The 72,089-nt window shown below is 41.1% G+C and overlaps 1 protein-coding gene across 1 annotated transcript; it reads left to right on the top strand.

Moving 5' to 3' along the window:
- Positions 1-26,720: 26,720 nt before the first annotated feature.
- LOC114476348 (isoaspartyl peptidase/L-asparaginase-like) lies at positions 26,721-53,789 on the top strand. The gene is made up of 6 exons (XM_028467780.1): positions 26,721-26,841; positions 28,052-28,194; positions 34,695-34,849; positions 46,327-46,448; positions 49,680-49,790; positions 53,457-53,789. The coding sequence occupies exons 1-6, from the start codon at positions 26,721-26,723 to the stop codon at positions 53,666-53,668; spliced, it is 864 nt and encodes a 287-aa protein (XP_028323581.1). The 3' UTR covers positions 53,669-53,789.
- Positions 53,790-72,089: the final 18,300 nt, after the last annotated feature.

Raw genomic sequence — 72,089 nt, 5'->3', positions numbered from 1 at the left:
ATGTTTATTAGCTTCAATCCACATAATCCGCTGCTGAACCCTGGGGAATTTCCGAATAAATTTTATTACCCCCGGACCTTTTGCCTCTCCTCCGTGAGCTTCTGCCGGTAACACAAACAACAGCCATCTCCAATACACCCCTTTAAGCGTGATTTTAGTAGAATAACAGTCTCCACCATTCCTATTACAATTTCCTAGTCTCTTAGCAGGATCAATACGGGGATACAATGTTGCCACCACATGAGCGTCTGGTTCCACCTGGGATGCCCACATTGGAGTGGTGTTATAGGCATTTAAATAGAAACACTTTTTAACTCTATCCTCTCTGTATGAATCTATTTCAATGGATTTCTCATCATTAGACAATCTTTTCACCGGGATTTGGTTATAATAGAAAACACAGTGCCTCAAAGGATTTTTATCATCGCTTCCTTGTGCAGCCCAATACTTCCATCTTTCTGTCTTTGGCAGGCTACCATTCCCTGCATAATACAAACTCCCATTCAAGCCTGGATCCCAAAACTCCTGCATCTCAGTCTCATCTAAAAATGTATCAAATAGTCTAATTGATTTACATTGTGTTCCATTACCATACGTAAAGTTTCTAGTCCAATTTTTAGTTACGTCTTTCCACTTCTGGAAAATGTTGACGTACCATTTCACAGCGTCTACACTGCATCTTTCCCCTCTATAGCCTGAAGCATCACGCTTCCGTCTAATTTTATTTGACTCCTTCTTTTCTCCACTTATCAAAAATTCCGGTGCCATTAACGGCGCTGTTTTAATATCATGAATCATCGTTTTTCTTTCTAACGTTTCCAATTTAAAATTGCCAAATATATCTTCATCAATCGTCAGAGGATATTCCACAAGATTGTAATCCTCTTCTGTGATATCATCATGAGACGGGACATTCCACACTGAATATTCATCCAATTTCTGGCATGTTTTATACATCCCAAACTTCGCCGGGGTTATTTCCCATCTCTTTCTTAAATACTGGCCATAGGCTCGGTATCGACACTCTATTGAGGCATTCCTTCTTTCTATACCTGACATCATCAAATATCCTTTATTCTCACTAATACGGCTCTCTTTTACCACAAATCCTTCTCTAGTTGTATTACCGTAAATTTCTTCATAATCATCCCATGTGTAAACCTCCGTGTCATCTTTTACTGCTTCACACAGACTCTCGTACGCTACCCTTGAGAGTTTTTCCATCATTTCCATCAATTTTTCATCACAGCAAGACCCTTGATAGGCTTTAAATGTCACCGCACACCCATTGAGTTTCATCACATCCAATTTTGTCACACACTTCTTATTCCTTTTTTCCACTACATCACTGACCGTAGTTTTTATCGTTATTTCAGGAGAGACTGTTGCATTCACATACCTTTTAGGTGATTTGGGTGAATCTTTATCTTGTCGTCTTGTCACATTCACATATATTGATCCCCACGGAGACTGCGTTTGCGTCTCTGCCATCATTCCTTTCTTTTTGTACGGGAACAGAGAAAGACACTCTGCTATAGCGTATCCTATCTCTTTCCTGAACTCATTCATTCCCCTATTCACCATTTCTAACTTCACTAGTCTTATTCTTTTACACACCTTTTCTCCCTTATCCACAAAACTCTCCATTAAAGCTGTATTATTTCTTAGCAACAACTTTTCCCACATTAACTCTCTCAAGCATCTATCAGGTCGTCTTAATCTCGGGTGTCGAATATATTCACTGCAATCAAGCTGTCTAGTCTCTTTCCCCTCATTTAGGCTTTCTTTCAACCTGTCATTTGGATTTTCATGGAGAAAGAATTCCCTATCACATTCTCCAACCAAACCTCGTGTGAGAGCTAGGAATTGAACTCCCTTCCTTATATACTTTCCTTGGTCAAAAACCTTCTTACCCCCAGTACTAAAAGGAATGGGAACTTCTATTTCTGCCATTGGTGTATATACATTGCATGATTTACACTTAACAATTTCTTCTTTAACCACCCGCTTGATGGAACCCGTCTTCTCCAGCTCCATCCAGGTTCTAATTCCAATTGTTATCAGTAAGCTGAGAAGTGCCAGATTAAGGAAGATTATAATAGCCTTACTTGCCATTCCCATTTTAAATTTTTCTTCCCATCTTTTCTTCCATTCCTTCCTTTTCCTATTTTTCTCAGCTATTTTGTAAGGAGAGAGCCTTCCTCCTTGGATATCCTTGACATAATCCCTTTCCCATAACATATTTCTAGCCTCTCTATCATAATGCCTTCTATTCCACATTTGGTGCAGTCTCTCCATTCCTCCGATGAGTGACCTTTTTTCTCTGTAACGAGAATAGCACCACAATTATTATTTATATTTTCTGATTAAAATTTCCCAAAAATTATATATGCAATTATTATTGTTTTTTTATATCCATATTTATTATTATTATATATTATTATTATTATTATTATTATTTTTAATAGTGTCGCTACTCTCTATCAGAGTCATCCTCCTTTGGCCCTTTCATTGCTTTTTCCTTTTTGAAGAAAAGTCTCCTCCGAGACACTCTCTTTTCCCTATCTTCCTCAGCCTCCTCAGGAGCATCTACCCAAGTTTTACTTGCTTCATCATCTATTCCTTCAAGGCCATCATCTTCCGCCTGATTTTTCTTTTTCGTCCACTCCGTTAGCCACCTAAGTCTCTTTGTCTTATCTTTTGGTGCCACTCGCATCTCTCTGGATATTCTAATGACTCCTCCGCTGATCCATGCTTTAGCAGCGACAGCGATAATCTGACTCATATTAAAAGTCCTCTCTATGCACCTTTGCATGAGAATTTCCACAATCAAATGAAGTGTCCCGTATCTTTCTTCTACTTTTCTCTTATCCTTTCTTTTCCCTGTTACATCGGATCCTATCAGAACATCCAACTTCCACTTAATTCCCCGGATCCTTATTGGATCCCCGGCTGGGTATACACTCCCTGTTGTTATCCAATCCTTCTGTGACGCACTCAGCGTTTGAGGCGTCCATTCCTCAATTTCACCTTCCTCTTTATCCTCTTGGGAGGCTATCATCATCTCCCCTAATTTTTCTCCTATATTGGTGATTTCCACCTTATCTTTGGTGAACCTTCGCTTAGTCCTAAAAGCTATTGGAACTCTCCATCCATCACACATCTCATTTATCATCTCTGTCTTTCCTACAAAGTCAGCAGAAATACCACGTTCTTTCAGTTTTGCCAACATTTTAGGAGGCAATTCTTTTAACTCCTCTATTTCTTTCCTTTCTGTCACGTGCTTCTGTGTCCCCGTTTTCCACGGAGTCATTTTCCCTGTTGACCTCCTATGTCGATATTGCTGGCTCGTTCTATGTGCCAGGAGGGACGCCATTTCTAGGCGCACATCCCTGCACAGAAGAATGTTGCCTCCCTCGCCTGCCATACAGGTGCACGGCCATTCGTGCCTATCTATGCGGCAACACATCATCCTAGCACCGTACACATCCCAGCACCCTACGCAGAATGAAACTCGGCATGATCCAGCCAACTCTACCCCTACCAGCTTTCCTTCTGGCTGATAGTCATTCTTAATCCTCCTGTCCTGCCTTTTTCCCATCCATCTGAGACAGAAAACTTCTTCCATACACAGACAACACCTCCCCGGTTGATACTCTCTCTCCCGAGGCAGAGACCCAGGAGAATGTCCTGGAAACAGTACACGTACGGTTATTATCTCATCCCAGGGAGCAGAGAGTATCACCAACCCCATGGTCATGTGGGCCTGGTCCGGTAAGACCTGGTAAAACCCATCAGCCTCCGAAGGGTGAAACGGTACCTCCCAAGTAGGGAGAACCGCTTCTTCCACCACTTTGTTAGATGTCATGAACTTTGGAGGCCCTGTCGGAATTGTTTCCTGCCTGTCAATCCCTTTTACATCTTTATTCATTAAACCGCCTTTTAACTCGGACTTGCTTAGGGTGATATTTCCCTCCATCCGTAGTATATATTACGTTACCTTCCTGTCGGTCGATTACCCGGAAATCCTCTCCGTTATTTATCCACACCTCGTCTTTTGCCTGTAACACAGGATAATCCTGGGTCAATCTGGTAACTGTTTTGCGATGTTTAGGCTGGCTTAATACTTGGTTGATGTAAAATAGATTGTCATGTCTCCACCAGTCTCTGCCTATCACAGCTATTGCCTCTTTTGCTGATCTAACAGCTCTCTCAGCAACGCCGTTAGTATTGGATTGATACGGAATCGCTAGAACATGTTCTATTTGAAGATCATACAACAGTTTTTGGAACCTTGACCCAGTGAACATTGTGGCATTGTCACTTCTTATTTCTTTTATTGTCATATTCCCCTGCAAATATGACAGCAAGCATTTTTCTGCTTCTTCTTGTGTCTCATGTATCAAGGGAAATATTCTTGTATTTCCTCCTGCATTGTCTGCAATTACCAAGAATTTCTTATATTTTTTTAGTTTAGGTATATGTCCCACATCCATGGATGCCGACACTCCCATGACTTCCGTTGATATTGGCTTTTCATTATATTTGATGGGTGGCAGATTTCTTTTCCTTGCGCACTTCTCGCAATTGCTACGAAGCTCGCCAAACATATTCTCCAAATTTTTTAATTCCACTTGCTGATCTTTTAACCAGTTTTTTATTCTTTCTGTTCCTGGGTGTAAGAGCATATCATGTATGGTCTTTAGGTATTTTTCTCTATCTATCTCGGGTATTTCTATCTTCCCCTTGTCATTTCTCCATGATTCAGGAAACAAGAGAGAAACCCCTCTTATTCCTTTTAATTTTGCTTTACTTTTTCTAGCCTGCACAAGGTCATCCACTTTCTGATTCCCTTCATGATCAAAACCACTCTGGCCTGTGTGGCTTTTCACATGCTCAATCCATATTTGCGTTTTTTGTAATAACTGGGCAATAATTATCCAGTGCATTTTATGTCCTAATTCTTTACCTCGGTAATTTTGATAGTCTCTGGCTTTCCAAAACCGTAGGTTGTTTTTTACACCATCCACCACATACCAACTGTCTGATATGATTTTCAGCTTCCTTATTTTTTTCTTCTTAGCATACTGCAGTGCATTCACAAGTGCTAAAACCTCAGCTTCCTGTGCCGTACTACCTTCTCTTCCTGTTTTCTGGCAGATCTGTTTCTCTCTTTTATACACTATAAAACCCCATTTGCCTACCTCATCTTTGTCTGTCATACTCCCATCTGTAAATATGGAATATACTCCATCCCAATCTACCGGTGGTTTTTCTTCCTTAATTTCTCCGATTTTTCTTTTATTTTCTCCCAGAGCAAACCGCCACTGTTTATCTTGTAACATCAAAGTCCATTTTCCCCACCTACTTTGATAGGCTTTTGCAAATTCTACTGATCCTTTATGAATTTCTTTTGTCAGAGGATTTTCTGTTTCTACTACCACCCTTCTGTCTCCAAACATTGCCCTCATTTCTTTATATGCTTTCCATAACAGCAAAAGTTCTTGCTCCACTGTGGCATATTTTAGCTCTGTGTTTGAGAATCGGTGTGAATAGTACATGAAGGGTTTTTCACTTCCTGTCTCTGTTGCCTCTATCCATCCCCCGTCCTCCTGCATCACTGTTTTCAGTGTTACTGGATCTATTCCTGTGACGGCCGATAGTGGTCTTACGGCTTCCTTTACTTGCTTCACCGTGGTCTGGAAGAGTTGTTTTTCTTCTGGGGTTAATTTTCTATTTTTTTCTATTAGCTTTTTCTTTTCTACATCCCATTTTCTTAGGCCCAATTTTATTTCTTCTACTCCTCTGACTAGGCCAGGATACCCAGGAATAGTGGATCTCACCCAACTCATTTTTCCAATAGCTCTTTCCAGATCCTTTACCGTGTGTGGTTTAAGATTGTCAAGATAGCCAGGAACCATTTGAATCGATTCACTCCCTATTGTCATACCTAGGTATTTTACAAAGCTTGTTCCTATCTCGCATTTAGGAAGGCCTATTTTCATTCCATTTATTTTTAGACGGTCTAATACCTCTTCTAGTAGTACATAGTGTTCTTCTTCCTCCTCGGTGGAGAAGAAAATATCATCTATATACACCTGAACTGGCAGTCCTGCCAACAGCTTTTCCATTCTTTCTTGGAAGGCATTCGGGGAATTACAAAATCCTTGGGGCAGGCACGTCCAGCAATATCCCTGATTTTTTATCATAAAACATGTTTTTAGTTGTGACACCTCTGCCAGTGGTACACTCCAAAATCCATTTGCTAAATCTATGGTGGTGTTATACCTTTTTGATCTGAGGCTCATCATTGTGACTTTTGGGTTCACTATTTGCCTCACATCTTTTGCCGTTAGGTCATTCAACTGTTTTAAATTATGTACCGCTCTGACTGTTCCATCCTTTTTTGGTACGGCCTGAACAGGCATTAAGCAAGGTGGTTCGTTTACCTTTTTGACAACCCCCAGCTCTTCTAATTCCTGAATTGTTTTTACAAATTCCCGCTCCGCATCACCTAATGGGTATTGGGTTTGTTTTCCTGGCATAGTCCCTCTAATAACGTATGGCTGAGTTTTCATCATTCCCACGTCATTCTTAAATTTTGCCACCTCTGCTTTCCTCAATATACTCATTAATCGTTCTTTGTTACCTAATTCAGATTTATCCACCACATCTTGTAGCACTTCTGTAATTATTATTTCTTTCATCCACCTTACTGGATTTTTTTTCTAGCCAGTCTATATCCTTAAATGCCAATAGTGCGTGACGCCTTATTAAAACATCTCTGCCCCTGAATTGCCCTAGAGGCATGGTGCATTCTTTCCCATTTGCCAGCTCCACTAAGGCATATTTATTCGTAGGTTCTATCCATGATTCTAATAGAATGGACATATTTGTTCCTGTGTCCAATGTAACCCCCTGAAGTTCTCCATTTATTTTTAACCACCCTATTATTTCATTTTCAACTATTTCACATCCTGGGAGCATTACTCTACTTTGCTCCTTCTCGCTCGATGAGTAGCCTGATAGTCCTTCACCCATTTCATCTTCCAATCCTCCCTCTCTTTCATTAGATTGTCTTTTTCTTCCTTCGTCATTTTCTGAAATTCCTCGTCTGATAGCAGGTGCTCCCTCTTTTATTCCCGAGCTCCTTGGTTTCTGACGCCTCGGAGTCTCCCGGGTACTCTGACCCTCTTGTTGACTCCTCCGCGGAAAATACCCCGGTATATCGGGCCTGGTCTGATTCGGGTTTTCTCTTTTTGGGCCTCCCTCTCTTGGGCTTTGCCTCAGAGGATTTTCTATCTCTCTCTCTCTCTGGTATGTCTGCCGCGGTGCAAAGGAGCTCTGTCTCCTTGGTGTCTGTATTATTTTGGGGCCTCCCATCCTACTCCTCTCTTGTCTGGCTGAAGAGAACTGGCCGTCTATGTTGCGGCCAGAGTTTCGCCCTTCTGGCCGCCGCAACTCGTTTTTTGACTGTTTTTCTTCTCTTTGTTGCTTTCTAATTCCTCTTATTGTATCTATTACTCTTAATTTTTCTTGTCTCTCTGGGTGAGTCATTCTTCTCCATTCCACAGCCACTTCTATTACTCTTGAGTCACCACACTGCATGAGGAACTCTACCTGTTGTGACTCATTTGCCTCGCTGCTTATCATTTGAGCCATAGCATGCAGGATATCTATTTTTCCCTCTTTGAATTGCTTCACTAGTTTATCTGCTAGTTTTCTGACAGGGTCCTGATATGTGTGAGTGGAGTTTCCCTTAGAGAGCATATATAGAGTTATTCCTTTACCTAAGTCAAATTTCTCTCTATTTGCTATTGCTCTTGAGACTGTTGCATCTTTTAGCTGTCTCACTGGGAGCATATCCAACAATCTCACTGCATATTCTCCTGGTGTCTCATTTATCTCTTTATTTGCGGCCATTTTGAGGATTTCAGATAGACTAAGGACCAGCCCTAAGGGCTCATCCTCTTCTGAGTCTGAGGCTTTGTTAGTTAACATGGATGTTGCCAATTGCAGACTAATGTTGAGCTTTTTCTTATTTTTAGGCTTTTTCTTCTTTTTAGATTCATAGGATTTCTTTACTTCCTCTTCATCTGACGAGGACTCTTCCTCTTTTCTTTTACTCTTTCTGCCTCTCTCTTGATAAGCAGCAACCTTCCTATTCCTTTCATTGTCTGCGTCCTCCTCTGACTCCTCATCACTATCCTCTAGGCCTTCATTCCCGCTTGTGTCCGATCTATATGAATGGCTCCTGATGCTGTTTACAACATCACGGTGAGCATTTCTCAGATGATCATATCCACGTGCGAGATAAGCCTTTTTAAAGGACTGTGACACTCCGGGCCATCTGGCTATCTCCGAAGCACTAGGAGTAAAAGATAATTCTAGCGCATGTTGTTTATCTATGTTTTCCGCGTAATACTCTGGAAATTCAGCATCATCATCCCATTCTTGAGATTTAGTATCCCAGTCTGGAATGTGATTAGAGGGGATGAGGCAATGTCCCTTTTTTCCAGCGGGTCTCGGGGAGGATCCATCCCTACATGGCCATTTTGTATTGTCGTATTTTCCCCAGTCAATACTTTTCCCCCGCGCATGTTTGCTTCTCACTGGTTGCTCTAAATTTCCTGTTTCATAAACTGATTTGTAGGGCTCATATATCCTCTTTGGTTTAATTCTATGTGACCCTTGTGGTATAATTGGGGTAGACCGGCTTATTGGTTTTGGTTCAAAAACTTCTTCTTCTTCATCTGATTCCTCTAATGCATAGGTTACTCTGGAGGTAGAGGGAGTAGCCTCCTTTGGTCGTGTCTCGGGCGTTAGATATGCTTTCACTCGGGGTTTTTCCAAGACAGGGGACATGTCCTGTAATTGCCTACCAGCCTCTCTCCTTTCTCTATTAGCCGAGTTCATTGTTGCTTTTATCCTTTCTATTATTTCCTCAATTCTTTTTCCTGTTTTATCCTCTAATACTACTACGACATTAGAGAGGGTATTTTCCACTCCAGTTATTGTTACCCCTAGCCATATAGCTATTGTTTCAAAAGCTACTTTATTTCCTCCTAATTCTTTTGGGAATGTGTGTTGACAGTTAAGATCTATCACCATGCGAGTCTCTTGCCTTCCAACCTTTTTTAATTGATCCAACAATATATTCGGTCTCCTTGGTTGAAGGCAGACGTAGCCTGATATCATATTACTGTTTCGCGGGAGATATCCCCTTATTCCTAATTTCTCCCATTCTCCAGCTATTGCTTTTCCAGCTCTAATTTCAGCCTCTTGATGCTCATAATGAGCTGTCATAGTCCTGTAATGTTCCTTATCTTCCTGTTTTATTTTTGTCACCGAGCCTGTTTCATAGTCCCTCACCCAGGTGACATATGAGTATCCCCGTGGCATTTCAAATTTTGCAGTGGTGCTGTGTATTACTTTTATCTGGCCATTATCTGTTGTTAGCCTGAGTTCCTCTTTTTCTGGCAGACTACTTCTTTTCTCTACTGTCATCATTAATTATTTTTGTATTGGTGGAGAGTGTGGTGTTTGAAGAATTTCATAGTCCTCATCCTCTTCTTCTGTTGTTATTTCTATTGGACTGTTATTTAATCTTCTAGGAAGGGGGAGACTTCCCGAAGTTCTGTAAGCATTAATTGTCCTTTCTCTTTCTTCCGCCTCCCTTTCTTGCTTTTTTATAATCTGATCATAATGTCTCAATTTGTCTTTTGTGTAGATCAACTCCTGCTTATATTGGTCAACATATTCCTGAAAAGATTGTTTCTGTAACTCTAAATCGAGCTTTCTTTTCTCCTCAGCTGCTCTGTTTGCTATTTCTCCTTTTTTTATTTGTATTTCCTTTTCAGTCTCTAATATTTGTAACTCTCGGTGGTGTTGTTCCTGATTCCTTTCGTCCTTTTCTCGCCTTTCTTTTTCTGCCTTCCTACACGCCTCCTCTGCCTTATCGCATCTCAATTTTAATTCTTCCAATTTAGATGCAAGGAATGTCTCTCTTTCTCTGCTCTCATCATTGCTTGGGCCTGCCTTATCTCTATACTGATGATAGGCTGCTGCGGCTCTTTCTTCTAACCACATCCTGTGTGCTTCGTCTGTTTCCTGCCAACCCTCAGCATTCTCTCCGAAAGCCTCTAGGCCCTCATACTCTTCCTCTTCCTTTTCTGAACTGCTTTCTTCACCATCAGTGATCATTATGTACTTGTCACTTAGACCTCCCTCTCCATCCCCTACCATGGCATCCATTATGCACTCATCTGTGGAGCAAGGGGCTGAAGGGGAGAGAGGCATTATTTGTGTCATTATGCCTTGATACAGTGACGTTCCCGCCTGTGGTCCCTCATACGGGGGTGGTTTAGATAGTTTAATCTTGTCTTTGTTACCATCTCTTTTTACCGCTTTAGGCCTTACACTCCTTTCGGCCGATTTTGATCTTGGTCGCGTCTTTGTCAGTACCTTTAACCCTTCTATTTTATAGCTGAGGTCATCCGCGGGTATTTTTGCTATTTTTTTATGGTGTGCAGCCAAGACGGTGTTTGTATCTTGGAATTTCTCTCTGGTTTGCAGGACCCATATAACTCGGCGTCCTGTCCCTTGTTTTATCCATTTCTTCATTGCTTGATATATCATTATTCTAGCCATATTGTCAGGATATCCGAACAACCCGTCTCCCCACGTGGTGGTTACCACTGTTCTTGTTTCTACCGCGTCAAAGACAGCTGCCAGAGTTTCCTCTAACTCATCCCAGCTCAATTTTGGTTCTCTGTCATAAAAACGGGAATAATACCCATTAACTATTGACACTACCCCATCATTCTTTATTTCATCTTTTTCTATCCTCACTTCGTATGCCGACCTCCTAGGATATTGCCCTGTCCTGGCATCCCTTTGGTTTCTATCCTTGTTGACTGATTTAGGCCATCTCCCTGCTACCCATCGTGCTACTCCACCACCATCTTCCCCACGGGGGTTCCTGGGATTTAATATAGTACATTTAGGTCCTGATATTTCTGCCACCAATGAGTCTCCCAGGTTTGCTTTCACTGTTGTAATCACTTCATCGAATTCCACGGCTTCAATCTCTCTATTAGGTACTCTAGTGCCGGTGGAGCCCACTGACATTCCTCCTGTCGACATTCTTCGAGCAGGAGTAAAATAGGAAGGTAACTCTAATCCCTCCGCCATTGTTTTATCTTACGTTCGTGTCACTGTATTCCCGTAAGCGGAGACTGAGGTATCTCCTTGAGAGAGGTGCTCCAATAGCTTTTTCCCCTCTTATTTTTCACGCGCGTTGAATAGGCTTACCTTAACCTGATTCTTTTAATAAAAGACACCTTTCCAATTTCGTGCGCGAGGTGTTAGACCTTACACCTCTAATCTCTCTCACTTTTTCTTTGCACACTTCCAGTCAGGGTGATCAGGCCTGACAGAGTGACAAATACTAAAGAGTTTGAGGCTTCTCCACTACTTTTGTACTGAGTTATCTTTTATTCCTCATAGAGCGATAGCCAATCTATTCACTCTCTTCCCACCGACTAGTGCGGTAGGGCAATGAGACTCTCTTCCTGTATCTCTTTATTAGGGACACTCCGTAGGTTCTTTAATTAGACTCGGTACTCGTTTTCTTTTCCCGGACTAAAAAGTTTACTTAGTCGAGCCCCACGTTGGGCGCCATGTCTTTAGCCCGCGGGACGTTATAACGGCAGGGGTTCTAAAACTGTTTTACTCTAACAAGAATTCCCCCTCTACCTGGTCACCGGTGCTGGCTGCCTATTCTCTATTAATGTTGTCTAATAAAGAAAAGGACTATATGTACTTCCTCCTATTGGAAGTCGAGAAGTCTCACTCTAGTTTTGTGTGGGATTGACATTAGGACCCATCCAATATGGGTCGAAGCTAGAAACAACTCTTTTTTACAACAGCATGAGCTAGCCCACCCTGGGCACCCCTGTGTGGCGGATGCCAAGGGCGTACGCACTTACCAAAGGCCTAGAGGTGTGTCTCCCAACCAAGTGCTGTCTCAGATGTGGATGTGTGCAGGCGGTTGATTTAATCAAGTAGGCTTCTTAATAGTTGATGGTTGTTTATTATAGGTTTACAAAAATCAAAAGTCAATCAAAAGTTTCAAAATATCAAAGTCTTAAACTATCAGCGGATAGAGAAAGAAGGGGATCTTCATGAGCAACTAGAATGCTCTTGTAAGAGAAGACCTCGAACACAGAAAATACAGCTGTTTATATAGCCCTAAGCATGGCGTGATAATAATGTCATATTCATGTTCCAACCACTTCAAGCAAAAGTACAAAAGGTCATACATAGGTCAAGGCCCAGATGGCATAACAGATTTTTGTATGGTCGCTTCAACATTTTCCACCGAGGGTGGTTTCCACACTGGTTCTTCATCGTTATCTATGGTTAACACATGATACATCACTAGGCGTTGGTTTCCTGTTATGCATCCTGTTATGCTCTAAGTGAGTCGCAGGCTTCCTGTTATTCTCTAAGTGTGACTTATCACACCTCGAGGTGTTAACTCTATTTTTCTGTGGAAAACATGTGGTTATCTTTCGGTCATGACCTCTCAAAAATGCAGCAAACAAGTGTGACATGTCAGAACAGGCAAATAGCTATAATGGTTAAATAAGCATTTCTTTTCAAGTTGATGAATGAATGATTAATACACACCATACAACACTCCGCACAGTTAATAAATTGGTTACATATTGATCGTTAATCAGTGAGATGCTGTAAGCCAGTGTTTCTCAAATGGGGGCGCTGGCACTACAGGGGGTACAGAGAGAGAGAGAAAGGGAGTGGAAAATTAACAAATAAAATGTCAGTCTTGGTCCCACCCCAATCATGAGATGACCGGAATTGATAAAAAATATTGAAAGAAATCTATTCAAGAGCCACTACATCAGTGTTTTTCAACATTGGGGTCGGGACCCCATGTGGGGTCGCCTGAAATTTCTGAAAAATTTAAATAGATTTTTGACATTTTTTAATTGTTGTTCTTTTTTTTTATTAAAACAACACACATTTTAAACAACTGTATTTCTATACGTTCACTTTGCGAAATATAAATCCAGTTAAACTAAAATGCAGTAAAAAAAACGAACATAAATTCTTGAAATCTTGGTCAATGAGTCCCATTGTGCTATGATGTGCTGGTCAGTCACAGAAGCACCTTCAGCACCAGCTGATCCAACCACGGTGCTCCACAGAACGCCACAGGAAACCATTCCTGCCTGTGGCGTTCAAACTGTATAATTCATCACCATAACCACATAGACAAGACAAGGCAGATTTATTTGTATAGCGCATTTTATACACAGGACAACTCAATGTGCTTTACATGATCAAAAAGTGCAACAGAAAACACCTTAAAATCAATAAGAACATTAAAGTAGGCAACAAAACAATTAAAAATAATCAGTAAAATCATTTAAAATCATCATTACATCAACAACATGACCAAAAATCTTTCTCTCAATCATACGCAGTAGAGAAAAAAAGTGCCTTTAACTTTGATTTAAAAATGTTTACATGTGATGCTGACTTCAACTCTTGCTGGTAGTTTGTTCCACTTCTTTGCAGCATAACAACTAAAAGCAGCATCACCATGTTTAGTGTGAGCTCTGGGCTCCACAATCTGACCTGTGTTCATAGATGTGAGAGACCTGCTGGGTTCATACCTGACTAACATGTCACTGATGTATTCTGGACCAAACCCATTCACACATTTATACACCAGCAGCAGAACTTTAAAGTTATGCTGCTCATAGCTTGATTGTTGTATATATCTGTATCATATTTGTACATTTTGTATTATTTTTGTAAATATCTATCATATTTATATATAATTGTAGATTATTATTATTATTATTATTATTATTATTATTATTATTATTATTATTATTATTATTATTATTAATAATAATAATATTAATAATAATAATCTTACTTTATTTTTTACTACTGTAATGTGTGTGTATCTAATCCTTATTTTTAACAGTCTTTCACTTAATTATACACTTATTTAATGTTTATTCTTTCTTTCGTATTTGTTAAACGTTTTATTTTATTTATTTGCAATTCGTGGCTGTAACGTAAGCAATTTCCCCTTGCGATTAATAAAGGAATTCAGATTCTGAAATTAAAGTGGGGTCATGATTCAGAAAAACCACTGTACTGAATTTTTTTTTTCATAAAAACTTATTTACAAATTGAAATTCTGTAAATAGTGTGTTATAACTCATTAATTTCATCATTATGCACTATAGTTGTTTTTAAATAGTTTTCTTCGCAAAATGTTGTAGATAAAGGGGGTATTTAATTCAGAAATAAGAGAAAACGTCGGTACTAGAGCCAAACTGCTGTAAGAGACCCAAATAATCAGCCGGCCCATTAATCTGTCATGCTCTACATTGGAGTCAAATACTGTATCTTGACAGGAAAAAAACAGAAATGTAGAAAAAAAAGTTGATTAGGAGTTGATTAGGAAAGGCACACACCTGTCTATATAAGACCTTACAGCTCACAAATGAGAATCATGAGGTTGAAGGAACTGTCCAAGGAGCTCAGAGACAGAATTGTGGCAAGGCACAGATCTGACCAAGGTTACAAAAGAATTTCTGCAGCACTCAAAGTTCCTAAGAGCACAATGGCCTCCATAATCCTTAAATGCAAGAAGTTTGGGACGACCAGAACTCTTCCTAGACCTGGCCGTCCAGCCAAACTGAGCAATCATGGGAGAAGAGCCTTGGTGAGAGAGGTAATGAAGAAACCAAAGATCACTGTGGCTGAGTTCCAGAGATGCAGTAGGGAGATGGGAGAAAGTTCCACAAAGACATCTATCACTGCAGCCCTCCACCAGTCGGAGCTTTATGGCAGAGTGGGCCGATGGAAGCCTCTCCTCAGTGCAAGACATACGAAAGCCTGCATTGAGTTTGCCAAAAAACACATGAAGGACTCCCAGACTATGAGAAATAAGATTCTCTGGTCTGATGAGACCAAGATTGAACTTTTTGGTGTTAATTCTAAGCGGTATGTGTGGAGAAAACCAGGCACTGCTCATCACCTGCCCAATACAATTACCTAAACCCAATTGAGCGTCTCTGGAGAGACCTAAAAATGGCTGTCCACCAGTGATGTGCTCACACTTGCCAACCTTGAGACCTCAAAATTAGGGAGATTTTCAAAAGAGCGGGCGGGGGGGGGGGGGGGGGGGGGGTAGTTTGCTTTTGAAAGAGAAAATGAAATAATTCAATTTCACAGTGTTTTTTTTATTTGAAAAACACATTTAAAATAAAGAACAAATTCCACAGTACCTGTGCAAATGGTAAATGGTGGTAGTAGTAGAATAAATAAAATAAATAACATAAAATTAAACAAAAAAGGCATACATTGCATAAATAAAAATAAAAATAATCAACAAAAGGAAAATTAAACATAGCCTATACAACAACGGCTATAACCATAACAAAAACTTCCCTACACATGGTTGTATTGGAAGGTGCAATGCTTTGCAGCAGAAGTGTAAATACAAAATACATACTTTATCCATGTGTTAAGGTGGAAAAAAGGAAGGTTACCTCGTTTTGGCTGTATGACACCCTCTGCGTTGGCAAGTGATGACCAGACTGAAGAGTTGGTGAATTAATAAAAAATGATTTTATTCTAAACTAAATAAAAGAATACAAAGTGGAAACAAAAATGGTGACCCCCTGGCCAGGCGATCCAAAGACAGAGTGACGAGACACAATATTAAAGCCACGTATATCTCCCCTTAGTTCCCCCCTCCCTCCTCCCCCCCGAGAGATAGGGATAGAGACAGGGAGAAGGAGGGAGGGCAGGAGATGGAAAGAGAGACAGTTTACTCCTCGAGTCAAAACAGTTCGCTCCCCGTTATCTGATTGCTATGGAAACGGAGGTGTGCGAACTATGTGTTTGTGTGTATGAATGAATGTGTATGGGGTGTGCTATGTGAGTGTGTGTGTCTGTCCTTGTGGTTTTTTTGGAACTTTGGACAGGCTGTTCTGACCTGGAGTGAAGACAAGTTAAGGTTGAAGACATGAGGAATCACACAATGAAAAGTTACACCCAAGGCTTAAGGATTAAAATAATATAAGTAATTATATTATTAAGCATAACTAATTATTCTGCCCCAACAATCCACTCTTTTTGGACAAAGTCCAACACAAAAAAAGCGAAATTAATTAGTAAGTTGTTTATCTTTAGCAAAGCACAGCCCAAAACACATAAAACATTAATCAAAATTAGTGTAATTCTAGCGCAACCTCCTGGTCCGTAGGACAAATGATATTGACACCGTTATAACACTATGGATATAAGCATTATTTTTTTTCAGGGGACACAGGCATCCCCAAAGTTGGAGCAAGAAAAAGGAGGAAAAGTCAAAGAACCCCATAAACACATAATGAATATTACGTGAGACGAGGCCATCACAATAAAATCAAATACCCTTAGCAACTAAAATCATTGGCGATCACGGCAATGAATATGGACTATATATATCACTAATAGCGAAAATACACATGGCAAAAACAATGTCAGTCAGCATAGCATAGCATAGCACATAAAACGACATGTGTAGGTGGCATCACTGAGCAGAGTCATCATCAGAATCAAAAACATGCATCATAAACACCTCAGGCTGGATCTCCATCTCTGGAACGGTTATGCGGACGTGCCGGCTTGGGAAAGCGCTCTGCACTAAACCCTCTACCATACGACGCAAGATCGGTATACTGCAACAGAGAAGAAGAAGAACTGACACCAGTGTAATAGCGATCTTAACCAAGAGAGGGCGCCAGCCTGCAAGTAGAGTGGAAAACCAATCCGGTCCGGCCAAGCTATCCTTATTCATGGCATCGCGTAGCCTGGAAATGTTTTTGACTGCCTCTGCTATGATCTGACCGTCTGCCGTGTTATCTGGGATAAAGATGCACCTACCATTGCGCAAACACCTCCTTTGGCCGCGGTCTGTAGGTCTAGAACCATTCTATTTTGCAGGACCATTAAACGTATATTCGTGACCTCCCCCGAGAGGCCAGTAAGGGCCAAAAATGATGCGTTAACGAAGGACTTAAACCTGTAGTCTAAGGTTTCGACGCGCAGCAGTGTTTTGCCCACACCCGCCCAGGGAAACAGCGAAAGAGTAACCTTCTGGCCTGTCGTCCACAGTTTATGTTCGGGGGGAACGTCCGTGCCCCAGATTGCGTCGTGTGGATCAAAACCCAAAGGAGTGTGTGATTCGCGTTTACGTCGTGACGAAAGGGGAATAGTTGAGACTACGTATGTGTGATCAGTCACATGCACGGGTGCACACACCCCATCCCAGTTGGGGGAAAGGTGTGTATACAGTCTGTAACCGCATAGCCAAAACCCTTTTGCTAAATTGAACGTGCCATTAGTCCCGGGTGTATGAACGTGGGCACAGGTGTGCGAATTATGTGCGGTGTCGCATTCAGGGCCCATAGTGTAATTGCAATTGTGACCGGGAATCTGGCCTAGTTTGCGAGTTCCGTTTCTGGCGAAACAGAAGGGAAAAAGTGTGGTTCGCGTGTAATCTACATACATAGCGGAAGATGTATCATCGCGCAGTATAGTCAGTTTTTTTACTGGCTGTTTAGAACAACGGTTGGGGTCCCCCATGCCGAAGTTAGAGTAAGACAAATAACAAAAGGAGTCGGAAGCATCCATTGGTATCGCGGTTAAGCGGGGATGTGTTGATGACACAGGCATGTAAGAACAAACATAACAGTTGGATAGGCCCCTACTTTTAGCTTGATAGTGCGCGTATCGGTACCAGGTGTTTGTGAAAAACGGATGAGTAACATTGGTCGCGGCTAAAGTGTCGTGCAGGACGATATCGTTTATCCAGCGTCTATTTCTGCTTGCATTAGTCACCCTGTAAAAAGAATCATTCACATTAGGAACAACACTTGCATTCATTGGTTCAAGTCCAGTGTCCTCGATTGTCCCCCTGGAGGCCAGTAGCCAGAGGAGTACTGGAACCGCGGACAGGACCATCGCGCCAATCGATGACCAGAACACGAGTGACATGAAACGACAGAATAGTGGCATAATTCCAGCCTGCTCCTGGGGCATAAACAGAGGGGCTCGTGACCTCTTCATCACAGCGGGAAAATGCTTGTGATCTCCCACGATGTCCTCAAGGTTGGATTTCAAAGGTTTCAACAGACCATATGCCCCGTTAGAAAGATTAGCTTGTAACCCCGGGGACTTTTCTTCTGCCCTTCGTTGCAACTTTCAGGGCAAACAAAGGCTCCTCAAAACACTGCTCCTAATCCAGAAAAGAGGAAACGCTCCTTACTGCGGTTCCACGATCAGTGGTGATGTTGGTACTTCCTCCGTTGGACCAGTCGCCTCAAGATCAGGGTCGACTGGTGTTGGCACCTTCCTGCAGTGTGATGCGTGAATCCACGTGGCTCGCTCTGCGACCTTCACAGCCGTGTGTGTCGTCAGTTGAACCTGAAAAGGGCCGATTCACCTTCGGTCGGTCCACCTTTTTCGTCTCGCGTTGTGCACGATCACAAAGTCACCTGGAAGGATATCATGGAGGTTCTCGGTGGTAGTCAGTGGGAGGGCCGCTCGTACTCTGGACCTGTTGAGAGTAAGAATCGTAGAGAGTTGTGCACAGTATTTTATCAAACTGTCGTCCTGGAGCGCTGTCTCAGCCCAGGACGAAACTGAGGGGGATAAACCCACATTGGGTGGGCGTCCAAAAAGGATTTCAAAGGGTGAAAGTTTAGACTTTGGATGAACCTGTTGTCTCATTTGAAGGAGGACAAGCGGTAAAGCTTTGATCCAGTTCAGCCCTGTCTGGTCCATGCACTTGTTCAACTTGTTTTTCAGAGTACCGTTAGCTCTTTCTACGGCCCCAGCGGACTCAGGGTGATAGCTGCAGTGTTTTCTAAGATCCATGTCTAATCTTAGTCCCAACTCTGTTATCACTTGGCTGGCAAAATGTGTGCCGTTATCAGAAGAGATTTTGTATGGAATGCCCCACCTAGGAATGATGTCAGTTAGTAGTGCTTTGGCTACTGCTGTGGCTGTCTGGTGTTTGGTTGGAAAGGCCTCTACCCATTTAGAGAACATGTCTATGATGACCAGACAGTGCTTCTTTCCTTCACATGGTGTTAGCTCAACAAAATCCATCTGCAAGTGGTGGAAGGGCATGGATGGCTGAGGATGGGCTGTCTGGCTAGTCAAAGGTTTCTTTCTGCCTGGGTTGTTTTTTAGCACAGATCATACATTTCTGACAAAACTCAGCTGCAAAGGAAGAAAATCCCTTTGTGTACCACACTGTCTGAACAGCTGATATCATACCACCCTTTGACACATGGGCTTGACCGTGTGTCAATTTAGCATAAGCAGGGAAAAGAGCAGTCGGTAGGCAAGGTTTTGAATCGGGGCCGTACCAAACCCCACTCACCTGGTGACAGTCTGAGGCCTGCCATTTGTGGCGGTCGGCTGGTGTGACAAAGGCGGAGAGTTCAGACAGAGAGGCGACCGGTTGAGGAGTGGAGAGAAAGGAAGAAGAGGGAGGAACACATGTGCGGGCTGCAGACTTGGCCGCCGCGTCAGCGCGTGCATTACCACGAGAGACGTTGTCAGTAGCAGAGGAGTGAGCTGCACATTTGCAAACAGCAACAGAGGAAGGTAGCTGAATAGCATCGAGAAGAGCAGACACAAGGGTAGAGTGAAGGATAGGAGAGCCATCAGATTTGAGAAACCCACGCTGTTTCCAGAGCGCCCCAAAGTCATGCACTACCCCAAAGGCATAGCGAGAGTCAGTGTAGATTGTAGCGGACTTACCTGAGGCCTGGCGGCACGCCTCGGTGAGAGCACAGAGTTCGGCGGCTTGAGCGGAGTAGTGAGAAGGGAGCGAGGAAGAGGAAACAGTGGCTAAGTCAGAAACAACAGCAAAGCCCACTTTGTTAGTCCCGGTGTCAGGGTCCCGGGATGCAGAGCCATCCACGTAGAAAATGTAGTCAGAGTTAGTGAGAGGGACAGAGGAGAGGTCAGGGCGAGGAACCAGGACCTGAGAGAGAGCAGCAATGCAAGAGTGAGGCTCTCCATCCTCCGGGAGAGGTAGGAGAGTAGCAGGGTTCAAAGTAGAACAACGGCGGACATGCACATCAGGAAGACCCAACAGGGTAGTGTGGTACTTGAGCCAGCGGGCCGCTGAGACGTGTGAGGTCTGCATGTCTCTCAGAATGGAGGTGACACAGTGAGGCACATGGAGATGCAGGGGAGCATAGCCAGTGATTTCACGAACTGAGGACACCGCAGCCTCACAAGCCGCGACTGAGCGCAGACAGGGCGGAAAGGCTCTTGCAACTGGGTCAAGTTTCTTTGAGAAGTAGCCACAAGGTTTCAGCTTGTCCCCGTGCAGCTGGCACAGGACGGAGGTCATGCAACCACCCTTTTCATCCACAAACAGTGTGAAAGGGCGTTGGAGATCAGGGATGCCCAGCGTAGGGGATGTCTGGAGAACCGTTTTTAAGCCCTCAAAAGCTCGGAGGGCTTCAGGGGTCCAGACAAGGGCCTTAGGGGGTGAGTTTTTCACCACTGCCCTCAAATGACGTTCGTAGCTTGAAAAGTCAGGAATGAAGTTTCTGCAGAATGAGCACATGCCCAGAAAGGACAACATTTGCTTCTTGGTCGCAGGTTTTGGGAGAGCGACAATGGAAGCCACTCTTTTGCTGGACAAGGTTTTCCCGTCACGTGAAATGGAGTGACCAATGAATTGGACGGCCTCCTGGACAAACTGAAGTTTGGAAAGTGTAGCCTTGTGGCCATGTTCATGAAGGTGAAGCAGCAGAGATATAGTGTCATGTTCACACTGTTCCTTGGAGGGAGCTGCAAGGAGTATGTCATCAACATACTGAAGCAGGGAAGATCCCTGCGAGAGGACAAGGGAACAGAGGCTCTGCTCAAGGGCAGAACAGTAAATGTGAGGGCTGCACGTGAGACCTTGTGGCAGTCTGGTCCACGTGTACTGGTGTCCCTTAAACATGAAGGCAAACCAGAACTGTGAGTCCGGGTGTACTGGGATACTGAAGAATGCGTTGGCCAGGTCCACAACCGAAAAGTACTTCGCTGATGATGGAATCAGCGAAAGAATGGTGTGGGGGTTTGGAACAAGGGGAGCAGGAGGGATGATGGCTGAGTTAACAGCCTGTAGGTCCTGCACAAACCTCCACTCGGTCGGTTGGCCTTCTGGGCGAATCTTCATCACTGGAAAAATGGGGGTCAGAACTGGGGAGTCGGCACATGGCACAATCACCTTTTCTTTTAAGAGAGAGTCGAAGACCGGTTGGATACCATCTAAGGCATCACGTCGAAGGGGGTACTGTTTCCTGTGGGGCCTGTAGGAGGACTTAGGTGTGATCACCACAGGAGCACAGTCTCTGATGAGGCCAACGTCATACTTGTGTTTGGCCCATAGGCCAGATGGCACTGAAGACAGCAGGGGTGAGATGTCCCCTGTTTGCGGTGCTGTCAGCGAGGTCAGTCGATAGCCTGTGGACAGGCTGATGGCAAAAACCGAACGGAGGCAGTCAATGATCAGTGGGGGAACCTTAACCCGGTAGGCACTCGCGGCCGGTGAATACCACGTCAAAAGGTCTTCAGTTTGTTGCCAGTCATTGGTTAGATGACAGCGCAGAACAAAAGGGCCCAAGTCCTTCCACTGAAGGTTAGGAATTTTTGCCACCGTGATGTGAGGAAAAGAGTTGGGTACGTCAAACAAAGGTAGTTGGTCTTCCGTTAGCTGTACAGCAACAGCAGCGTGTCGAGAGTCAAAGTAGAGAAAGTCGGCGGTTAAGGTGTCATTTATACAGGTGTCCCCGTAAAAGGTCTCAGCAAAGGGATGGTCTGGGTGTTGTGAGACGTGTACTGTGCAGTGGCTGTACTCAGGTTTCTTAAATGTGAGGTGCTTGGGCACATGTTGTGCGGCCCAAAATTTAAGCGTGCATGCATCATCAAAACTAACCCACCAGTTGTAAACAAAAAGTGTGCCAGCGGACTCTTCTACAGAGTCTGACAGTCTGAGGAACATTTGTGCTGGGGTTAAAGGTCGTGAGATCTCGATTCCGGCATCGGTGCAGGTGAGAACTGCTTTAAGTTTAAGAAGCAGGTCTCTGCCCAGTAGGTTCACTGGGCAGTCGTTTGAAACCACAAATTGATGGGAGAAGTGTGTGTTCCCTGCTGGCCAAATACAATAAGCAGGTGTGGACACGGGTTCGCGAGAAGTAGCACCATTAGCACAAATCGAATAAACGAAAGATGGGATGAGCTGTAGACGGCAGCGTTCGGAAAGTTTAATCACCGAGTTTGTCGCGCCAGTGTCGATCAAAAACTGAAGCGGAGTACCGTTAACAATGATTTTGGTTACCGGTAACCTTTCGTAGGCGTCGGCCTTCATGAACAGACACGATGTCGGCCCATCAAGGGAGGCCCCTGAGTCAAAAAACAACCTTTCATGCAACAAATCTCTTTGGAGGGCTTTTTGAGCTTGCACCTCTTCAGCTAGGTCTGGAAAAAGCCTAAATAACTCATCATCAGTGTGAAAATCCGGGTGTTGCAACGCGTGTCTCTTTGTGTTAATCAGTTCTATAGAATGTGTGTCTGGGGCTAAAATGGATGATGTGTCCGGTGCATTGTTAGTCGGAGGAGTAAGCGTTGTATCCTTCGGTTGGACGGTCACGGCTTCTCCCAAACCCGCGTCCGCCAGTCAATCTGCCTGTTGGTCGTTCTCCCTTGGAGGGCGACCTTCAGGTCTCCGCTTGGCAGGGTGTCTTTTTCTATAGTTGCGTTTGGGCACTCTCCTTTGAGGACATGTGTCTGACCAGTGGTCCGGTGCGCCGCAGATGAAGCACTCATCTGTCCTTCTTTGGATCCCGCCACGGTCAGCATATCGTTGAGTGTGGTCTTGGTGCTGTCAGAACAACGTGAGGGCAGGGAAGGCATTTGCCAGCATAAGTCCATCATTGCCTTGTTTTGCTTTGTTTTCAAGGTCCTCAGCATGTAAGGCGTATTTGAAAATGTCAGTCCAACGATTCTTTTGCCATCCACCAATCAATGTTGTTTCGACTGTGGAGCGGAGAGAGGGGCGGAGCCCCGATACGAGGAAGCTTTTAGCTAGGGCCTCGTAGGATGATTCATCAGGTGTGTTGTAGCCTTGTGGCGGCTTGACGTGGCCGCTGAAGGTGTCGACACAGGCTGTCAGCCTACGGCTGTAGTCGTCAACCCGCTCAGTAGGTAACTGCGTGCAGGCCTGAATTTGGCTCATGTCCACGCGGACGCTGAAAGTCTGAGCGAGGAGTGCGGCGGTGGCTTGGACGTGCTTTTCCCACTCTCCATTGGGGTTCCAGCCCAAAACCGTCTGACGTAGCCCAGCATTTTGGGGTGCTTCGATGAAGATTTGAATGCGGGCATATTCAGTTGAAGTCAGCAGAGTCTTGAGAAGTCTGTTTATTTCTGACCCAGTTGGTCGCCAAACTTTACAGAATGCGATGAGAACATCCCCAAATGGCCCTCCTCCATTTGAGATGGGTGGAAACTCATCCTTTGCTGCTGTAAGCATTTCAGGCAGCATGTGTCTGTAAACCAAAACATTGTCTGTAGCGCCTGGGTATTCGATCATTGGAAGGCGGAAGTTCTGGATTGGAGAGTCCAAATCAGAGGTGGAGTCCACCTCCGCCCGTGATCGTGTCAGCGGTCCACAGTGGCAACCGCGGTTGATGGTGGGTGTACTTTGCGTTGAAGAACTGGTTGTAGATTGCGGCTCTTGCACAGGTTGAACAGCATGTGGGCATGCCTGTGGGACCCAACGGGCCAAATGTGCTGCCCCAGCGTCATCGTCATGTAACGTGGGTTTGTATGATGGTGGTTGAACTTGAATTGCTGGCAAAGTGTATGAAATTGGAGGAAAAGCATTAGATGAAGTCTCTATGGCTCCATTGTGTGTCATAGTTTGGCTGGGGATTTCAGCTGTGGCCTGTGGGTAAATGTATGGTGGAGCTTTGGCTCCCTCTGCCGGATGACCAATAGCATTACACTGTGAATTTGGAATTTTCAAATTTTTACTTGTATTACCCAATTCTGCCACCAGAGGGCGGCATAGAGCCATGGTAGAAACGTTAGAGGCAGGTGGTGACGTGGTGGAGGGTGGAGCCGTGACGTCCGGATACAATGGAGCAGGGGGTGTGGTTTGGGTGTGTGTGATGAAAGGGTTTTTGTTTGTGTGTGTAAATGTGTCAGTGTTAATTTTCTCCTGTTTTGACATTATAACAGCTTATTTTTTATCCCTAGCAGCCCTGTTTGCACTTTCTTTCTGCCAAATGTGTAAACAGCGTTCATGTGCCATCATTTCTTTCACATAGTTGCTTTTAACCTTTGTTTTGCTCAAAAGTTGCTGTTTATGCTCAGATAGCGCGTCTCTCAGCTGTGTGAGCTGGCGTTCGCTCAAGCTGCCTCTGTTTGGAAAACCACAGCATTCCACCCAAACCTGTAGCTTGTCACAACAACCTTCACCATACTTTTTCTTCATCTGGTCTACCAGTGGTGCGGTCCAGTCCACCTCCGGCTTAGCGGGGTTCACACTTAGATTATTGCCCATTATGTCCCGACAGTCTACTAGCTGCTGATCAGGCAGAAATGGCACGGCCGTGCACTTAGTCACAAACTCAACTCCGGTACCGAAACCGAAGGAAAACTCAACCGCTGTCCGTCTCCGGAAATGTAAAAAATTTCTGAATCAGCAGGAAACTCAACCTCCACCCTTGAAGAATAAGAGCTTGGGACTAACTCAACCACCATACACTCCAGAAATCTAAGAAAAAAACCTCTGAATCGGCAGGAAATTCAACCTCTACTCTTGAAAATAAGAGCTTGGGAATAACTCAACCTCGGTCTGCAACCTGAGGGAAACTCAACTGTCAGGACTTTCTGGGCTCTTCTAATATTCTTCAACTTTAACTGGACCGGAGCCACCTTATCACGTATCACAGCAGAGGTGTCAAAATAAAACAGAAACAAAAAGAAGCATGAAGGCTTTGTGAACAAAAAAACCAGCTTCTCACCTTTTTTTAGCCGAATTGTTTGAGGTCCACCGTGGTCCGTTTTTGTCCCGTGCCAACCGTGCGACGACCCGATGCGAGCCTTCACGGAGGTATCCTGCACATTAAATGCTGGCTTAGGATCATTGACGCGTCCGTCACCCCCGTAACGGGTCGCGGGCCGCGCACACGGTCCGGACAGGGATCCCGTTCGCTGACGCCAATTGTTAAGGTGGAAAAAAGGAAGGTTACCTCGTTTTGGCTGTATGACACCCTCTGCGTTGGCAAGTGATGACCAGACTGAAGAGTTGGTGAATTAATAAAAATTGATTTTATTCTAAACTAAATAAAAGAATACAAAGTGGAAACAAAAATGGTGACCCCCTGGCCAGGCGATCCAAAGACAGAGTGACGAGACACAATATTAAAGCCACGTATATCTCCCCTTAGTTCCCCCCTCCCTCCTCCCCCCCCCGAGAGATAGGGATAGAGACAGGGAGAAGGAGGGAGGGCAGGAGATGGAAAGAGAGACAGTTTACTCCTCGAGTCAAAACAGTTCGCTCCCCGTTATCTGATTGCTATGGAAACGGAGGTGTGCGAACTATGTGTTTGTGTGTATGAATGAATGTGTATGGGGTGTGCTATGTGAGTGTGTGTGTCTGTCCTTGTGGTTGTTTTGGAACTTTGGACAGGCTGTTCTGACCTGGAGTGAAGACAAGTTAAGGTTGAAGACATGAGGAATCACACAATGAAAAGTTACACCCAAGGCTTAAGGATTAAAATAATATAAGTAATTATATTATTAAGCATAAGTAATTATTCTGCCCCAACACATGTTTCGGCTTGTGCTTTCATCACACATCAAACCAAAGGGTTGGTTTTGGCACATTTCGATCACTCCCTTGTATAATTCTGGGGCAATGGCACCTATCAAAGTACATAATAATGTAAAAACTGTTTTTCTACTAACTGTACATTCTGCTTACACACACACACACACACACACACACACACACACACACACTATATATATATATATATATTTACTTAACAATTTAATCTTAAAATACTAACTCTTAGAAAACAGTATTATTTTATATACACTTACCTTTCACTATTTGAGTAGCTTTTGTTCTGCCATTTGCGTACTGGTGAGCGATCTCTGAATCCGGGAAAATATCCTTCACGGATTTGTTGAAAACATCCACAAACGTAAATGGGATGTTACTTGTAGCTAGCAGCATAGCCATCTTTGTCTCAGCAAAAGTAACTCCCTCAGCTCTCCATTTGGCCAGATGACTCAAAATACTGGGCTGTGAATGGTGCTGTGTTGCAGAAGCCTTGTGCTTCTCTGACCGTTGATGATTCGTGATGTCCGTTCGGCCACCGTGTTCAATCGAGAAGTCTGACCTACACACATTGCAGGCCGCATAACCCTTCCCTTTTGAGCTGTCCTGAATGAAGTTAAATTGTTTTTTCCAGTCATTTTGGAATTTTCAGGCATATTTCTTCCTCTTACATGCCGCCACGTCTCTTCTTCCTCTTTTTATGCGGTGTAATCGTTATTATTGTCCGGCCGTAAATGACGCTCAGTGAAGGATGGTCCGCCCGGACAATGTCAGGGCAGAAATAGGGAGAAAATCGGGAGAATGGTGGTCCCGGGAGATTTTCGGGAGGTACATTGAAATTCGGGGTTCTCCCGGGAAAATCGGGAGAGTTGGCAAGTATGGATGTGCTGTCAGGGTAGGCAAGGTAGGCAGTGCCTACCCACGGGTGAATTGATACTTTAATTATTTGTTTTAATTATAATTATTTTATTTTTTTTTAAATTATAATATAATTATAAATTATTTATTTTTCCATTTCCAATAGCCTACAGTACCTATAAGTTTGAAAGTGTCCGCATTTTCTGTGTTTCATAGCCCAAATTACTAAACAGCGCTATTTCCTGGAACAGCTGCACAGTCTTTTTTTTTTTTTTCACTCCGCTGTAAGGCAGAGGGAGGCCACGCCCCCTCCCAAAGGCACGTTGCTCTTCTGCCTCCGTTCCCATTGCGTGATTTTCTGTGTTTGCGCAGTCAGGTCCCCAAGATGACAACCATTTACGTGCAAAGGCAGCGTAGAGAGCTGCCTTTGCACGTAACCGCGCTATGCTAAATGCTATACTAAGTTCAAAGTACATTAGTGAATAGATACCACGTGACCGCTGCTGCTACGTTCTCTAGGAAGGATTGACTTTGTGGATGCTCCTCACTGAGGCTGTTCTGAGTTGTTGTCATTTTCTCTGTGTTTCTGTGTTTCCAACACAAACAACAGATGCGCTGCCGTGTCATGAGATATATCTTTGTTGGGAGAGTATGGAGGCTATATTAAATAATTGTTTATGTTTCTTTAATGGTGTTTTATGATGTTGAGTTTGTTAGATGGCTAAATGCTTGTTCATGTGGATCATGTTGGGTTTTTTTTTTCTTATTTTGAATTATATATTTTGATAAGCGCATTGAGATGAATTTGTTGGAAATTGCTTTATACAAATAAAATTGATTTGAATTGAATTAACACTTGACAGCAGAAACATATGAAATTGTCATTGGTGTTCTCGATTTGCAACGTGCCTACCCAACCCTAGTGGTCACGGCACCTCACTGCTGTCCACCAACGTTCACCATCCAACCTGACAGAACTGGAGAGGATCCACAAGGATCATTCAGTTTTTTTCTGTCACGATGGGGTGCTGAGTGTACATTAATGAGAAATAAAATGAACTTTTTTGATTTTAGCAAATGGCTGCAATGAAACAAAGAGAAAAATGTAAAGGGGTCTGAATACGTTCCGTACCCACTGTATATCCTTTGACTGTGGAATGGCTGCTGCGTTCCTCAAAGAGCTCCTGAGATAATTGATCAACAGCTTCTCAAATGTTGTTTCAGGGCGAGGGTCGGTGCTGAACGTCAAAGGAGACGTGGAGATGGATGCTCTCGTCATGGATGGAAAAACCTTGGCTAGCGGTGCAGTGTCTGCTGTACGCAATATAGCAAACCCTGTACAGCTAGCCAGACTGGTTATGGACAAGGTACGCACTCTGCCTCACTCCTGAGTGAACACTAGCAAACAGTGTGTTTAGTGCAGGTGAGTTTGCAAATGCAGTGTACGTAAAAAAGTATGTGAAAGACATCTAAGTCAAAAACACAGCAGATTGTGTATCTGAGAGTAGTTTGTCCTAACTCGTGGCTCATGAAACATTGTGAAATAAGGAAAGAAAAAAATAATAATAAAATAACCAATTAATTTCTTTCTTTTTTTTAACATTTTTTATTGAATAATATTATAATCAAAGTTTTTAAATTACTTACATTTGTGTAATGAAAATGCTATATGTTTTATCCTCAAGGTGCAATTATCAAATATCGGAAGACAAAAAACACTTAATTTCCAATGAAATGTTTTTAACACTTTAAATTTTTTTCACTTTAATGTATAAAATCAAGGTCAATGAAGAGACCACATTTGGTTCCTCACTCTAACATCCTAAAATAATAAAATAACAGGCAAAGCACATATAGGGTAAAATAAAGTTTTTATTTTTTGTTTTTAGGAAGAGGTGGTCGATCCCAAAACAAGACACGTTTACAACCACTGGTTTGAGGATTCCCAGTTGTTTACATTAGAGTTGAAACAGATATTTGCTGTATCATCTAACAGGTGTCCAAACTCAGGCACAATCCTGCTGTTTCAACAGCTTCTAAATCCAACAAACAAATCCCCATGCAATCTGCACAATGACTGATAACAAGCCGCTCGCTGCCTAAAGGTGGCCCGGAGCAGGGGGACGTTTATTCATGTATTATATTTCTTAGTAAGGCTATTTTATTTCTAAATTAAACTGGTAGTTAATGATTATGCTTGGGATATTTTTTTTTTATCTGTAGATTTTAGGTTTAAAGCCTAAAACTGGAACTCTTATTGTGAAAGGCTTGAAGCAGACTCAATGGATTCATGTAGTGATAATCAGAGTTGGGCAATCGCTTCAACTTTATAAACTTCTCATATTTCTCTGTATTATTTAGTGGTAAATAGCAACCAGAGTTGTATAAATGTGACCTTAACAATGAAAATCCATGTTGTCAAATAGCGGTGTTGGAAAAAAATGATTTGGCGATATATCCCAATATTGCATCGCGCTATTCTTGCATCGATTCAAAATGCATCCATATACATTTTTTTTTTTTTAACCTTTATTTAACCGGGAAAGTCTTTTCCACTGCAGGAGTCATTGTAACTGCACACAGAAGTGCACTGAAACCTGGGCATGTTGACCAGATTGTTATTTTCAATCAAATCTAAAAAGAAATTACTAACTTTCTGCATTTATTTGTTGTTCTAGGCATATACCTCAGTTAAGTTGCACTAAATTCGTGTTGCTCTAAAGTCAAAGTTGGTTTAAAAGCCACAGGCATATTGCATGTTATTTTTCATTTTAAGTTGTTGGTACATGGCATGTTAAAACCAATGTTTTGAGTGTAAAATATGCCAATAAAATATATTTCATACATAATGTTCTCATGAAGGTGTAAACATTTACAGATTAGTTGTTTCTTAAGTCATATATATAGTGTTGTGTTCAAGACCACACTATCCGAGACCAAGACTTTCGGGAGCCGAGACAGAGTCAAAACCAAGGCCATAAACATTTTTTTTTCAATTTAAAAAAATATATAAATAAATAAAATTATGACAAGGTTTGACAGTTAAATAACATTCTCTTAAATTTAGTTTCTTTTAAATACATTTGACGGACAGAAAAGGTGCCTGCAAAAAATTAACTTAAATATTAAAACTGCTACTGATAAATTCACAATTATTCTACATATTTGAAAACAAGATTTTTATGTCAGCTGAATGTACAGCAAGTGTTTAAAAGCATTTCTGCCAAGAAATAATGATTCTGTTTCTTTGAGTTGTGCAGGTCAACAGGTCACAGATTTCACAAGATAATTTTTTAGTTTGAAAAAGCCTTTAAACAGGTCATTTTTATTAATTCACGTAGTTGATATAGTTTAATCTGGTTGCTGTAATGTAACTAGAATAATCAATTAAAGGTTTCCAGCTGTAACTGTAAATCATTAGTCTAAAAAACAAAGAGCTCTGGGTAGATGTGGAAATAAATAAAACAAACTCAAACCCTGGAACAGTCATGTGACAAATTAATCAATAGTTCTTGTTGAGAATTATTATTATTATTCTGGATACAGTGGAAACAGAGACTATAAAAAATAGTTATATTGTGAACCTGTTTATATTTCAGGGAAAATATTATATACAAATATGTAATTGGAGTCTAAAGACACAAAAAAACACCACTTTAAAAAGAAAATAGACTAATATAAGACCTCTTTACAGTTATTTGACTCATTCTGCGTTAGTGCAACTTGCGTTGTTGACGCGCTGGTGACGACATAATCCAAGATGGCGGCGGCCCGGACTACAGCCGACACTATGTAATAAAAGCCTTAAAAGACATGGATATAATGAAAAGAGTGGATGGACAGAGGCATAAACATGCAGACTTTCACACGGACACACACGGATTTATTAAACACACACGGACTTATTAAACACACACGAACTTATTAAACACACACGGATTTATTAAACACACACGGACCTCAGTAAATGGAACAGGCTTCACCGGGCGGCAGGCACGAGGACCCAGAGGCGGAGTAAATGTGTCCCCATACTGCTGCACAGGCTGTAATATCAGTTTATCATTTTACCTGTTGTTAGAGCTACTGTCTTTACCAGGGAGCAAATATTTATTCCTTGTGTTGTTTTACTGGGATTTTTACCAGTGATTAGTTCATATCTCCCTCGCGCTCCGCGGTCCGAACTGACACCGTAGCCACACACACAAGAGTGTCATACACGTTACTCAGTCACATTAAGGAAGGTTGTGGTCATTATACGGGGTGGATTAAATAATGAATAAAGGATTGTTTATCCCGTTCTTCTCCGTGTTATTATCACATTATAAAAAAGTTTAAAAATAGCAGGAATTAGTGCTGGTTTCGAACGGTCTTGAGGGAAAATCCCGAGTCCGAGACAAGACCGAATCAAAATGCTCCCGAGTCCAAGACGAGACTGAGACCCTTAAAATTTGGTCTCAAGACCAAGACCAGTCTCGACTACTGCAACACTACATATATATACAGTATATAAAAAAATTGCAATAATCACCTTATACTTTAAAGGGGACATATCATGGTTTTAAATCCTTCCTTTTTAGATATAAATCATACAGTTGTGGTCTATAAAAGCGGAACTGCACTGCTTGGGTCTGAATTCATCATTATTATAGCTCCCCAGACCCCTTTTCTACCCCTTTTCTGATGTGCTTCTAAGAGCAACTCGTTTTGGTCTCTTTAAATGCAAATGAGACACTTCATACCCCGCCCCCTCTCCAGGTTCAACTCCACCCTGCTCGGCCATTTTTGTAGTTTGATAGAAGAGATACGATTATGTAGCAGCGCAGAAAAAGTTTATTCACACGTTATTTACACAATGTCAACAACAGAAGACTTGTCCATCCAGCTTTACATGTTTGAGCCAGAGTCTGACCCGGCGGAGCGAGATGAAAATGAAGATGATGAACCTGCAGAACCCTAACAAGTGAGCTAACACAAGCACCGAGCTAACGCTAGCGCCAAGCTAACGTCACGAAATGCATTTTAATACAGTCTTTTCGGAGACAAAAACGGCAAAATGAAATGACTAATGAAAACTTTAGACTTAAATTAAATCACGTAGGCCATATCATCAAGGATCTAAAACGAGCACACAGCGCTAACATATGAAGACGGTGCAACTGCTAATGCTAACAAAACAATGACAGGGACGTCTTATCATAACACTTTTTAGCGTTATGTACAGCTTACCGAAGTGCTCTGTTCGTCGTCTCCAAAGATAGAAGGAATTGAACCCTCAATCAGACAAAGTCTTTCTGTAAATCCTTCTTTATACTGGTGGAGGTTGCTGAAGCAGTCATCCTTGAAGTGCTGCGCGAACACAAAAATGACCTTACCCACAGATGTGGGTACATTTCCATGAAAAATAAAACTCAACCAGGCACTTTGAAAAGGTTCTGATGCTGGGAGACGGTGTAATGAAGCGTGTGGGTTACTACATCCAACAACCCAACATTTTGATTTCTCCTCTCGTAACTTCTGCATCCTGGAGCTTGGACTACAAAATAAAAGCGAGAAATAAAAATGGCGGATTGCTCAAAGTGTTGGGCCTGGAGTCGATGTCCTAATTTGGCAGTTCCGCTGACGTTATTGTTCAAAAAACGTAATAGAGAATCGAAAAATCGAAACAGATTGAAAAATATGACCAAAACAGAATATAAAGATATCAACGGAGCACCTGAAGATATTAATTTGAACTTTTCTGTGCTTCTAAACAATCTAAATGTACATCAAAATGCATTTAAGGGCTAAAAAAGTGGATTTAGCATGATATGTCCCCTTTAATATCGGGATATACCGTATCGGGATACGAATCGTATCGCCAGATGGCAACACACACCCCTAGTGTCAAATAATAATCACCAGATCACTTTATTTCAGGTCAGGTTTGTTTGTGTGTGATGTCTGTCATGGTGGTGTGAGATCAAGTGATGCCAAGGCTGGACATAATTATCAACACATATAGAGAGCTTAATCATAATGATACAGAATAATACAATATATATGATAATAGTTTTGTTTTAGCATAAAATCTGCTTTAAAACAATAGTTTTAGGAGTCATTAGTTTCCCTATTTCTCCCCTAACAGTCTGAGGATCACATGAACTCCTATCTGCACGAGTCTGTTTGTGTTTGTTTTTATCAATAGAAAAAAAACATATATAGTGATTATTTTTGGTTGCCCAGCCCTATTCCCTGTGCACTACATACGCATCAGATCACACCCATTAATCAGGACATTTTCCTTAAGATGTTTGACCTGCCAAACAACAAGCAACCATTGTAAATTCAAATCTTTGAAATTAAACAAGTTTCTTCAAAAAGGAGTGGACTTTTCAACCAGTTGTTGTCCCTGTTTTTATAGAATTATCAGATCACTCTGAAACCTGTTTTTGGGCGTGCCCTTGCTCATCATATTAGGTCTAGTCATTCCCGTCTCCTGAAGACCTTGTGTAAAACAGGTTGTGGTTGAAGTCAGGGTTTGGGTCAATTACAATTGTAATTGCATAATTGATAATTAATTACAGTTATGTCGTAATTATAATTGTAATTTTAAAAATATGTTGCTTTCGTAATTAAATTACGAAAAAAAATGAAATCAAGAGGTATATTGATAGAACAAAAGGCTCAGACGCCCACACCAAAAATCTTAAAACCTATATTTTGATTGATTAGAAAGGCTGATAAGGTAACCAATAGATAAGAAAGAAATTAGATGATAGATATTTGCTTTTAGTGTATTTTACAGCTGATTTAGGACCCGTTATCATAAGAGATGCTAACAGAAAGCTAAGATGAAGGTTAACTTTTATTAGGTTATTTAGTTTCAAGCTCAGTAATTGTGATTAATTGTAATTGAACTTTAGTAATTTAGAACATAACTGAAATTGAATTTCTGAGGAAAAAAAAAAATTGTAATTTAATTGTGTGCTGGCCTTTTATCTACAAATTAGGTCCAGTTGCTCCTCTGCTAGTGTGTATCTCAGCCTGTATGCTGCAGACTGTCAGTAGTTCTCCTGCTCCACCCACTCCCTGAAACACTGTGCACACTCACTTTAAAATAACCTGACTTCCTCTTCCCTGTTCCTCTCTCTTTGTATTCTCTCTCTAATAATGTGTTTCTTACCCTTACTTAGGGAGGGCAGGTGATGGTCACAGTTATGCAATTTAAAATAAATTAATTTGATTTTAATTGCAATAATAAAACATGCATTGCTGTCCCGAAAAGATTGCACTGTTGACGGCATGTGCAGACAAAGTGAAAAATAAATGAAAAAAAGAAAATAGGTGTGATTAATCACATGCACTACACCTGCAGATTATCACCCACAGAGTCATTGCCTGAATCCCCTCCTCACTGATCCTCTCTGATTGATAACATATGCACCAATCACACATTTCCTTAAGCCAGTGGTTCCCAAATTGGGGAGTGGGTGGGCGTGAGGTCATAACATGGGGGGGGCGAGAACGTCTTTAAGCATGAAAAATAGAAAAATCCTCTTTTTTTGCACTCAAATAACTTTATTACTTTTCTAAAATATGTGATTGGACATTTTATGATTTTTTTGAATTGTGAAGAAGAATAATCACAAGTTCTACTTTTTTTACATCTTTTACCCATTTTATTGCAATGGGGGTGGGCTGAAAATGTTTAGAAACCGCTGACGTAAGCAATCCGAGGCTTGGAAATATGACATACACCGTTCAACTTTGTACAAATTTTGTAAATGTATTTTGTCACCTAATGTACATCATACATTAAGGGCTCCAGGTTTTCCTGTCTTTGATCTCTGAGGGACTTTACAGACACAAGCTTTGATCTGTGTTGCAGACCAGTCATGCCTGTCTGACTGCAGAGGGTGCTAGTAAGTTTGCTCGTGCTGTGGGTATCCCAGAGGTGTCTCAGGAGTCACTCATCACCGAGTACGCCCGCATGCGCTGGACAAAGAACCTGGCCCCGGACGCCAACCCAGTGGAGTCCCAAATGTGAGGCAAATCCTGGTTGGTTTTCCAATTTCCAGTATCAAATCTCATCCCAAAGTTTCTTAAACCCCAAACAGAAATAGGATGACTTTCTGGGACTCTAAAATAAGATATAGGATCAACTGATAAAGAAGAAAATGAGGAAAATCAGAGAGCGCAGACCTCTGTCATGCTATAAAGCAGTCCCCCATAGTGAATTGTCACCTAAATGTTAAAATATATTGAATTTTCTCCCAGTTTGGGATGAAACTGGGTGGAGTGAAAGATGTCAAATTTCATGAACATTGGTCGATTATGAACCAAGATTAAAAAAATAAATAAATAAAAAATGACATTTTGCCAATGATAAGAAAAAAACTGATCCAAATTGAGGATATTGATCCGGATTATCCCCAAATCTAATTACTTCTTCCTTGTCTCAGTTGGGCTCTTTCCTGACAATTTCATTAAAATCCATTCATTATTTTTTGTTCATGAACAAATAAGATAAATAAATATACGCTGGCAGAGGTAATTAATTAAATCTTTTTATTTTAATTTAGGAGACATAGGCTGAACTAGTTTCTTTATAAGATTCTAATGTGCAAAAAATAAAAGACAACATTAAAAATGTGACACCATGATGACATATAAAACCTCTTTATTCGATTAGTTTTCCAGTGCAATCCCAACATATTTAGCTTTTTCTTACTTCCAAACACAATCATTTCATAAAATTTCAAATACTAAATAAAAATGAGCTCCTTTACATTTTTGGAGCATTTAAAAGGAATTATGTTTTTTTATTTATACAGAACAATATCCATTAAAACCTTTCTGGAGAATTCCTCACTGTCATGCTTCACTACTCATTTAAACATACTTCTCAACACAAAGCTACCTGTAGACATCTGAGCTTTGAGCTCACAGCTCAGACAGTTTATTCAATAAAAGTTAAAAGTTTAACAAGGTTTCTTAAGTCATTCTGGACCAACTCAAGGTTCATCTTAGGCTTTCACAGTTCATGAATCTGAGTATGGCCTGGGAAAAGTCCTCAAAAACCAGTTACAGACTAACTAGTGACCGTTGAACTAGGTCAGTGGCTCTCAAACCTTTTCAGTAGCCCCTTTATTTTTATTTCTGAATCCAAGTGCCCCCTCTGTCTGACTACAACATTTTGCTTAGAAAACTATTCAAAAACTTCTATAGAGCAGTGACGTGCAGTCAGGGTAGGCAAGGGAGGCAGTGTCTACCCAAGGGTGAATTGATATTTTGATTATTTGTTTTAATTTTAATGTATTTATAAATTATTTATTTTTCAATTTCCGATAGCTTACAGTACCTATAAGTTTGAAAGCGTCAGCATTTTGTGCGTTTCATAGCCCAAATCGCTAAACATCGCTATTTCCTAACCGCTGTAAGACAGGAGGAGGCCACACCCCTTCTCAAAGGCACGTTGCTTCTCTGCCTCCATTCCCATAGCGTGTTTTTATGTGTTTACGCATGCGCAGTCAGTTCCCCAAGATGAAAACCATTTACGTAAAAAGGCAGCTCTCTACCCTACCTTTAGACATAACCATGCTGCTAAATGCTAAACCTAAGTTCACAGTGCATATCACGTGACCGCTGCTGCTACGTTCTCTAGCTAGTGAGTGGGATAACACTACAGGCAGGATGACAGCGCTAGAGATGATAGAGAAACTTTGTTTTGAGGAAAAAACGACAGCTTTTAAAAGATGGGAGACCAACACCTGAGTTACCAGAGCTTCAGCAAAGGTAAGATCAGAACATTGTTTGTATTTTCACAGTGAATGGTACAAAAGGAAGGATTGACTTTGTGGATGCTCCTCACTGAGGCTGTTCCGAGTTGTCATTTTCTCCGTGTTTCTGTGTTTCCAACACAAACAACGGATGTGCTGCCGTGCCATGAGATATATCTTGTTGGGAGAGTATGGAGGCTATATTAAATAATTGTTTATGTTTCTTTAAGGATGTTTTACAACGTCGATTTTGTTGGATTTGGAACGCCCTGCCTACCCTACCCTAGTGCTCATGGCACGTCACTGCTATAGAGTATAGAGCATAATGATGGAATGAACGAGTGATAACACATTTTTTAAAGAATCTTATTTTATTAATAAGTGGAAGGAAACAGTATTTAGTGCAGTGGTTCCCAACCTTTTTTTGGATCATGACCCCATTTTGATAAAGAATTTCCGATACAACTTTTTCATTTCCGATATGATACCGATATTGCAGCCTTGCATATATCAGCATGAATCATACATTTAGATATATTTTTTTTATTTAATAAAAAATAATAATGACTTATTTTGTAGTGTGGAATGTTAGAAAAGGCTTGATCAAACAGAACAATAGTCAGAAACCGCAGGAATTAAAAAAACTGACCCATTTATTATGAACTAATTGGTTACATACATTTTAACCTTCAACATAATATCTACAGTATTCTACAATTGAATAAAAAAATAAATATTGGTAAATATGGAAATTTGAATTCAGTATCCGATATTTGTTTTCAGGCTAATATCGGACCGATATCCTATATCAATATTTGATTGGGATGCCCGTAGTTTTTATCATTTTGGGTCATATCACACTTGGTGTGGGACAACGACTGACAATTAATTTGTTAATTTTCCGCTGTCTCTCTCTCTCTCTCTCTCTCTCTCTCTCTCTCTAGTACCCCTAGCGGTACACATACCCCCATTTGAGAAACACTGTACTAGATGATGGAAAGCCATTTGAGCATTCATTTGTTAAGTTAGATTCACTAGTGCATGAGAACACTGTAAGTAAAGTGAAGCAAAAAGTTTCTCTATTAGTAGTAAGCTTTATATGCTAATAAGAGGGCGGGGAAAAGCAAATTCAAATCAGCCATTGGCTTACAAAAATAGTACATCCAATCAGGGACCTGGATTTGGTTTTAATCCCTCCGACTTAATTTGCACTGTGAGTTTAGGGACTCGCCAGTGCATAAATAAACATTGATTGACCAATTTCTGATTGGTGGGCCATGATGTGATGCATTTGATTGTCGTCTGGTCATTTCATGTTTTGTAGTTTCACAATGTCCATTGATCATTTTAAAACAAAAATAATTATAATAAATTACTTTACTTCTTTTAAAACGTACTTAAGTATAAGTAAAATTAGTGATTTGGAAATATACTCAAAAAATTACAAGTACTTATAAAGGCAACTCAGTTACAGTAACGTAATGACTTGTAATCCATTACTTTCACCTCTGACTAGTACTACTAATAACACACAATTAGTAAGGTGTACTCACACACTATTGCACCAAAAAACCTTGAATAAAACTAAATGTTATTTACTACTCATACACTAAAAATCTCACTAGTAGTACTAGTTGACTGTTTTTAGTCTACTACTAGTATTACTATAAGGCTTACTAATAGCACTAGTCAAATGTTCTTTAACTAGTAAAGTGTATTTACATTCTAGTAAACCTAAAGTGAGTACATGTGCTGTAAATGTTAGCACTAATAGATCAATACTAAGGCTGATAAATCACTGATATCAGTTGACAAACAGGCCTAATCAATAAAAGGTCCAAAGTTAAGCATGTGTTCAATTCTGAACTTTGTGCGTGTTAATGTATCGATGGTGTTATTGTCATATTACACGAGGTAAACATTTTGAAATGTTTGTTTTTTTCCCCCTAAACATAGAGCTTTACCTAACCTGACAACTGTGTTGGTCAACTATTAGTGCAGGGTTTTTCAACCTTGGGGTCGTGACTCCATGTGGTGCCGCCTGGAATTTAAATAGGGTCGCTTGAAATATAATTGATTAAAAAATAATTACTGATTAAAAATATATTTTAAGAAAATATTCAATGATTAAATTCTTATTAAATCTTTATATTATCTATCAATCTATACATATTTATCTATTAATCTAAATATATGATTATCTCTTAATCTATATATTAAATGTTTATGTAACTTATTTGAGAGCTAAAAGATGGCTATTGTTGTAATTATTGCTATATATATAAAGTTGTATTGAATTGAGTCATTATTACATTATTTTTATTATAAAACACAACACGCAATTTTGAACAACTGTATTCTATTTTTTCACGTTCTCAAATTTATAAATCTATTCAAATAAAATGCATACTCTGTATCTTTAACACAGAATAATAAACATGATCAAAAACTAAATGTAGAAAAAAGTGTCCTTGGGGCCGGCAGAAATTTGTGAAATCGAAATAGGATCACGATCCAAAAAAGATTGGGAACCATTGCGTTATTGCCTCCCACTCACCTGCAGAATCGTCACAATACAGATTTATTGTTTCAACAACTGCCAACATTTATCTGCAAATACACTCAGAGCAAAATCATTGTCATGATATTTTCCATAGTAAGTCATCAGACCAAATAACTGAAATCAGTGACACATTTTGTAGAGTTCTAGATCCAAATGTTCTCAACCCAGGGCTAGGAACCAACAAGTAGGTCATTGCCCTGTTATAAGTTGGACTATACCAATTCAGTTCAATTCAACTTTATTTGTATAGCACAATTTACGACAGTCATCTCAATGCGCTTATCAAAATATAAAATTCATTATAAGAAAGAAAAAACCCAACAAGATCCACATGAACAAGCATTTAGCGACAGTGGGAAGAAAAACCTCCCTTTTAACAGGAAGAAATCTCCGTTAGCCAGGTTCAGAGGTGGCAGTCATCTGCCTCGACAGGTTGGGGTTAGTGGACAGAAGGACCAACAGAACAGGATAGAGAGATAGAACATCAGAGTGTTCCAGACTAACACCTGAAATAGAGAAGACAGAGAAGGGCGAGGAGAAGGCACTGACTGCAGAAAAACATGATACATTATCATCAAGTCAGCCTGCCTTGGCCTTGGGCCTCACTCCTCCAGTGGCCTAGTCAGTACTTATTATAAAGGTGACAAATATCCTCCCATTTATTGGTAAGATAACAGCGACTCCAAGGTCTGTAAATGCGACCGTTCACAGATGAGTCCATGTCCGTTCTAGTGGTTAGGTTATGTTATGATTCAGTCCTGTTTATGCGGACTGTAAATCATAACCAGCTACATCAGAATTTGAATCTCTTCCCATTTATATGAAATCTAACAGCGACTTCAAGGACCATAAAATGCGACGAGCCGATGCCCGCTCTCGTGGTTAAGGTAATGCTATTGTACTGTATACGCTTCAGCATATAAGTAGGTTTTGAGTTTAGCCTTAAAGGTGGAGAGGGTGGTTCCCAACCTTTTTTGGGTTGTGACCCCATTTTGATATCACAAATTTCTGGCAACCCCAGAGACTTTTTTTTTTAAAACATGTTTATAATGTTATGAGTAGCACTATAGTGACGAGATGCACCAGCTCAGATATTTTTATACTGTACATTTATATTTGAGGAAGTGATATAATACAATTGCTTGAGATTGTGTGATGTTTTTAATTTAAAAAGTAATAATATTGAAAACAATACTAAGACTGTATTTTTATTATTATTTAATTAACTATTTAAGTATTTTATTTTATACTGTATTTTCTTGAACTAGATTTATATTTGAGGAAGTGAAAGTATAGAATACAGTTGTTTGAGATGCTTGTGGTGTTTTTATTTGGAAATAATAGTAATCTAAAAAATGTACAAAAATATGATTTTAGTCAGATTTTTTTTAAATCACTTACTAGATTAGTGTTTCTCACACACACACAGAGAGAGAGAGAGATTCTCCATTTCATTATAGAACCTAAAATCCACCCACACTCTGACTTTCACCATGGACACAAACAGGTCCTTCACCTCTTTACTGTTCTTGAACTTATTTTTCCTACTTAAGTAAATCGCAAGCTTAGCCTGTCCAGTTACGAAGTTTAAGAGTTTCCATTTTACTGCATTTTCTTTACTGTAACCTGCCCCAAGTATAAAAACAGTCTGTGACCATGCTTCTTTGAAAACAATAAATATATTTTTTAAAAGTTCAAACAGTTCTGTCAGTCTGTCACACTCCAAAAAACAGTGTATTTTCAATGAATTTACAGTAAAAGCATTCATTGGAAAACTGTGGATTAATGCGAGACACCAAAGAATTTACAGCTACGGCTCTGTGTAGAAGTCTCCACTGCAGGTCTCCTAATCTTTGTTAGAGGGTCTTTATATAAAACCCTCCATACTGGTTTTATGTGGGTATCCAACTTCAGCCATTGTCTCCATTTCGTGTCTGCCCTGTTCATTACTGTTCCGTCCATTCACACACAAAAAATAAAAATGCTTTCCTGTAACAGTGTAAGTTACAGGGGGGCGTGCAGAGCGAATACCAAGAGCAGCTGTTACAGACGCACACCTGTTCAGATCAGGCCCTGCCACATCAACAAGCTTTCTCAGAGTGGTAAGACCTATAGATGTCAGAGCATGGGACAACCCTGGAGAGGCTATCCCTTGGACATCCAGGCGGGCCTCATGAATCAGCGGCTCCTCCAGCAGCCAGTGTAAAGACAGTGTGCGCTCCAGTCTCCTTGATGAAAACAGTGTCCAGGTTTTAAAAATGCTCTGATAAAAAGCAGACAGGGTGGATAAGAAACAGGGAAGAGTCTAGACCAAGTCCATTCACCGTTTTAAAAATCATTCTGGCCACTGATCTCCAGACAACATCAGTTGGGCCGTTGAGAAATTTCTGCAGGAATTGGAGTCTGAAGGCAGCAACCCTACTGGCAAGATGCACAAGACCTTGCCCACCTTCATCTCTTTGTAGGAACAGCACACACAGTGGTACCCAATGAAGATTGTCCCAAAAGAAATCCAACATAATAGACTGCCACCTTGTGCCAGAGACAACAGGAGACTCGATTATTGATAATTAAAACCCTTCCTCTGTATGACATTTGTGGAAACAACCATCTCCATTTCTCTAACGTCCCCTTCACCTTTTCTACCACCCCCTCCCAGTTTTTTGTATGGTGGCGTCATATTCTAGAAGCACTCCCAGATATTTAAAACCGTTCCTCCTCCAAGTTAAACCTGCTGGTAGTTTAGGCATGTGAGCGGATCTAAACCCAAGTGCCAGGCCCTCACTCTTTGCCCAGTTAACCTTTGCAGATGACACTTGGCTGAATTCCTGCACTATTTTTTTGAGTTTATTTTTTTCAGTTTGAGTTTTTATCATTAAAATAATGTCATCAGCATAGAATGAAACAACAAAAGCTCTCTGACAGTGCGGTAGCACCAGCCCCTGAATTGAGGAGCACAACTTACAAAGCAAGGGTTCAATAGAGATGGTGTATAACATGCCTGAAAGAGTGCACCCCTACCTTATTCCCCTTTGAAGTCCTAATGGTGCACTTAATCCTCCATTAATTTTCAGTACACTCTCAATGTCCTGGTACAACACTTTCACCATAGCTATGAAACCAGGGTCGAGGCCAAAAGCCTCTAGAGTGTTCCAGAGGTAGAGGTGCTCAACTCGATCAAAAGATTTTTCTTGATCCAAAGAAATGAGACCAAGTTATATGCCCAATGAACTAGAGACGTCCAAAACATCCCAAATTAATGACACATTGTCATGAATAGACCTATCAGGCACACAGTAGGTCTGGTCCTGATGCACGATCTCTTCCATGACTTCTTTTAATTTGTTGGCCAGCGCTTTGGAGAAGATCTTGTAATCAGTGCAGAGCAGTGAGACAGGACGCCAGTTTTTTTTATCTCATGGAGATCACCCTTCTTTGGCAACAAAGCAATCACTGCTCTTCTGCAACTAAGGGGGAGTCTACCTTCTAACAGGCTTTCATTTACCACAGTCAAAAGATCTTTACCCAGCTCCTTCCAGAAAGTCTTATAGAAATCCACAGGAAGGCCATCAATACCAGGGCTTTTTCCTCCCTCCAATGCCTGCAGAGCTGCAGTCAGCTCCTGGAGGTGTAGAGGTGCTCCCAAACTACAGTTGGACTCCTCAGAGACACAAGTCAAACTGTCACAGAAGGAGTAAACAGACTCATTACCTTCTGAGTGTTCTGTTGTGTACAGTTCGGAAAAGAATTGCACAGCTCGTCTCCTGATGGCTCTATCTTCCGTTAGCTCCAGTCCCGCTGCTGATCTCAGAACATGGATATACCTGCTCTGCCCATTCTTTTTTTCCAGCCCAAAGAAAAACTTGGATGGAGCATCCATATGAGTTGCACTCTGAAACTTGGATCTGACCAGAGCTCCCTGGGCTCTGGTTCCTAGTAGGTCTGTAAGAGCTGACTTTTTTGTTTTTAGGACTTCAATATGTCCTTGTTTTACTGTGGACTCTAGCAGAGATTGGAGTTCCACAATTTCAGCCTCTAGAGCTTTCATGGATCTTGTGATGCCCCGTGTGGCATTGAGAGTGTACTGCTGACAGAACGTTCGAATTTCGGCCTTACCACAATCCCACCACTTATAAGTTTATAAGACTTAAAATCTGTACATGTTGTCCTAAAATCTTTCCATGAATATCTAAAACTCTCTACAAATTTTTTATCAAGCAACAAAGACATGTTGAAGTACCATGCAGCGCTTTTGGTTGTTAATAAAAATACTACAAAAAACAATGGAGTGGTCAGTAAAGGGGGCAGGTACAATAAAACTATCCCTTAACACATTCATCTGGCTAAAGAAATAAAACAATCTCTGCTATGACTCCATGTGTATTGCTTCTCATTGTGAAAAGATCTCCACTCGTCTACAAGCTCATGATTTTCAATGACCTGGTTCAAAAGTCTTTTAGAAGCAGGATGTGGTTCAATATGATTCCTATCTATAGAGTCCTCAGCAGTGCAATTAAAATCACCTCCTAAAATCAAAAAAGTGTCTTGAGTAACACTGTTTAATAATGAATTAATCTCACTCAAAAACATCAGTCTGTTTGGACCATTGGTGGGAGCATAGACATTTACCAAAAAAAGCTCACACTGCTCAAAAATAGAGTGAACTACCAACAGCCTACCAGTGATCACCTCAGTCACAGTGAAGGATATGGGCGCACATCTGTCAGAGAACAGCACAGCGACCCCTCCATTGCTGCTGCTACCATGGCTCAGTGCAATGTCTCCACCCCATTCCCTCCTCTAGTCTACTTCATTACAGGTGTCACTGTGTTTCTCCTGTAAAAACATGATATGTTTTTTTCAATTTCATGGTCTCATGCAACATGGCTCTCTTTTTAGCATCCCTTGCCCCATTAAGATGTAAAGTGCCAATCCTAAATTGACTCATAAAGAGAGATATGAAGAGAAAGGAAAATCCTAGCACATTCATCTAGAAGGGAGACCTACAAAGCTCTCCCTTCATGATCATCATCGTCATCACCACCATCAGCAGTACCTTTAGTTAGCTCCATCCTAAGTTTGGAAACATGTTTTCTCAATCGAAACAACTCCTGGTTGGTAAAACAGCCTTCCCCTCGACTCCTTATCAGATCTTTGACTGTTTCAAGAAAAAAAAATTTTTTATCAAGGAAGTCGTTTTCAATTTTTACTCCCCACATGTTTTTTTGTTTTCTGCAGAAAAAGCTTTATTTTTTCAATACTGTAGTTTCCTGCAAACCACAGCAATTATTTTTTGTTTTTCTTTTGAAATGAGAGGTGCTAAGAGTAAAGCCCTCTTCCTGCATCCCCTCCTCTGCAATATCAGCGCTCCCCTCTAGGGACGCTGTGGCCTCTGTTTCTACCAACTCCTCAGCCTGTTCTTCAGCTCCTCTACTCTGTGTCTGCTCACTCATATGTCCTTCATCTGCACCATTATGTACCTGTTCACCTGTTTGATTGCCATCTACACCATTATCTTGTCCAATCTGTAACTGTTTCTCTCCCTGCCTTTCATCAACACACTTCCGTGTTTCTTTAACTGTTTTTAACTCTTCTTCATCAACTTCTCTACGCTCATTTGCCTGCCTGTTTTTTCTTTGCATGCTTTTACCTGCCTCGGTCCCACTCTGTATCTGTTCATTTATCTGTTCTCCAATCTCTAATTGGACCTACCAATTCCTACCTTTCCTTTATTCCCGTCATTCTGCTCTTGCCCACCTGCCCTCCTCCCCTCCTCAGTTCACTTTGTTCATTACCTGTCCGCCCTGTCCCTGCGCCTCCTCACCCGTAAGCCCTTGGGTGTTCTCCTGACCCCCCTTTTCTCGCCCACCGGTCTGTTTATCAGCTGACCTGCCGCCCCCACCAAAATCTGGACACGCCCTGACGACATTTCATATTTTCAGACGTAACATAAATAACATAATCAAAATCATCCACTCTCAAACTTAACTCATTTCTTTTATTCAAAATCATGTACACTTGGCGTCTGTGTGACACTACATGACTCAACTGTGGTGCTTTGCATCCTGACGACAGCTTTTTTATAGGAGAGACTATTTTCCCATGTTGTGACAATTCTCTCACAAAAAAATCATCACTTATGAAAGGCGGAACGTTCGACAAATTCACTCGTTTTGCCGGCAGGGACAGAGAAGATACGGCAACAAACATGTCATTAATAACCACTCTGTTCTCCACCACAGCATTTGCCTTTTCTACGCTGTCAGCAAATAACACAAATGCTCCATTCATCCTGGCTGCGGACTTTACACTCTGAGGTCCGACCACCTCAGCAACAGCCTGGGCACATTCATCTACCGAGTATCGGGAAGCACCGGCGACCTTTACACCGTGCTTCCTCGTTAGATTGGTAAACTCCATATTCGACCCCATGATCCGTCCCAACACAGAACCCACACACCACGCCGAGCGGAGAGTGCTGGTCGGCACCAACACAAACAAAAAAAAAAACAACTAAAAAACACGGACCCTTAACTTCACAAACAATCTGTTAATACCTAAAACATAAATTTACACAGTATAGAAAGATAGGTCGCTTCCACTCAAAGCTACACACGCTCCCACACACCCACAGAGAGAGAGAGAGAAAATTTTTCATTTATTTATTTTGAATTAAAACTACACACAATCTGTAATTCTATACTTTCACTTTGTGAACTAAAATGCAGTAAAAATAAATATCTGAACTCAAACATGATCAAAAACTAATTCTAGAACAATGTCTTTGGGGTCGCTAGATTCTTGATATCAAAATGGGGTCACGATCCAAAAAAGAATGGGAACCACTGCAGTGAATACTGTTTCACTCCACTTATTTACAAAGTGAAATTGTTTAAAATGTGTTATCACTCGTTCATTCCATCAGTATGCTTTATAGTTGTTTTTAGATTATTTTGTTGCAGTCGGACAAAGGGGTACTTGGATTCAGAAATAAGAGTAAAGGGATACTTGAGCCAAAAAAGTTTGAGAACTACTGTACTAGACATTTCAGGAGACCCCATTTTAATTCCACGACCCCAAGGTTGAAAAACAGTGGACCACACAGTAAGCTTGTGAAGGGAGGCCACACCTTGTAGATGAGAGCATTTCATCCTGTTTGTGCTCCTCTGACACTGTAGGGGGAAGATGGGAACAGTGGGAGCAGTGGCAGTGGACAGAGAGGGGAATATCGCCTGTGCGACCTCCACAGGTGGAATGCTGAACAAGATGGAAGGTCGAGTGGGCGACACCCCCTGCATCGGTCAGTCCTTACTCATGTAATGTTCATAATAAACTATCAAGTCAATCACTCTGAGTCACTCTACACCAGAGGTCTCATTCTCACAGCCCGTGGAACGATCATTTGTGACAGTGTGAAAATGTAATGTTAGTGCGGCCTGTGTGTTTTATACTGTATTGTAATGACGTGACTCAAGCCATTATCAAAGGTTTATCACTCTTTAATAGAAGTCTTTAAAACATTATGTACCCCTCATGCCCGCCCTTCCCTAGCCTCCCAGCCAATCAACACGCAGAACACATGTAAACAAAGACAAACATTGGCAGAGAAAGCTGCACGTAACAACGATGCTTCAAATTCCATGGGAAACCACAACACCTGTTAAACATTGAATAAACTAGACGTGGAACATAACTCAGTAAAATAGGACCCAGTCTGTTACAATATGAATGGCACTTTACAGAATTGTGCGTTGACGATGTCACCAAGGGAAGCACACCTCCGATGGAGTCACCCACTCAGCCAGCTCACACCTACCGTCCCACTTCCGAGGCTGGGGGCTCATAGGGGACCTTCCCGCCTCGGTTATAGTCAACAAAACATCGTTGTTGGCTGGAACGTACAGCTGATTCCATGAGGTTATTATAGAAAATAAAAGCCAGTAAATAACGCCTCTGTGGCTGCGTCCCATGGTTTATATCGACTATAATCGGCTAATGTCCCACTATCCCGACGGATTGTAAACGCCCCACTGGCGATTGCCTTTTTTTCGCTCTCTATCTCGGTACTTTCTACCATCTACAAATGTCATGATGTTCATGTCTTCACAAAATACATGAACATTGAGCACAAAAAGAAAGACAATTGCTGCCCTGTGGTTCATTATCCGCCTTGTTGTCGCCGGAAGAAAAAGCGGAAATTACGTTCTCCGTGCGTCTGGATGGCTAAACACGTTTCTTTAACTTTATTGCTTTAAAAAGAAAAAACTTTTTTAGGAGAGTAACAGCAATTAGCTGACATCATGTCATGTTCAAAGCCTGCAGTGAAGAGAAAGGTTGGTGATGAGCACATACTATTTGTTCCCTCAAGCCAAATGTAGCTCAGCTATGTGAGAGGAAGCGCTGCCGGGTCTCTGGCAGCAGGAAGTAGGCAAGAGAAGCCATGTTCAGAAGAAATGTTCATGTTTGTCAATGTTGCATTCATATTCATGTTCAGAAGAACCCACTGAAATGAAAGAATTGTTTGTAATAACATTCATGAAGATTTAATTTTTTTTACCAAAGTTTTGTGTGGAATACCTGAAATTAAAGCTAGGGTAAAATTAAGATCTTAGGTTCTCTGAAAAAGGAACGAAGAAAATCCATCAACTGCAGCAGCTGTAAACCTGTAATAACTTATAATATAATATAATAATAATCCAATGGAAAAAAAACAAAACTTCCGAAACCAATCACGTCTCCACGTCTCCCTGCTCGTTCTCAATCCCTCGCATGCATGAGCTCACACTGAAAGCGCGTCACCGCTGGCAGAGTTAAAACAGAGTTTTTGGTCAGGTTTTTTTAACATATATAATGGTAAAGTTTAGTGTTTACTTACTGCTGAATGAGACATGAGACAACAAAGTTTCTACACAATACAAGTGATGAGCTGAGCTCCTCTTCTGCAGCAGCTGTGCGCGTGCATGTGAGTGAGATGGAGCACAGAGGGGAGGGGGGTAAAGGCAGAACCGTCAGGGAGGCTACATTTAAAATCATGCTAGCTTTCGAAAATCACCTACCCGACCTTTAAAGAACTGTTAGTGATGATGTTCATGAAGATTTAAATTTTTTTACCAAAGTGTTTTTTGTGGAATACCTGATGCGGCCCCGCTTCACCCAGACTCTGCCTACTGTGGCCCCCAGGTAATTTGAGTTTGAGACCCCTGCTTTACACAGACTGACCTTGCTTTGTGTTTGATTAATGTAGTGCATTAGGACTAGGAATGGGATTAGGATGATGCTAAAGTTTGTGGTTGTGCCAATAAAACTCAATCTAATCTTTATTTAAAAACACATGGGTTATTTTTTTTAGCATCATTGTCTGGGTAAAACTGCTATTTGCACGTACACATTTTTGCTTAAAGGGGTTTTTTGGCACAAATAACATCCAATCACAAATAATCCTGACAAATAACACATTTTCAGATGTGCGATGGTGCTTTTGTTGTTGGCTCACACATACTGTGTAGAGTGGATGTTATTGTAACAAAAATATCAAAAATGAAATACCAAAGGCTTTGAAGTTGGTCAGATATGCCAATACATTTATTGCAGACATGAGTAGATGAGATGACCAAAAACCAGGATGTAGATAGTATGAAAAATAGTAGAACTCCACACGATGGTACGTTTGCCACGTTCCGCACGGCCACACCTGACGCCGGTTACAGCCTCTTTTTAAACTAATCAAGGCAGAGCCATTTGTCTAGCTCCCTCTGCTGCTGAAATGGCTCCACCAAGATGTATTGAAATTACGGAACAAATGATGGCATCTATGAAACAGCAGAGTTGGAACTGTCGCCCCCTGCGGTCACAGATTTTTTTCGGGTCATGGATTTTGTTTATCAAATTTTGGTAAACAAAGAGGTTTACATCGACTTTTACTGATTTTAGAGCAACCCAAAGCAGCACAAGTTGTCATTTTGACTGAAAAAGCTGTTAAATGATCCTGAATGCTTCACCTCTCATAGAACTCAATGGACTAAAAAGGGCGATTTGCGACATCAATGACGTCATTTTAACATGGCGGCACAGACTCGAAAACGATAAATTCGTCCCATTTTACAAAGTTAATAAAACGAATATGGTGCAAAATAATGTGTTTCGTTATTTATAGATTTTCTAATACGGACATTTCAAAGGCTTTAGGCCACATTTGTAAAAACAGTGGAGGGTCCCTTTAAGAAAACTAAAAGGAAATTCAGTGCACGTCGGAAATAAACTAACAAAAACAAGTAACATCATGTTTAATAATGCAAGTAAAATGTTTCATAAATAAATTAAAAGTTAAAAACTAAATTAAACTAATCACCTGCATGAAAACCAAATTTAAAAGTGTCAGTTAATGACTAATAGTTAATTAGTCATAAATACAGTAAAAAAGGAACATTGTTTGCAATCTGGGTTAAGAAACACATTTTGTTCCACATTACAGTTTTCCCAGTCCATATCTAATGCTCCTAAATGTGAACACGTTCTTGTGTATGTGCATCAGGGTCTGGAGGTTACGCAGATAACCAAACAGGAGCCGTGTCAACCACAGGTCACGGAGAAGCTATCATGAAGGTGACTTTGGCCAGACTCATCCTGTTCCACATGGAGCAAGGTACCGCACACACATGAACACAACCACACAGAATTTATTTACAGATTCAGCATCCACCTAATCAGTCCCTCCAGGATTTCATGGGCAATTTCTGTGATTGTTGAGGCCTAAAATGCCTGATTTTGAAAAGTCGCGGCATTTTGAGGCTTTACTATTTTCTCTAACTTTACCTAAACTGGTCAATTTGCCAAAAAACCTAATTGCCTTCTAATGCTTTCACAACAATACAGAAAAGAGCTCAGACTCACAATAATTTACCAAGATATGGTTTATCTCATCACATGTTAAAGGTTTCCAGTGCAGAGTATATTACAAATTGAAATGAAAACAAAAAAATCCTAAAATAAATAAATGATACTTTTCCTGTGAGAATCTCGTCAATGATCTCATGACTTTTGCTACATACACTTGCTGTAGAAGAGTCCCGTGTTCAACAATTTGTAAATTTGTGCGTGGAGATTCCACCAGGGGGCGCAAGCACCAATGATATTGGCCACTGCTACTGTTTTAGATGGTACCTGTAATTAACCTCTATCAAAGATCATATATAATAGTAGAGGTTATTTTCTTTAAAGGTCTCATATCATGCTATTTTTCACCCATCTCCATTTGTTCTAAGAACCCCAAAAACATAGTATTTGAGGTTTATTTTTCCAAACTCACAACTCTACACAAACAGGCTGATTTACGTCCTACTTATGCATATCCATGAGTGGGCGTGCCTATAAACGGGACACTGACTTCCTCCTTCCTGAACAGTGACGTAGGGCCAGAGGACAGCCCGCCCTCCTCCCACCCACTTCGTAGCTGAGCTCATGCTGCTTTATAAACACCAGAGCGTGGGGGCGGGGCGTTCACCGATACAAACATAGACTGTAGAACATACAGACATTGTACTGCATGAATGATGCTGAAATGCTCACCTTGGTGGGTGTCTGTTCACATGTCATTCGCAGTAGAGAGCTTCCTGGAGGCGCGGCTTCTCCAGCTCAAAGTGGGAAAGCGTCATTAAATTGTAGCAAGGTGTTTGGGCTCGCCCTGCAGTAAGAAAGGAGCAAATTAAAAATCACCCTCTAACTAACGATTGAGGGAATCAATGAAAAAAACACTTTGGACATGTGTATGAAGCCCTAATAGCACTTTATCATGTTTAAAGCACAGAAAAGTTGATTTAGCTTAACATGGGCCTTTAAAACTCTTTCGAGAGCAGCAGGAGATCATTAAGCACTTGCGTTCATGAGACACGAGAGGCAGCCAGCGCCCCCACATACACACTTGAGAAAGCCCCAAGGAGCCGAGGACCCAGCGCACCCCGCCACCGACCACCAACTCCCAACCGCAAGGCCAACTGCCAACATCCACCCCCCAACCCCCACCCACACCCCTGCACAGCAACCCCATAAAGTTAGGGCCCAGAGAGCCCCCCGCCCGAGACCCCAGCAGAGGAACCAAGGTCCACGCCCAGCAGACGGCCAGAGCCGTGCCGAACGGGAAGCCAGCGGGCGCCCGCCGGTGGGCCCAGAGCCAGCAGGGACTTGACCCCAGGCCAGAAGGACCCAGAATAGAAGCAACACCAGCAGCAGCCCGCCCAATGATGACCACCACATCCCCAGCCACCTAGGGCACCAAGGGGACGCTATGAGTTGCTCCGCCGGCCCCCGAGCGCACCAACCAAGCGCCCCAGATCACCTTTTATCGATGCTGCCTACACGATGAGCTATTCGGCTTTATTTCATTCCGCTTTAGGTCTGGGGGTTGGGAAGGGTTCTGATTAGACAATGGGTGAACGTGACGTATTTGCATCTATCGGGGGGAAAAACACAACAAATTTTTTATTTTCATCTACAACTTAAAAGACCACATGAGAACTGTTTTCACTTTTATTTTGATTGTAGTTTTAAAGCAGGTGCTCAACAATAACATGCGGTTTCACTTTGGTCCACGGAGCAGGAGAAGTAGATTAATTAACACAGAAGGAAGATAGAAGACTGTACTTAAGTCAGTCATATTTCATATTTCCATATTTATCATCTAAGAAACGGAGCGCCACCCTGCTGCTGGCTGCTCCACAGTGACATGTGATTTCTTGGTCGGGATTTAACTGAAACTGAATTTCCGTTTGGGGATTAATAAAGTATAATCAATCAATCAAAGCCAACAGTTAATGTAACAGCTGCTCTACCTCCACTATACTAATGGTCATTAGTGAAGCCCTGGTGCTTCATGCCCCAATGAAGCCTGCTCCGTTTGCCGAGGTCTGTGTGAATGTCCTCATGTTTATTCTTTCGTCCATCCACTCTTTACATTATATCCATGTCTTTTAGAGCGGTGCGTCAACAGGGCGGCCATCTTGGACCGGTGGCACTCGCTCCTTCAGTGCATTACATCTATAGAGGAATTATGTGTTTACACAATTAAAGTTGTCATAAATCGCTCAATTCTCAAGCAATTTTCATGGGGTTTGTAACAAACGTCAGGCATGACAGACAGACAGACAGACAGACAGACAGATAGACAGATAGACAGATAGACAGATAGATAGATAGATAGATAGATAGATAGATAGATAGATAGATAGACAGACAGACAGACAGACAGACAGACAGACAGACAGACAGACAGACAGATAGATAGATAGATAGATAGATAGATAGATAGATAGATAGATAGATAGATAGATAGAAACAGAATTAGAAATGCAACAAAAGGAAATGTTTTTATTGACAACATTGGTTAAGGCTCTACATTACATTTGACAAATGTTATTATCATTTTATAATTTTACTGCTACTGTATTATTGTTATTGCTATTCTTATAAATATCATATTTTCATATTATTGTAGTGTTATTATTGTTATTATTAATATTGTTTCTATTATTTTACTGGATTCTTATTATATTGTTATTGCTATTATTATTATTATTATTATTATAACCATTACTATTATTACTACTACTATTATTACTATCACCATTACTATTATATCGTCATCAATAATTATTGTAGCCAAAGAACTGAAATATTCAAGGATGTGGGTGTGGAGATTATGTGTTAAGTGGTAAAACCAGCATTTTCAATATATTCAAGCATCTTGTATCATAGCTACATCTGTGACGTTTAAAAAAAAAAATTAAACAGTTTGGTAATTGGTTCAAAATTCAACGAATAATTTTACTTAGAGATTGAGAAATACCTTTTTCTGTCGTAATGTCCATGCACCGTTGCCTCGACCACCACCGGTCCATGGTAGCAGCGCTGTTGACGTGTCCCTCCACAGTTGATGCGGGATCTACGTATATATAATGTCTATGTGCTGAATGACCGGAATAAACTTAAAGCGGAATTAAGTGTTCAAGAGAAAGAGGAATTATTTAATTAACCAGCCTCCTATTTTGGATTTAAGTTTAAATCTAAATTACATTTGCATTAGAAATTAAATGTTTACAAAATCAGTTTAAAGAGGATTTCACTTTTATTCTGAATTAAAGAGGAATTAATGCTCCCATGTAAACGTGGTCATTCCTTCACCACAAAGTTTGTAACAGCACTATATAATGTTCCGTGTTTGACACCAATAACCAACATTAAGGACTTTTGATGTTGTTTTAGCTCTAAAATGTGGACATGTAACTAAATGGATGTATGATTGTGTTCATTTTCTCAGGTCAGACGGTGGAGGCTGCCAGTGATGTGGGCCTGGCCTACATGAAGTCCAGAGTGGGGGGGCTGGGTGGAGTGGTCACAGTGGACCCCCAGGGTGGATGGGGGGCTCGCTTTAACAGCCTGCAGATGGCGTGGGCTGCTGCCCAGGACGACAGGCTGCACTACGGCCTGTACGCTGGAGAACGCTTCAGTGAAAGCCTGCAAACGCCATGACGCTCTGCTGCTGCTTCCTCTGATCTGTGTGTTCCACTGTGTGCTTTAACAGCACAACCACAACCAGCGTTAGCTTTGGGACCCTCTGAGCTATCACATACTCACAGGCCTCCCAAACGTTTGTGAGATTTCTAGAAAGTTGATTCTTAACACATTTATTTTTTTCTTTTTTTTTCATGAAGTCTAATTAACACAAAATCTCAGGTTTATATAGCTGCTAAAAATGAAGATATGACAGTAATGTTGTGCCATTATCTTTGAAACTACATGTGTCTTTTTAACCTTGAATTTACAATAGTTTTACTACATTTCTGATTTATTTTCATTTAATTCAATCACTTCTATTCTATTGATTTATTCCAGCTACCTCTATTGTGTTTGTCTTTAAATAAGAATCAGTTTGACTATTTATGTTATAAACAAGGTGATGTAACACCTCCAAGCTGGAGAGTGGAGTGGATTACAAAATCATTTTTAATTTAAAAAGTATACGTGATTGTTGCTGTGATCGTTTGCCAAGAACTACTAACTCTTAAAAATGATCATTTCATTCATTAAAGAACACAAAGGCCTCCAGAGGTTGTTTGTTTCAAACCCATTTACACACACTTCTTTGGGGTTGAGGGGGGTGATGCAAGATTCTGATATTGTCCCCCTGATGCCCCAGTTAACCCACATGTGTCAAACCCCAGGGGCCACATTTCTACATTACTCCCATTTCTGCCACTTCTCCATCAAGTTTCAATGCCTTTTCATCACATTTTTTCACTCTCCACCACAGCGTTCCAGTGAGAGCAACAGGGGTTTAGAGTTTCCAAATGTGGCCAGCAGGAGAACATAAAAAAAATAGTTATTACTATTTCAGTTTTATTCATCAGTCACTCCAAATACTCAAATTCAATTAAACTTTACACAATATTTGCAAGGCTCACAGTTGGTTTTCCCATGCTTATATCCCATTATCTCAAATTGTTGAAAGAAGTGTAAAAAAAAAAAAAATAAAAAATTTTGCATCTGCCTCAAATTATATCACATATTTCCCCCAAATTAAATACAGAATTCATCAAAAAAAAAAAAAAAAAAAAAAAAAAAAATTCAAAGTGAAGATCCTGATGGACTGACATCTGCACCTTATTGCTTGGATATTGCTGGTGCCTTACATAATTTATATTTCATTTATACATGAAATTAAAAACTGGGGCATAATGTTGACATTGCTTGTTTGTGGCTTACTTGAAATCAAACTAATCCATATTCTGCCCCTGAACTAAAAGTTTGACACCCCTGAAGAGGGTTGGGGTCAATTTCATTTTTCAATTACAATTACATCTTCAATTATTCATGTTCTATTACAACTTAATTAAGATTATGGTGACTGGCAATTTTTCCAATTACAGTACAACTAAAACTACAATGATTTTTCCCTGAAAGACAATTATAATTGTGTTCTCAATTACTAAAGTTTAATTACAATTAATCACAATTACAGATCATTTAATAACATATTGATATTAATTTTTTTGTTGTGGGAGTCTGAGCTTTTTTTGTGTAGCCCTAGATTAATATATTTGTTTTTTTAATGTAAAAAAATCCTCAAGAGAAGTGACAGGTAGTGGTAAAAGTTGATATGAAACATATTCTAATAATTGCTACGTATGTGTAAGTCATAGAAGTGGAACATGGTTCCCCAGAAAGGTGATCTGGTATCTGCTATCTCTGACCAGCTGAGGGCGCTGTTTTACCACAAACACTACAGTAAAGGAGAAAAAAAATATTATGAATTTGCGTTAACATCAGCATTTCTTTCTAAAACCTCTGGTAAACAAACAATTTCAGAATAAAAAATGATGCAAGCCATCCATTAGTAAAGATTCTGAAACCGTATAAACAATCATATTAAAGAAAGAAATATAAATAATTTAAAAACTAGCTGGTATCTAGTTATTTATTATTATTTTTATCACTATTCTATAGTTATAACTAAAAAGCGGACAAAGCGGGTCTGAAAATGGATGGATGGATGGATGGATGGATGGATGGATGGATGGACAATCTCCATCAGACAGAACAACTATGATGACTTTCCTGGATAACCTGAAATAACCACTTATATCTCTTACTCAGAAAAGTAAAATGAATCAACCTTTAGAAATTTGTGAAATAGCAGATTCCATTAAACTAATGCAAAGTGGTAAGGCCACACAGCTTTCCTATACAGGGTTTTTTTTTTTTTTTTTTTTTTTTGATAAAAATAAAATTCTTAGGAGTCATCATTGATGAAGACCTCAAATTGAAGTCACATATAAATTATTTAAAGGGAAAAATAGCCAAATAAATCTATTGAAATGTTACATAAAGTCAAATTATATCTAAATCAATCTTCTCTACTCACTCTCTATAACACAATGATTGTACCGTATTTAACTTACTGTGTAGAAATTTGGGGTTTGACCTGTAAAACTTACATAGAGCCACTGTTCATATTACAGAAAAGGGCTCTGAAAACTATATATAACATTGGACATGGAAATCCATCAAGCGTCAGGAACTCTCCTAAAATTCAAGAAACACAACAAATCTGCAATGTTAAATAAGTATGAAAATTAGATTTGAATATTAATAATAGGAGATGTTATATATTTGATTTGAGCAAACATGAAAACGATGGTTTTGTTTTTAAAAATATTTTATTTTTTCATTTACAGTATTTTCTAAAACTTTTCCTTCTCTTTCTTTTTGTGAATATTGTAAATACGGCACATAAAATGCTTAAAAATATCTAGAAATCTATAAATAATTAGAATTTTGAATATTAATAGACTGATCCAAAGGTATTGAAAGGCAACAAAGAGGCAGATACTAAGTAATCTTCTCTTCTGCTCCTTTTCATTCAAAATTAGTTGATTTGGAAGTTTTGTTGCTAAGACTGTTTATTTATTTATTTTTTTTAACTTTTGAATGAAATAAAGAAAACTACAAAAATGTACAAATTTGCTGATAAGTGAACTCCTCTCCTTTTATATGTTCAATGACTCTCTGGACCTCTCTCACCAAGGCGTCAATAACCCTATTACTTAAACTGGGTTAATTCAATTCTGAATGCAGTTTAAATGTTGATTACAAGACTCTAGCGAATGCACTGGCCTTGCAACTTGAATTAATTATACCAAGATTAATTTCACCAGATCAAACTGGATTTATGAAAAACCGACACTCTTTCTCCAGCATTCGTCGCCTCCTTGATATTTTTTTTCTTCTCCATCATCAGCAGATACTAGGTGGTTTCCTTGGATGTGGAGAAGGCTTTTGATAGGTTGAAGTAGAGTTACCTGTTGGAGGTCTTGAAGAGGGTCTGCATTGGTCTTGATTATACACCATTTACTTAAATGTATATTTGTTTATGAATAAATGACATTATTATTAAGAACTGATGTTATTTTTAATGCTTCTGTGCAGGAAAAAAGGAGGAAGATGTTAATGCAGATGTTCCTCCATGGAACAGTTGAGGACCACGTCCATGGTCCATAACCACCAGCTCATGATGAACTCCACAGCACTGGTTGGACTGGTTCTGGAGCAGATAGAGGCAGACTTTGGCCCTTTGCAATAGAAAACCCAGAATCTTTTTTTAAGTAAATGTTAATATATATTGAGCTGGTTTGTAAAACTATTTTTACTTTGTGTAAATAAAGTTATTTATTCTGTATTCTACAAGGACTTTGTTCATTGTTTAATGCCTACTTGTAAGCACACACATTTATTTTTTTCAAGATAATTTAAGAGCATTCAAACCTCAGCATGTGTTCATTTTTTTGCCCCAAGATAGAAACATAACCTGTCCTGCTGCACCACATACTATTATGTTTGTAGTTTTTATTTTGATACATTTATATGCAATACTTACCTAAGTAGTAGGACATTTAAATAAAAGAATGTAATTAAGATTTCCTCAAATCAAACAATTTATTGAAACAACTCAAACAGCAGCAGTGGCTGTAAAACAAATGTGGGTAAATAAGGTGTCATGTGTCGTTGATCATTGATAACAGCACCAACTCCAGTTGAACAGCATGATGAAGAGGACACACAAACATATGTTTATTTAAATACAACAGCATCCCTTCAGACACACACACAGTAGGTCCTCGGTCCAAATACAGATGGATGGAATGATATCAGAGGGGTATTCCAGAAAGGAGGTTCAACAAACTCTGAGTCTATCATAAACTCTGGGTCAACATACCCCGCGATGGGAAACTCTGGCTTCTTGGGGGTAGAGAAGAAGAGTGCTGTCAACTGCTATTAAGGAGCTATTTACACCTCCTAATGACATTCTGGTGGGTGAAGTAAATGCAGACTAGAGAATAATTACAAACATGTTTAAGGGGGAGTAAATAACTGCCAAGAAGCCTCAGGGGTTGGAACTGTGGCCACCTCCAGTCACAGATTTTGGCACAACAGCAGTCTTCCCCTGCTAACGGAGCCTCCATCCTAAGCTGCTGATGTTTTCTAGATCTGCTTAATACACAGACATGTTACCACTACAGCTAACGTTAGCATGTATATTAGCTGTAGTATCTGCCTACCAGCCGCTGTTTACACACCAGGAAGGAGCGAGAAACACTTGATGTTGTGTTGCCTTGCCGTGAAGGGGAACTAGGACCCTCATTTGCTGTGTTGCGCCGCCATCTTGGGCAAAAGTCAGATACTGCGACTAGTCAACGTCACGTGGACAGAGTCGCGAGACAACACTAAACATCATAACTCCCCACATTTTTACCCAATTTTCACATGGTTTAGTTTGTTACAAACGGCAGAGATTTAGTTATGATACAGGACACTGTCAACATTGAAAAATACGTGTTTTCATGCAAAAGTATTTAAAATTCAAATTCAAAAAGGACTTTGTATTATGCTCTAACAAAGACATGTGGTAGGCTATGGCATTTTGAAAAATGTATAAATAAATTTGATATTTCATTACATGCAACCAGTACAAGACAAAACCTGGTCTGTAGTGGTAGCATTTCAGAGCATGGAGGATGAAGATGTTTAGCGTTAAACCAAAACACTAGGAACGAGTGTTTCATGTTTATGCTGCAGTCTGTGCCGTCTCCTCGCCCTCTGAGGGCTCTCTTTCCTGTTTCAGGTGTCTTGATGCTGGAGCTAGCGGTTCCTGATCAATGGCTCGTGGCTTACCTAGTCTGGAACACTGTGATGGACTGATCATTGGTTCACAGCTCAACTAGTCTGGAACACCCGGATGGACTGATCATTGGTTCATGTTCAACTAGTCTGGGACACTGTGATGGACTATCAACAAACATTCAACAAAATATTTGATAAATTTCAGTCAGGTTTTCGTTCTCATCACAGCACAGAAACTGCTCTAATCAAAGTGATCAATGACATAAGGTTGAACACTGATTCAGGAAAAGTATCTGTTCTCATTCTGTTGGATCTAAGTGCTGCATTTGACACTGTAGATCATACAATTTTGTTGCACAGATTGCAAACATGGGTTGGACTAAATGAAAAAGTAATGCAATGGTTTAAGTTCTACTTGTAGGAGTGAAGCTATTTTGTAAGCATTGGAAACTTTGAATCTGACAGATTACCAATGTCCTGTGGGGTTCCTCAGGGATCTGTTCTTGGACCTCTTCTGTTTAGCCTTTATATGCTTCCTTTAGGACAAATTTTACACATCTGTAAGGTTGATTATCAGAGCTACGCAAATGAGACACAACTATATCTATCACTGAACCCAGATGACGATGGTCCCATTGAGGTGTTGTGTGACTGCTTAGAAAATGTAAACTGCTGGATGAGTGAAAACTTCCTTCAACTAAACCATGACAAGATTGAGGTGATTATCTTTGGTAACAAGGAAAAGAGGACTGCTATCAGCAAGTATCTTGAGTCTCGATCTTTAAAAGCTAAAGACCAAGTCAAAAACCTTGGTGTTCTGATTGACTCAGATCTTACATTCAGCATCAGATCAAATCTATCACAAAAACAGCTTCTACCACCTGAAGAACATCTCCAGAGTGAAAGGTTTAATGACTCAGAAAGATCAGGAGAAACTGGTCCATGCTTTTATCGCCAGCAGACTGGACTATTGTAATGGTCTTCATCAAACATCTACAGCTGGTTCAGAACGCTGCAGCTCGGGTCTTAACCAGAACAAAGAGGTCAGAGCACATTACTCCAGTTTTAAAGTCTTTACACTGGCTCCCAGTCAGCCTCAGAATAGACTTTAAAGTTCTGCTGCTGGTGTATAAATCTGTGAATGGGTTTGGTCCAGAATACATCAGTGACATGATAGTCAGGTATGAACCCAGCAGGTCTCTCAGATCTATGAACACAGGTCAGATAGTGGAGCCCAGAGTTCACAGTAAACATGGTGATGCTGCTTTTAGTTGTTATGCTGCAAAGAAGTGGAACAAACTGCCAGCAGAGCTGAAGTCAGCATCCAATGTGAACATTTTTAAATCAAAGTTAAAGGCACTTTTTTTCTCTACTGCATATGATTGAGAGAAAGATTTTTGGTCATGTTGTTGATGTCATGATGATTTTACTGATGATTTTAATTGATTTTACTGGTGATTTTAATTGTTCGTATCAATTTTAAACAATTGAATGTTTTATCATGTAAAGCACATTGAGTTGCCTTGTGTATGAAATGCGCTATACAAATAAATTTGCCTTGCCTTGCCTTGCCTATCCTTCTATCCTATTCTGTTGGCCCTTCTGTTCACTAACCTCAACCAGTGGAAGCTAATGTTCTCCACCTCTGAACCTGGTTCCGCTGGAGATTTCCTCCTATAAAAAAGAGGACGTTTTTTTCTTCCCACTGTCGCTAAATGCTTGTTCATGTGGATTTTGTTGAGTTCTTTCTTTTTACTATGGACTTCAGATTTTGTTAAGCGCTTTGTGATGACTTTGTTGTAATTTGCGCATTTAATTGAATTAAAGAAACAAGTTTGATTGTTCAATGGAACTTATTACACACACTCACGCGTGCCACACATGCACACACTGTATTATGATTTAATAATTTTAATAATAATAATATATTTTATATGAATATGATATACAATTATATAATATAAAAATACATTATATAAAACAAAACAAAATAGAACAAAATAAAGTTCTGCTGTATTAATCATATTTAATGTTTAGTTATTTTAAAACACTTTTCTCCCAATATGCAAAATAAGAAAGATAACATTTCTCTTTGTTTTTTGCTTGATTTGTATTGAATACACTTTGATAAGAATTACTGGATATTGTGAATTGCACTTTTTATTTGAAAAACAAAATGTGAAAAATAATAATACATTTTGTTCATTTGATTCCCATTAAAAACACTTATTTTGTGTTTATTTGATTCAAATTCAAGCCACTTTGATAAAAAAATAATTGTATATTGTTAATGTAGGCTTCAAAGTCTCTTTTTTTTTATTCCATTTTCTGTTGGTGGTGTGCCTTGAGATTTTTCTCAATGAAAAGATGTACCTTGGTTAAAAAAAGGTTGAAAAAATACTCCAATACATCACTAATTCTTAAACATGCAGAAAGAACTAATGGTAAAAAAAACATGTTTAGCAAAGTGTGATTTTAACTTTCGTTTTTCCATATGAATCATAGATATCTCTGTTAGCACGTAGAGTAAAAATATACCTCTTTGTAGATGACATGGGAAGTTGATGACAGATGGGGTCGCACCATCTCTATGCCTGACAATCTGATCCGTCCTGTCAAAATGATCAGGTTTGAAGTGTTCACTACAGAGCACTGATGAATTAGTAGCAACAAAACCCTCCCGTCTTAAAACAACTTCCCATTACCTCCTCAAGCCTGTATCACTGGGAAACCTTCAACATGTGAAGAAGAATAAAACAGCAAGAGACAATAAGAGAGAGAGTACCAGTTCCTGTACTTATACACGTAAGTAACGATAGTTACGATGACATAATATTATAAATGGTAAATAAACCAAAAGTATTGTTCAATCTTAATTGTGAAAGGTAATCCCACGGGATCTGGTTTGAATACTGTGCCGGTTATTGCAATTAAAAGCTGTACAAAACCAGAGTCGGCGCCAGCCAGTATTGGTATTAAAAAAAACTGCAGGGGGCACAAGAAAGCTCTGCACTTACTAAGGTGGGTCCACAACCTCAGCAGTAACGACTATAATGTAAACAAACATGTAAAACATCTTAACGACGACGTTAGCCTGACAGTCAAGGTTGTTCACATCGCATTTAACTTACTGCTACGAAATATGGGGAAAAAAATACAAAACGTATCTTGAACCATTATTTAAACTACAAAAAAAGCTATAAGAATTTTACATAAAGCACCACACAACGCACACACAAATGAATTATTTGAAAAGGCAAAATACCTAAAACTGCAAGAAATAATACACTACAACACACAAATACACGCATTTAGGGCTTCATCTAAAAAACTACCACATCAAATACAAAAACGTTTCACATACAATCAAAATTCCTACGACTTCAGACATAATAATGTGTTTAGACCAGACAGGGTCAAATCGAACGTTGGGAAACATAGTACTGTGTATAGAGCCATGAACCTCTGGAATAGCCTTTACGTAGAGACACAACAATCCGTAAATCTGACAAGATTTAAGGAGAAAACACGGAGGAAATTCCTACACGCATACAGGTCCCAAGTCAACTCTTCATCGAACAATACAGCGACGACATGGAACTCATCAACTGGTCATTGAGCGCCATCGACTCAATCTTCACGACGAGGCGATCACTACAGCACGAACCAGCGTGTCCAAAGGACACATACCCAAGTGGATTTGTCATGGATGCACAGGGGAGAAGCCAGATGCTCTGTCTCTCCCTGCTGTCAGTGGAAGATGTGGAGGACATCTATCTGCTAGGGGTCATGATCTTTGGCCTGCTAATGATGGGGGTATGTGTATGTGCATGTGCCTTTCTGATGTATCGTATGCTGAGGCGACTTTCCGAGGATATGAAGGTACTTCGAAAGAAGAAGCACTTTTCGTTTGGAGAGTTGGAGGAACGTAAACAACGACTGGAAAAGAAAGCTCGAGGAGATACGGAGAAAAAGGACAGTGAGGAGGAGTAACAACAGGAACAATGACTGCAGACGAGAACACATCACACGAAAAAAAAAAAAAGAAAAAAAAACATAAATGATGAAATTGTGGTATGAAGAAGATAAGAATGTTTGACCAGGGAAGAAACGAGGTTTGATGTAAAATTATCTGTGTTCAAATCAGGGGACGGATCTAGATAAGCAAAATGCTTTTTTCCGTCACCCTTTCCGGCATACAAAAAGACAAAAAAAAAAAAAAATGATGATGTGATTTTGCTCTGAATGTCAAAGTGAATTTCTGTGATTGAAACCATGTTGGAAATGAAGTGAATAAATAAATAAAATAAAAATACACAAGGTTTGTTTGTCACCTACATATATACTACCACTGAATAGTACTTTATGACATGTAGTGAAATAGCATTAGGGTGTTCAGCTTTATGTGCACATTTTATGGCGTTGTTCTATGAGCTTTTTACATTTCTCACCTTTGTGAACAACAATCTTCGGTACTCTATAAAATCTCTTCTTTTCTCGATTAGAGCAGCCGTAAACTACACAAAACATGGGCATTTTGATTATTACAGAAGGCAGAATCTCAAGCTACTTCACTTCCTGCCCTCCGTCTGAATTTAGCGCCCTATATCTATACCTCTATATGGCTCTGGCTCTCATGATGCAGCAATGTGAGTGACGTCAGGTGAATCAACAGAGCAGGCTCCATCCGCGCTGTCACTGTGTGTAGTTAGTTTCGATAGCCAATCAGATCACTTGACTTTGAGTAATAAAAAGCTCCCCCTGTAGCGCAGGAAGAGTGGGGTGGGGGGGCACGGTAGGTCAGCAGGGAGGCATGGCCCGTGAATGCCCCCCCCCCCATGACGCCGACACTGTACAAAACACCAGCATAGATGTTCTCTAGTGCTAGCTCAGAGTGAGGAGACCTGTCAAATATAGCGGTGACGTTTAATGCGTTCCAGCATGTCGTGAGGCGTCTACGTATATAATATCTATGATTCATATGATGTGAACTGTAATATATTGGGTTCAATAACTCAGATGGAGACCAGACTGTGCCTTCAGGCTTCAGCTTTACTCACCCTCAAACAGACACTCAACAGGGGCAGAAGTACCAACTAATTCCAATAGAGGGCAGTGCAGTCTATCGGTACATTGTCAATACACTACACTCCTTCCCTTATACAATAACCCCTTCAAACTCAAAGTACTGCATTCAGCATTCAAAAAATGACTGTGACTAGAACATGTATTCAATATAACAAAACAGAGTGTTCGTTCACAAAATAAACTGCTAAAATAATTAGCTTCAACCCTTTTTTCTCTTTTAAACTTACAAATTAACTATTAAGAACAATCAGGATAATAAGATATCCTAACCCTTCAATCTATTAGGTGCCACCCGCAGCCGACCTGGGTAGCGTGTGTGTTGTGTGTGACATGTCCCTGCCACTGGCTCTGCTGGTTTCACAGGAGTGTTTTCCTTTAAGACAGGAGAATGTGGACGGGGTGCAAGGTTTGGTCTTGTAGAATGAGTTTCAGATTTCTGGAGCCACCGGGATGGTGCAGGGGTAAGAACCCTCCCATCTGGTTCCTGGACACCGCTCGGTGATGGTGAATCCAAAACAGGTGCAAAGGGAGCCTCATCACTTGAGGTGTTTTAATCCACAACTTTCTCACGCAAAAGTAACAGGTGGTCAATGTGGACCGTGCGATCCCTCACATTTATCAGATGGGAAACGGGTCCGAGTCATTTTACAGCTCCATTTATTCTTGGAATAAATGTTCACACGCACCTGATCATCCTCACACAACTCTCTGAGCTTGGTCCTTCCTTTGTCATGGTATTTCTTCTGAAGTTGTTGTTTATTTTCAATAGTTTCAGCCAGACTTGGTTTTAGCAGGCTAAATCTGGTTCTTATCTGACATTTAAGGAACAGTTCAGATGGAGAAACGGCAGACACCGGGAAGTTTGCTAGTCGATGCTGCAATGTAACAGATCCTTCATCTGCCAACACTTGCTTCATTAGTGCAAATTTGACCGTCTGCACTGATCGTTCAGCTGCTCCATTAGAAGCAGGGTGATAAGCTGGGACCAACGTTTTTTTGATGCCATTTCCTCTCAAAAACTGCTTTAAATTCACAGGATGTGAATTGCGGCCCATTGTCAGAAACCACTTCCTCAGGCAGTCCCTAAGATGCAAAAATGCGGCGCAGAAACTGAATAGTCTTATGCTGCGTTCACACTAAACACGTTTTCTGCGGAACAGTTCGCGTCTGTGCGCGAAACCTTCTGCAGGATTCGCAGGATCAAAAAATGTTTCCCTATTTGCTTCATATTCGCATCTGAAGCGAAGCTCCGCCCACCAGACTCCCAAAAAGGCGACAACCTCCTCTGGAGACCTATTCTGGAAGATAAGGCTTGTTTCATTAATGATATTTTTTGTTTTTAACTTATATATTATTATTAATTCATAAATCATTAGTTATTTACTACTGTTAATTATTGTCATCTGGCAACACATTCTGGGAGATAAGACCTAATCACTCCACCTTTTATGCACACGTACACACACCCACATTATATATATCTGATTATCAATGTTGTTCACTGTGCAGGTATCTGGCCACAGGTGACTCCTTCAGGACCACAGCTAACAGCTATGGATGAGAGGTCTTCACATCGAACTTCTCTGCAGGAGTTATTCCATGGCTAGACATATTGCACCAACTCACCCAAAACGACTATTTTAAGAGCCAACCACATACTTCTATAGAGCAAACTTCCTACTGTATTAACATGTGTATAATAAATATGGAAGAATGAGAAGAGAAACGTCTGTCAGCTTAATTTTTAACCAGAAAGAAATAATCCAAGAAAGCTCACCTCTGAAATTAATTTAAGGCATTAAAGGTCTCACAGAGAATCAATATGAGGAAACTATATATTCTTGTATGAAAATATATAACCTTGACGTAGTGTACACATTGCTGTTAAGATGCATTGACAGAAATTAAAAAGAAAGCAAAAGTACACTTTAAAATGTGTTTTTAATCAACAATTCTGAAAGAACACCATGACACCAAACATTCTAATACCTCAATTTTAAACAAACTATTTACTTCAATATTATAATACTTACATAATAAACAAACTAGTATAAACAACTATTCACAATGTGGTTCCTGCCATGCAAAGAGTGCCGTCCACCCCAGCCCATCCAGCCCAATCAAAAACCTAATTCAAATTTTCCATATTTAGTGTTACCGGATGATAATCAAGAAGTTTAAAACTTTGAAATTTAACGTTCCCTAAATTCTGGTGGCACTTTTTGCAGGGTAGGAAGCAGGTCTCTGAAAAACATCTCATCCTCAGTCAGACCTGGTGGTGAGGAGGAGGTCTCCTGAAGGTCTGTAGGATAAGCTGCTCCACCTCTCTTGGAGGGTCTTGGATGGACCTCTTCTTTGCTCTTTTTCCTTAAAAAAAAAAAAAAAAAAAAAAAATATATATATATATATATATATATATATATATATATATTTCTTTTCTGCCTCAGTTAATGAACGAGATGCAAATGCTATGGGCTTTTCTTCCCCGATCTCCATCACGTGGGAAATGACAGCCCGGACACCATAAGGTGAAGCGTCACAGGCTAGTTTCAATGGCATTCTGGAGTCATAATGAACCACTATGGTGCTCTGTAATAGTTGATCTTTTGCACTTTTGGATGCAGCCTCACAGTCCGATGTCCCCTTCAGCCTGTGCCTTCAGGCTTCAGCTTTACTCACTCTCAAACACACATTCAACAGGGGTGGAAGTACCAACTAAATCCAATAGAGGGCAGTGCAGTCTGGAATTACATTGTCAATACACCATCAGTGGTTGCCAAACGTTGTGCCAGGGAAAACTAGTGTGCCGTGAGGGAAGTCCAGGTGTGCCGTGGGATTTTGTGACAACCATACTGTTACAGCGATCTGCCTGAGTGTTCCGAGGTCGGGGTGCGCAGTGACGTCATTTTTGGCATGCGCACCTCGTGACGTCTCGTGCCCCAACGCAGCTGAGAACACCTGAAACGTGCACTGCACAATAGGCATGTGAAAAAGACTGAAACCAAAAGGGCTACCAGTGAACTCGTAAGAACTGGACTGTTAAAATGTTTGCTGTGTTAATTAAGTGGTTTATATAAGAAGAGGAATATAGTTTAAAATTTGCTTAAAACCTTGTTTATGTATTTAAGTCTTAAAACAAGTTAGTATTTAAAATATAGTAAATTTCTCTTTAATAAAATTCAGAGTGAAAATATTTAATTTATGTGTGAAAATAGTATAATATAAAACTCTTTCTGTTGACAAATTGTTAAATTAAAATTGTAATATATAGAAATGATATAAACATAAGGAAAATGGTTTCAGGTTATAAAAGTAGACCTAGTTTTCTGTTTGGTTAGTGCCTAATTTTACAGATGACTTACCTGCATTGATTTAATAAAAAACTTTAAAATCTACTTTTCCAAATTAAATATACTTACCTAAAATTGTGTTTATTTGTACGTACCTTGTTTGATGAAAAATTATGAACTTATTTGCATTGTGTTTTGTGCTCAAAGGTTTTTCACCTTTCTTGTCACTGGAAATAATAAAAGTAAGAACGAGTGAAATCCTGAGTCTGGTAAAGTCCTTTTTTCAAGTGTGGGAAGCCATGACGTTATCAAAACACTTGATACACAGAGACGTAGCTTGTATTAGACAAAGCAGGCAGCTGCCTGGGGCCCCGCAAGCCACCAGGAGCCCCCGCGGGGCAACAAATTTGACACAAAGAGCCCAAAAATGACAAGTTGCAGTGTTGATAGACCTTTTTCACGACAACAGGAAGTAGCACCTCCTGGCGCCGAGTAACTTCCTGTTATTGCGAGTCTAAGGGAAAATGGTTCGTATTTTCGACAGCGTTGCTCGACTTGCCAGCTTTTTCATTCACTGATGCGGAGGCAATCGCAGCAGCGAATACCCAAACAAATAAGCAGTATAAGTTCTTCCATGAAGATCATATCCACTTCTATCAAGATAAGAAAAGAAGTAGCATCATGAACTAACCTCTATCTACAACATATGAAGCATAGACACTGTAATAAAGAAACCTAGACTTTTAAATTATATTTTAACATTCTGATACATTTTTATCCCGGTGAAAGCACTACTTTTACCGGGGGGAAAATAAAAGGTAACAATAATCCTTACGATTACAATAGGGTTCCTAGCACCGCTGGTCCTAGGAACCGCGTATGCTTACATACACGGTTCCCTGGCCCTGCGGGCTTGGCCCCCTAAAAACAAATACATTAATGATTAATGTTGACTTTTGCAAGCGCACTTTTTCTCTCCGTTTCTGCTGATCAAGAATACAATAAAAAACAATAGCTGCCCATTTAGATGCCTGAACAAAACCCTCTGAACACAAATTGTTAGGCTTGTATCCCGTAGTGAACCCAATTGCAGAGACGAAGACTGAGACTGGTGACGAATGTAATGACAATGTTTATTTCCAGTACTTATTAGTCAGTTGCAGGTGAAGAGTCCGGATGAGAGCTGACAGAGGCAGGCTGGTGCGTGGAGAGAACAGGGGATCCAGGGCAGGTCGGTGAGCTGACAAAGAGGCAGGCAAGGCAGGTAGTTCACTGAGTAGTCCGTGTGGCTGAGACCAGGCTGGTTCAGGAGTGGAGGGAAGGCAGGATCTGACTGAGCTAGTGGAAACTGAGTCTACGATCTGGCAAGGAGGTGGAGCTGACGAGCGGTTCTTATAGCTGTGGAGAGTGGTGATTGGTTGTAGCTGCAGCTCAACTCCTGCCCAGCTGAAGTCACTCCTGTAATTAAGCACACACAGTGAGAGAGAGCCTGCAGCCTAAGAGGAGGAGGCAGAGGGCCTGACAGTACCCCCCCCTCTAAGGGCGCCACCTGGCGCACTCCTGAGCATGTCAGGATGTTGCCGATGGAAATCGCGAACCAGAGTAGGGTCCATGATCTGGCGGCGAGGAACCCAACAGCGCTCCTCAGGACCGTATCCTTCCCAGTCGACCAAGTACTGTAAGCCACGGCCCCGACGGCGTACACCCAGCAGCCGCCGAACAGTAAAGACCTCCTGGTTGTCCACCACTCTGGGAGGAGGAGGGGGAGGAGCGGAGGGGCAAAGAGGGCTAGAGGACACAGGCTTGATTTGAGAGACATGGAAGGTGGGGTGAACACGGAGTGAGGCCGGGAGCTTGAGATGAACAGCACAGGGGTTAACAATGGACATGATTTCAAATGGACCGATAAACCGAGGAGAAGGTTTTTTTGATTCGACCTTGAGAGGGAGATTCCTTGAGTTGAGCCATACCCTCTGTCCAGGAGTGTAGTTGGGTGCAGGGGTCCGATGACGATTGGCCTGTTTCTGCATTTGAGTGGAAGAACGGAGCAGAGCTGTCCTGGCCTGTCGCCAAACCTTAAAGCAGCCGCGCATATGGGTCTGGACGGAGGGAACCGCTAACTCTTGCTCCTGTGAGGGGAACAACGGAGGTTGATATCCAAGGGAACACAGAAAGGGGGACATACCAGAGGAGGCGTTGGGCAAGGTATTATGGGCATATTCAACCCAAGGAAGTACAGAGCTCCAGGAGGATGGGTTGGAGGAGGTGATGCAACGGAGCGCAGTCTCCATCTCCTGATTTGTCCTCTCAGCTTGGCCATTGGTCTGTGGGTGGTATCCAGATGAGAGGCTGGTGGTAGCGCCGAGGGCAGAACAGAAGGCTTTCCAGACCTGGGAGATAAACTGGGGTCCCCTGTCTGAGACGATGTCCGAGGGTAGTCCATGCACACGAAAAACATGATTAACAAGGAGGTCAGCAGTCTCCCTAGCTGAGGGAAGTTTTGGCAGGGCCAAAAAATGAGCAGCCTTAGAAAAACGGTCAATAATTGTGAGGATAACTGTGTTACCGTTAGAAGGGGGGAGACCAGTGACGAAGTCCAAAGCGATATGTGACCAAGGACGGCCCGGGATAGGCAGGGGACGAAGGAAACCAGAGCTGGGTTTATTGGAGGTCTTGTTTTTTGCACAAACCGAACAGGCGGTGACGAATGACCGGGTGTCTGCCTCCATGGTGGGCCACCAGAAACGGCGTCTCAGGAAAGCCAGGGTCCGGTTTATGCCAGGATGACAGGTAAGACGGGAGGAGTGAGCCCACTGGAGAACCTTAGAGCGGATGGAATCAGGAACAAACAGACAGTTAGTAGGACAGTTGCCGGGGTCAGCACGCTGGTTCTGGGCCTGTTTGACCAAGGACTCAATATCCCAGGTAACGGTTGCAATGACACGGGATGGAGACAGGATGGGTTCTGGGTCGGAAACTGGCTCTTCTGAGAACTGGCGAGACAGAGCGTCTGGTTTTGTGTTGCGGGAACCTGGGCGATAGGTTAATGTAAAGTTAAACCTGCCAAAGTACAAAGCCCACCTTGCTTGCCTGGAGTTAAGACGCTTAGCGGATTGGATGTATGAAAGGTTTTTGTGATCAGTCCATACCACAAATGGTTGCTCCGCCCCCTCCAGCCAGTGGCGCCACTCCTCCAGCGCTAGTTTGACTGCCAGCAGCTCCCTGTTACCAATGTCGTAGTTTCTCTCTGCAGGGGAGAGCCTGCGAGAGAAAAAGGCACAGGGGTGGAGCTTATTGTCAGCCACAGCTCTCTGAGATAACACTGCTCCAACCCCAGTATCCGAAGCGTCCACCTCCACGATGAATTGACGGTCTGAATCAGGCTGAACCAGAACGGGAGCAGAGGTGAAACGGCACTTCAGCTCCTTGAATGCTGCTTCTGCCTCTGAGGTCCAGCAGAAGGGGATCGAAGTGGAGGTGAGGGCCGTGAGGGGAACAGCGATGCTGCTATAGTTCCGGATGAACCTCCTGTAAAAGTTCGCAAAACCCAAAAAGCGCTGCAGCTGCTTACGGTTGGTGGGTGCTGGCCACTCCGTCACGGCAGACACCTTGGCCGGGTCCATTTGCATTTCTCCCTGGGCGACAATATAACCAAGAAAAGAAATCTCAGGGACATGAAATTCACATTTCTCAGATTTCACAAACAACTTATTTTCCAGGAGACGTTGCAGGACCATGCGCACATGTTGCTGATGCTCAGAGGGGGTCTTGGAAAAAAATCAAGATATCATCCAAGTACACAAAAACAAACCTGTTAAGCATGTCTCGGAGGACATCATTAACTAGGGCCTGAAAAACAGCAGGAGCATTTGTTAGCCCAAAAGGCATTACCAGGTACTCAAAGTGTCCAAGTGGGGTGTTAAATGCTGTCTTCCATTCGTCTCCTTCTCGGATGCGAACCAGATGATATGCGTTGCGGAGATCCAGCTTTGTGAAAATGGTGGCTCCGTGGAGAGGGACAAATGCAGAATTTATTAAAGGCAATGGATATTTATTTTTCATTGTTATGTTGTTGAGACCTCTGAAGTCAATGCAAGGCCTAAGGGTCCCATCCTTCTTCCCAACAAAAAAGAAACCTGCGCTTACCGGAGAGGAGGAGGGACGAATGATTCCAGCCGCAAGGGAGTCCTGAATGTACCTCGCCATGGCCTCATTTTCAGGTCTGGAGAGGTTGTAGAGCCGGCTGCTGGGAAGAGGAGCACCTTGCTGAAGGTCTATGGCGCAATCATAAGGGCGATGAGGCGGCAGGGACAAGGCCTGATGTTTACTGAAAACTGGGGCGAGGTCATGATATTCCTCTGGGACCAGGGACAGGTCAGGGGGCTCAGGTCGAGTCTGTGGCACAGTGAAAGCAGGGACAAGAGCAGATTGCAAACAATGAGAATGACAGAAATTGCTCCAGGAAATGATTTTACCTGCAGTCCAGTCTATTTGGGGATTGTGTTGTCGAAGCCAGGGGATTCCAAGGACCAGAGGAGTTTGAGGGCAGTCAATGATGTGGAGTGGAATCTTTTCTGCATGATTCCCAGACAGACGGAGTGTAACGGGTCTAGTTTGGTGAGTTATCCGTGCTAGGAGTTTACCATTGAGAGCTTTGGCATCAATTGGGGAATCCAAAGGCTTTGTTGATATTGCCATCTGTCGTACCACTGAACGATCAATAAAACTTTCGTCAGCTCCAGGATCAACAAATGCCATGAGGGGTAAAGACTGGGACTGCCACAAGAGGGAGGCATGGAGCTGCAGGCGGCAGGGAGAGGAACTGTCTGCTCGGCTCACCAATATCTCTCCCATTATTGGTGAGCCGGTCCTTTTACCGGGCGAGTTGGGCAGGT

This window comes from Gouania willdenowi, chromosome 15 (assembly GCF_900634775.1).
Source record: "Gouania willdenowi chromosome 15, fGouWil2.1, whole genome shotgun sequence".
NCBI lineage: Eukaryota > Metazoa > Chordata > Actinopteri > Blenniiformes > Gobiesocidae > Gouania > Gouania willdenowi.
Note: the sequence above shows the minus strand (reverse complement) of the source record. Positions and strands in the feature narration are given on the sequence as shown.

Excerpts from the sequence above, each read along its gene's own strand:
- LOC114476348 (XM_028467780.1), top strand. The coding sequence starts at position 26,721 with ATGGTCCGCCCGGACAATGTCAGGGCAGAAATAGGGAGAAAATCGGGA. Across the intron at positions 34,850-46,326 it reads AACCCAGTGGAGTCCCAAAT|GGGGAAGATGGGAACAGTGG; the intron begins GTGAGGCAAATC and ends CTGACACTGTAG. Across the intron at positions 49,791-53,456 it reads CCTGTTCCACATGGAGCAAG|GTCAGACGGTGGAGGCTGCC; the intron begins GTACCGCACACA and ends TCATTTTCTCAG.